The 72,089-nt window shown below is 38.4% G+C and overlaps 1 protein-coding gene across 1 annotated transcript; it reads left to right on the top strand.

Moving 5' to 3' along the window:
• Nucleotides 1-35,107: 35,107 nt before the first annotated feature.
• On the top strand, nt 35,108-55,440 carry LOC147578013 (uncharacterized). Its single transcript, XM_086715171.1, has 4 exons — nt 35,108-35,252; nt 53,471-53,614; nt 53,678-54,575; nt 54,828-55,440. The coding sequence occupies exons 1-3, from the start codon at nt 35,108-35,110 to the stop codon at nt 54,541-54,543; spliced, it is 1,155 nt and encodes a 384-aa protein (XP_086571297.1). The 3' UTR covers nt 54,544-54,575; nt 54,828-55,440.
• The last annotated feature ends 16,649 nt before the right edge of the window (nt 55,441-72,089 follow it).

Here is a 72,089-nt window from a genome sequence, read left to right as displayed (position 1 = left end):
TCGGTGAGACCGTGTCACAGAGAAGCAGACTGGGTCAAAGCCACAGTCCCTCATAAGTAAAGGGTCAGAAAAACAACCCATCTGAGATAAAACTCAGGAGGGAGATGCCACCTGGGGCTTGGTCACAGACAGTGTAAAAGCAGGGAGTGGATGGAAGCTGGAGACAAAGAATGGGTGCGCGATTGCAGATCGGGCAGAAGAGAGTTCCAATACTAAAGACTGCGTAGTTGGACACCATTTTCACCTTTCCCAACCATGTGTATACACACCTACAAGCGCCACAACAATCCACCCCAGTGAGCTAAGCAGCGCCATCCAGTGGAGAATGGAACTGTTAAATTAAGCCCCGCCAAAGTGGGCCAAACTCGCTCTTCAGGAACACCACAAGTTTCCCTGCCTAGTTTATGGACTATAAAGTGCTTCATACTTTCACTTCTAGGGAAAACAATATAACTTCCATCGTATTTCAGTCTGTTCACTGGTCCATCTATCCAATTTTTTTTCATTTCTTGTCTTTTTCTTGAATACAGAAAGAGAAGAGTTTATACTTTCAATTTTTATTGAAAATATTTTTAATTTTTTCCTACTATATTTTTATTTTTTTGTAAATTTTTCAAATTCTATTTTAGTTCAATCATTTCATTTTATTCTATTTCACTGTATTCATTTTTTCAAATATTCAAACATTTTCCTTTTTTTCTTCCCCCATTTTTCTGTAATCTATCAAGCCCCTTTCAACACCCACACCAAAACACACCTAGGATCTAACATCATTTATTTGATTTGTGTTTGTGTGTGTTGTTTTCAATTTTTTTAATTTTTATTTTTTGTTTAATTTTAATTTATTATTTACCTCATTAATTCCTTTTTTTCCTTCAAAATGGCAAAACAAACAAATTCACCCCAAAAGAAAGAACAGGAAGAAACGACAGCCAGGGACTTTACCAACACAGATACAAGCAAGATGTCTGAACCAGAATTTTAGAATCACGATAATAAAAATATAACTGGGGTCGAAAATAGATTAGAATCCCTTTTTGCAGACATAAAAGAAGTAAAAGCTAGTCAAGATGAAATAAAAATTGCTATAACTGAGCTGCAATCTCGAATAGATGCTATAGCAGCTAGAATGGATGAAGCAGAGCAGCGAATCAGCGATAAGGAGGACAAACAGAGAATAACGAAATAGACAAAAAGAGGAAGACTCAGACAAAAGAGCATGATTTAAGAATTAAAGAAATCAGTGACTCATTAAAAAGGAACAACATCAGAATCATAGGGGTCCCAGAGAGGAAGAGAGAGAAAAAGGGGTAGAAGGTTTATGTGAGCAAATCATAGCAGAACACTTTCCTAACCTGGGGAAAGACACCAACATCAAAATTCAAGAAGCACAAAGGACTCCCATTAGATTCATCAAACACCAACCATCAACAAGGCATATCAAGTCAAATTCACAAAATACTCTGGCAAGGAAAGAATCATGAAAGCAGCAAGGGAACAAAAATCCTTAACCTACAAGGGAAGACAGATCATGTTTGCAGCAGACCTATCCACAGAAACTTGGCAGGCCAGAAAAGAGTGCCAGGATATATTCAATGTGCTGAACTGGAAAAATATGCAGCCAAGAATTCCTTATCCAGCAAGGCTGACATTAAATATAGAAGGAGAGATTAAAAGTTTCCCAGACAAAAATTAAACGAGTTTGTGACCACTAAACCAGCCCTGCAAGACATTTTAATGGGGACTCTCTGAGGGGAGAAAAGACAAAAAAAAGAAAAGAGAAAAAGAAAAGAAAAGAAGAGAAGAGAAAAAAGAAAAACAAAAACAAAAAGAAAAAGACAAGAAAAGAAAAGAAAAAGGAAAAAAAATACCAAAAGCAACAAAGACTAGAAAGGACCAGAGAACACCACCAGACACTCCAACTCTCCAAGAAACATGATGGCAATAAATTCATATATTTCAGTATTCACTCTAAATGTCAATGGACTAAATGCTCCAATCAAAAGACACAGGGTAAAAGAATGGATAAGAAAACAAGATCCATCTATATGCTGTTTACAAGAGACCCACTTTAGACCTAAAGACACCTTCAGATTCAAAGTAAGGGGATGGAGAACCATCTATCATGCTAATGGCCGACAAAAAAAAAGCCAGAGTAGCCATACTTATATCAGACAATCTAGACTTTAAAATAAAGACTGTAACAAGAGATGAAGAAGGGCATGATATCATAATTAAGGGGTCTACCCACCAAGAAGACCTAACAATTGCAAACATTTATGTGCCAAATGTGTGAGCACCCAAATCCAAAGTATATAAATCAATTAACCGCAAACATAAAGAAACTCATTGATAATAATACCGTAACAATAAGGGACTTCAACACCCCACTTACAACAATGGACATATCATCTAAACAGAAAATCAACAAGGAAACAATGGCTTTGAATAACACATTGGAACAGATGGACTTAACAGATATATTCAGAACATTTCAGCCTAAAGCAGCAGAATATACATTCTTCTCCAGTGCACATGGAACGTTCTCTAGAATACATCACATACTGGCACACAAATCAGCCCTCAAGAAGTACAAAAAAATCAAGATCATACCATGCGAATTTTCAGACCACAACACTATGAAACTTGAAATCAACCACAAGAAAAAATTTGGAAAGATAGCAAATACTTAGAGACTAAAGAACATCCTACTAAAGAATGAATGGACTAACCAAGAAGTTAAAGAGGAAATTAAAAAGTACACAGAAGCCAATGAAAATGATAACACCACAGCCAAAATCTCTGGGACACAGCAAAGGCGGTCCTAAGAAGAAAGTATACAGCAACTCAGGCCTTCCTAAAGAAGGAAGAAAGGTCTCAGATATACAACCTAACCTTACACCTTAAAGATCTGGAAAAAGAACAGCAAATAAAACCCAAAACCAGCAGAAGACAGGAAATAATAAAGATTAGAGCAAAAATCAATGTTATCAAAACCAAAAAAGCAACAGAACAAAGCAATGAAACTAGAAGCTGGATCGTTGAAAGAATTAACAAAATTGATAAACCCCTAGCCAGTTTGATCAAAAAAAAAGGGAAAGAACCCAAATAAATAAAACAAGAATGAAAGAAGAGAGATCACAACAGACACAGCAGAAATACAAACAATAAGAGAATATTATGAGCAATTATACGCCAATAAAATGGGCAATCTGGGAGAAATGGACAAATTCCTAGAAACATATAAACTACGAAAACTGAAACAGGGAGAAACAAAACTTGAACAGACCAATAACCAGTAAAGAAATCGAATTAGTAATCAAAAATCTCCCAAAAAACAAGAGTCCAGGGCCAGATGGCTTTCCAGGGAAATACTGCCAAACATTTAAGGAAAAGTAAACACCTATTCTCTTGAAGCTCTTCCAAAAAACAGAAAAGGAAGGAAAACTTTCCCAAACTCTTTCTCCAAAGCCAGAATTACCTTGATTCCAAAACCAGACAAAAACCCCACTAAAAAGGAAAACTATAGACCAATTTCCCTGATGAACATGGATGTGAAAATCTTCAACAAGATATTAGCCAACTGGATCCAACAATACATTAAAAAATTATTCACCACAACCAAGTGGGATTTGTACCTGGGATGCAGGGCTGGTTCAGTATCTGCAAAACAATCAATGTGATTCTTCACATCAATAAAAGAAAGGACAAGAACCATATGATCCTCACAATAGATGCAGAGAAAGTGTTTCACAAAATACAACATCATTTCTTCATAAAAACTCTTTAAAAAGTAGGGATAGAAGGATCGTACCTCGAGATCCGAAAAGCCATGTATGAAAGACCCAACGCTAATATCATCCTCGATGGGGAAAAACTGAGAGCTTTCCCCCCAAGGTCAGGGACAAGACAGGGATGTCCACTCTCACCACTGTTATTCAATAGTATTGGAAGTCTTAGCCTCAACAATCAGACAACACAAAGAAATAAAAGGCATCCAAATCGGCCAGGAGGAGGTCAAACTTTCACTCTTCACAGATGACATGATATTCCACATGGAAAACCCAAAAGGCTCCACCAAAAAACTGCTAGAACTCATCCATGAAATCAGCAAAGCTGCAGGAAATAAAATCAATGCACAGAAATCAATTGCATTCCTATACACAAATAATGAAGCAACAGAAAGAGAAATCAAGGAATCAATCCCATTTACAATTGTACCAAAAACCATAAAATACCTAGGAATAAATCTAACCAAAGAGGTGACAAATCTATACACTGAAAACTACAGAAAGCTTAGGAAAGAAATTGAAGAAGACAAAAAAAATGGAAAAATATTCCATGCTCCTGGATAGGAAGAACAAATATTGTTAAAATGTCAATACTACCCTATGCAATCTATATTCAATGCAATCCCTATCAAAATTACACCAGCATTCTTCACAGAGCTACAACAAACAATCCTAAAATTCGTATGGAACCAGAAAAGACCCTGAGCAGCCAAAGCAGTCTTGAAAAAGAAAACCAAAGCTGGAGGCATCACAATGCCACACTTCAACCTGTACTACAAAGCTATAATCATCAAAACAGTATCGTACTGGCACAAGAACAGACACTTAGATCAATAGAACAGAGAAACCAGAAATAGACCCACAAACATATGGCCAACTAATCTTTGACAAAGCAGGAAAGAATATCCAATGGAATAAAGGCAATCTCTTCAGCGAGTGGTGCTAGGAAAACTGGACAGCGACATGCAGAAGAATGAACCTGGACCACTTTCTTACACCATACACAAAAATAAACTCAAAATGGATCAAAGTCCTAAATGTAAGACAGGAAGCCATCAAAATCCTCCAGAAGAAAGCAGGCAAAAACCTCTTTGATCTTGGCTGCAGCAACTTCTTACTCAACATGTCTCCAGAGGCAAGGGAAACAAAAGCAAAAATGAACTATTGGGACCTCATCAAAATAAAACGCTTCTGCACAGTGAAGGAAACAATCAGCAAAACTAAAAGGCAACTGACAGGATGGGAGAAGATATTTGCAAACGACATCTCAAATAAAGGGTTAGTATCCAAAACCTATAAAGAACTTATCAAACACAACACTCAAAAAACAAATAACCTAGTGAAGAAATGGGCAAAAGACATGAACAGACACTTCTCCAAAGAAGACATCCAGATGGCCAATTAACACATGAAAAAATACTCAACATCACTCATCATCAGGAAAATACAAACCAAAACCACAATGAGGTACTACCTCCAACCTCTCAGAATGGCTAACATTAACAACTCAGGCAACAACCGATGTTGGTGAGGATGTGGAGAGAGAGGATCTCTTTTGCATTGCTGGTGGGAATGCAAACTGGTACAGCCACTGGAAAACAGTACGGAGGTTCCATAAAAATTAAAAATAGAACTACCCTACGACCCAGCAATTGGACTACTAGGTATTTATCCAAAGGGTACAGGTATACTGTTTCAAAGGGGCACATCCACCCCAATGTTTATAGCAGCACTATCAACAATAGCCAATGTATGGAAAGAGCCCAGATGTCCATTGATGGATGAAGATGAATGGATAAGAAGATGTGGTATATATACACAATGGAGTATTACTCAGCAATCAAAAAGAATGAGATCTTGCCATTTGCAACGACATGGATGGAACTTGAGGGTATTATGCTAAGCGAAATTAGTCAGAGAAAGACAAATATCAGATGACTTCACTCATATGAGGACTTTAAGACACAGAACAGATGAACACAAGGGAAGGGAAGCAAAAATAATATAAAAACAAGGAGTGTAACAAAACAGAAGAGATTCTTAAATACTGAGAACAAACAGAGGGTTACTGGAGGGGTTGTGGGAGGGGGGATGGGTAAAGGGCATTAAGGAATCTACTCCTGAAATCATTGTTGCACTATATGCTAACTGACTTGGATGTAAATTAAAAATAATAATGAAATGAAATGAACTGAATTGAAATAAAATTAAAACAAAACAAAATAAAATAAAATAAAATAAAATAAAAAGGAGAGACTATGAACAATTATACACCAACAAATTGGACAACCTAGAAAAACAAGATAAATTTCCAGAAACATACAACCTTCTAAGACTGTCATGAAAAATAGAGCAGACTGGGGTACTTGGGTGGCTCAGTTGGTTAAGCATCTGACGCCTGGTTTAGGTCAGGTCATGATCTTGTGGTTTCATGAGTTTGAGTCCCACATAGGACTTTAGGCTGGTAGCATGAAGCCTGCTAGGGATTCTCTCTCTCTCCCTCTCCCTCTCTCTCTCTGCCCCTCCCCCACTCCCAATCCCACTATCTCTATCTCTCAAAATAAATATGTAAACTTTTTAATGAATTTAAAAAAAAAAAAACAGAGTAGACAAATCACTAGTAAGGAGACTGAATCATCAATCACAAACCTCCCAACAAACTTACAACCAAGAATATTCTACCCAGCAAGATTATCATTCAGAATTGAAAGAGGGATAAAGAGTTTCCCAGACAAGCAAACACTGATGGAGATCATCACCACTAAATCAGTGTACAAAAAATGTGAAATTAACTTCTTTAAGCAAAAAGAAAAAGCCATAACTAGAAATAAGAAAACTTATGAAAGAAATCTCACTGGTGAAAGCAAATAAAAAGTAAAGGAACTTGAGCAGCCACTTAAAAAGCTAGTATGGGAGTGCCTACCTGGCTCAATTGGTAAAGCATGCAACTCTTGATCTTGAGGTGTTGAGTTCAAACTACAAGTGGGGCATAGATCTTACTTTAAAAAATTTTTTTAAATAAAAATCCAGTATGAAGATTAAAAGATAAAAATAGTAAAATCAACTATAACTATAATAAGTAGTTAAGGGATATGCAAAATAAAAAGATGCAAAATATGATACCAAAAACTCAAAATGAGAGAGGAGTAAAACTGTAGTACTTTTAGAATGCATTCAAACTTTAGTGACTATCAGCTTAAAATAGACTGCTGTATATTTATGTAGATATATATGAATCTTATATATCTATATATAGATAACAAAACCCAGCAAGAGATACAAAAAAAAAAAAAAAAAAAACCAGGAAAGAAAAAAACAAAGGAATACCAACATAACACTAAAGAAAACCATCAAATCAACAAGGGAGAAGACCTAGAGAATAAGAAAGGAACGAAGAAAAACTACAAAAACAACCAGAAAACAATGAACAAAATGGCAATAAATACATACCTACCAATAATTACTCTAAATGTGAATCGACTAAATGCCCCAATCAAAAGACATAGGGTGGATTAAAAAAGAAGACCCATCTATACATTGCCTACAAGAGACTCACTTCAGATGTAAAGACACACACAGTAAAAGTAAAGGGATGGAAAAAGATATACCAGGCAAATGAAAACCAAAAGAAACTGGAGTAACAATTACTTATATTAGGCAAAATATGTGATACACATTTATGACAAAAACTCATTTATGACAAAAACTCAACACAGTGGGTATAGAAGGAACATACCTCCACATAACAAAAGCCATATATGACAAACCCACAGCTGACATCATGCTTATCTTGATCTTAGAGGAAAAGCTAAAAGCTTTTAGATCAAGAACAAGACAAGGATGCTCACTTTCTTTTTTTTTTTTTTTTTAATTTTTTTTTTCAACGTTTATTTTTATTTTTGGGACAGAGAGAGACAGAGCATGAACGGGGGAGGGGCAGAGAGAGAGGGAGACACAGAATCGGAAACAGGCTCCAGGCTCTGAGCCATCAGCCCAGAGCCTGACGCGGGGCTCGAACCCACGGACCGCGAGATCGTGACCTGGCTGAAGTCGGACGCTTAACCGACTGCGCCACCCAGGCGCCCCAAGGATGCTCACTTTCAATGCTTTATTCAACAGTGTTTATTGGTAGTCCTAGCTACAGAAATTAATCAAGAAATGAAAGGTATCAAATTGGAAAAGAAGTAAAACTGTCACTATTTGCAAATGACATTACACTACATATAGAAAACCATAAAGACTCCACCAAAAAACTGTTAGAATAACTGAACTCAGTAAATAATTGAATTCTGTATCACAGGATACAAAATAAACATACAGAAATCAGTTTCCATTTCTATATACTAATAACAATCCTGGGGCACCTGGATGGTTCAGTTGGTTGTCCTACTCTTGGTTTCAGCTCAGGTCATGATCTCATGGTTTATGGGCTCGAGCCCTGCATCAGACTCTGCACTATTAGTTCAGAGCCTGCTTGGGATTCTCTCTCTCTCTGCCCCTCCCCCACTGGTGCGCGCGCGCACGCGCTCTCTCTCTCTCTCTCTCCAAATAAACTTAAAAAAAAATCTATCAGAAAGAGAAATTAAACAATCCCATTTATAACTGCATCAAAAAGAATAAAATACCTAAGAACAGGGGCACCTGGGTGGCTCAGTCAGTTGAGAATCTGACTTCAGCTTAGGTCATGATCTCATAGTTCATGAGTTCGAGCCCCACATCAGGCTCTGTGCAGTCAGCTTGGAGCCTGGAGCCTACTTCAGATTCTGTCTCTGTCTGTCTGTCTGTCTCTCTCTCTCTCTCTCAAAAATAAACAAACTTAAAAAAAAATACCCAAGAATAAACTTAACCAAGGAGGCAAAAGATCTGTACTCTGAAAACTGTAAGACACAAATGAAAGAAACTGAAGACAACACAAATAAATGGAAAGATATATGGTGTTCAAGAGTTGGAAGAATTAATATTGCTAAAATGTCCATACTCCCCAAAGCAATCTACAGATTCAATGCAATCTCCATCAAAATTCCAATGACATTTTTCACAGACCTAGAACAAAGAATTTATTTGTATGGAACCACAAAAGACCGCAAACAGCCAAAGCACTCTTGAGAAAGAAGAACAAAGCTGGAGGCACCACACTCCCAGATTTCAAACTGTATTACAGACCTATAGTCATCAAAACAGTATGGCACTTGCATGAAAACAGACGCAATGATCAATGAAATAGAGAATATTTGGTCAATTAAATTATAACAAAGGGGGGCGCCTGGGTGGCGCAGTCGGTTGAGCGTCCGACTTCAGCCAGGTCACGATCTCGCGGTCCGTGAGTTCGAGCCCCGCGTCGGGCTCTGGGCTGATGGCTCAGAGCCTGGAGCCTGTTTCCGATTCTGTGTCTCTCTCTCTCTCTCTGCCCCTCCCCCGTTCATGCTCTGTCTCTCTCTGTCCCAAAAATAAATAAACGTTGAAAAAAAAAATTAAAAAAAAAAAAAAATTATAACAAAGGAACCATGAATATACAGTGGAGAAAAGGCAGTCTCTTCAGTAACAGGTGCTAGGAAAGCTGGACAGTCACACGCAAAAGAATGAAACCGGACACCAGATAAACTCACCATGGATTAAAGACTTGAACATAACACCTGAAACCATAAAACTCCTACAAGAAAACAGAGGCAGTAACCTCCAAGACACTGGTCTTGGAGGTGATTTGTTGAATTTAACTCCAAAAGCAAAAACAAACAAGTGGGACTAGATTAAATTTAAAAACTTCCACACAGCAAAGAAAACCATCCATGAAATGAAAAGCAACCTATTGAATGGGAGAAAATATTTGAAAATCATATATCCAGTAAGGGATTAATATCCAAAACATATAAAGAATTCATACAACTCAATGGCAAAAAACCAAACAATCCAATTATAAATGGGCAAAAGATCTGAACAGTCATTTTTCCAAAGACAACAGATGGCCAACAGGTACATGAAAAGGTGCTCAACATCACCAATCATCAGGGAAACGCAAATCAAAACCACACTGATATATCATCTCACACCTGTTAGAATGGCTATTACAAAAAAAGGAATAATAAGTGCCGGCAAGAATGTGGAGGAAAAGGGTTCCTTGTGCACTGTTGGTGGGAACGTTAATTGGTGCAGCCACTATGGAAAACAGTATGGAGGTTCTTCAAAAAATTAAAAGCACCAGGAGGGGCACCTGGATTGCTCAAATAGTTAAACGTCCAACTCCTGGTTTCGGCTCATGTCATGATCTTGCAGTTCATGGGATAGAGCCCCCCATCAGGCTCTGTGCTGACAATGCAGAGCCTGCTTGGGATTCTCTCTCTCAACCTCTTTCTTTGCCCCCTCCCCCACCCACCTAACTCACTCTCTCTCTTTCTCTCTCTCTCTCTCAAAAATTAAACATTAAAAAAAGTTTTTTTTTTTTAAGTTAAATAATACCGGGAACAACCTAAGTAACCATCAATGGATGAATAAAGAAAATTGGTGTGTGTGTGTGTCAGAGTATTATTCAGCCATAAAAAAAAATGGAATCTTGTCATTTGTAACAACATGAATGGAACTTAAGGACATTATGCAAAGTTAAGTAAACCAAACAATAACAAATACTGTAAGATTTTCTTCATATGTAGAATCTGAAGCAAACAAAGCTCACACTCAGACTGGTGGTTGCCATAGGCAGGGGTATAGGAGGTGTGCACATGGGTGAAGACAATCAAAAGATACAAACTTCCTGTTATAAAATAAACAAACAAACATTATGATGACTATAGTTAGTAACACTGTAATTGCAAAGGCACTTGTGTGGCTCAGTCAGTTAAGCATCCGACTGGATTTCAGCTCAGGTCTTGATCTCAGGGTTGTGAGTTCAAGTCCTGTGTTGGGCTCTTGCACTGTGTGTGGAGCCTATTAAAAAAATAATAATAATATTGTAACTGCATATTTTTTAAGTTGCTAAAAGAGTCAATCTCATAAGAAAAAAGTTATGATCACAAGAAAAAAAATTCTGTAACTAAATAGGGTGACAGATGTTACCTAGATTGATTGTAGTGATCCTTTTCCAGAATAACAAATACTGAATCATGTTGTATACCTAAAACTGATACAGTGTATGTCAATTATACTTCAATAAAAAAAATAGAATTGTAGGGGCACCTGGGTGGCTCAGTCAGTTAGATATCCGACTCTTGGTTTTGGCTCAGGTCAAGATCTCATGATTTACGAGACTGAGACCCACAATGGTCTCTGGGCTGATGGCACATAGACTGCTTGGGATTCTCTCTCTCTCTGTCCCTCACTCTCAAAATAAATAAATAAGCATTTAAAAAAATGGGAATTACTATATGACCCAGCAATTCCACTTCTGGGTATTTATCTGAAGAAAATGAAAAATCCAATTTAAAAAGATATCTGCACCCATGTTCATCAGAGCATGAAAACCACCAAAGTGTCCATCAATAGCTGAATAAAGAAGATATGGTACGTATTTACAATGGAATACTATTCAGCAATAAAAAAAATGAAATCTTGCCATTTGTGACAACATGGATGGACCCTGAGGACGTTACAATAAGTGAATTAAGACAGAGAAAGACAAATACCACATGATCTCACTTAGATGTGGAATTTAAAAACAAAAGAAAAATCCAAGCTGGTAGATACCGAGAACAGACTGGCAGCTGCCAGTGGAAGGGGTGGGGGATGATATGGGTGAAATGGGTGAAGGGCGGCAAATGGTACAATTCTGGTTATAAAATAAGTAAGTCAAGGGGATGTAATGTATGTACAGCATGGTGATTAGTGTTAATAATACTGTATGGTACATTTGAAAGTTGTTAAGAAAGTAGATCTTAAAAGTTCTCATCACAAAAACACATTTTAGTATCTATATATGGCAATAGATGTTAACTAATTGTGATCATTTCACAATATGTACAAATACCAAATTATCATGTTGTATATCTGAAACTAATTTGTTATGTATCAATTACACTTCCATCTAAAAAAGATTTAATCAAATGATTTTTTTAAAGGTATTAGTATCAGATAATCATTTATTTATCTATTTTGAGAGAAAGAGAGCATGAGCAGGGAAGGTGCAGAGAGAGAGAGAGAGAGAGAGAGAGAGAGAATCCCAAGCATGCTCCATACCATCAGCATGAAGCCCAACATGGGGCTTGAATCCATGAATCATGAGATCCACAACCCAAGCTGAAACGAAGAGTCAAGCGTTTAACCAACTGAGCCACCAAGGCACCCCTCAGATGATTCTTCATCTTGAAACTCTTCCATTGTTTTCCATTGCACTTAAAATAATACCGAAACTCCTTACTATGACTTTACAAGGTCCTGAATAATTTAATCCCTGCCTAACTCCTCAGCTCGTTCTTTGGCCATTTTCCCTCCTATTTACTTCTCTACATCCACACCTACTGTTCCTCATGAGTATCATATCGTTTCCCACCAGTGGTCCTTTATGCATGCTGTTTCCGTACCTTGGTTTGTTGTTTCCCACTCATTTCTTATGCCTCTCTCCTTCTGGCTAATACAAACTCACCAACTTTCAGGTCTGATTAAAGTTCATTCCTCAAGGAAGAGCTCCTTTGACCCCTCAGCATATGTTTTATGCATAGCTCTCCTATAACTCTATAATTATTTTTGTAACATTGTAACCATCAGCTGATATGAGGACAGATTACATGACAATCTTCTTCACCAAACAACACTTAGCAAGTATTAAATATTCTTCTATATACATGTTGAAATTTTATAAATTCACTAATAAATACAACTACAACATGTAATTTCTCCTACTAAATGCTATGTACTCACTGGTCAATCCTCCCAGGCTTCACTGATATTTATGATGACCTTCAATTTACCAATCTTAATGATCTGTTATTATCTCTACCCTCTTGATTTCTCTACCACTTCAACCAAGATTCCTTAAAGGAACCCCTATAAACTTTGCACTTTCAACATCTAGCACACTCAAAATAAGGTGGAAGAACACTCATTAGATAAGAGCTTTTGCAACATGGTATGGTAAGGTTCATCAGCCAATAGTGTATAATACAATCTGCCAAGTTAGAGCTCAGTGACTGAGAGTGTAGGAGGTGTTCACTCAGAATGTGAACAAAGGTAAGAATATAGTGAAACAGATTGTTATATACATCCTTTAATGTTGTTGAATTTAATACAAAACTTCCATAAAACAGTTAATAATCAACACCCTGTGTGTCCATTTTTTAGAGAGGGGGAAAATAATAATATTATCTATTGTCCACTTACTATGTACCAGACACTGCTGCCAAGTGTTTTATAGGTATTAAACCCTTAATCCCCTTAAAAACCTAAATAGTAGGTATGGAATTAAACCCTCCACAATGTACATATACTACAAGAGGCCACAGATTTTGTCTTAATCCTCCCTGTTATGTCACTGGAATTCAAATAGTGTCTGGCATATGGTAAGCACTCAAATATTTACTGAATGAATAATGAGGAAATGGAGGCAAAAAGAAGTTTAGTAACTTGCACAAAGTCACAGAGTGGCAGAGCCAGGATTAGAACTCAGGCAATCCGGTTTCATATCCCAGACTCTTAATTACTGAGTATGTACATATTTGGAAACTACATTACTCCTTCACTTCTCTTTACCATTCAGGAGTAAAGGCAATGTAGAAATGCTTCCATGAGCCAAAAGTTGTTCTCACTGTTTTGCTAGAAAAAGAAACTCTGGTTTAATAATATATAAATACTAGATTACAGTATGTCTTAATTTATGAATGCTCCCACTGCAGATAATAGTACTCAGAGCAGAAGAAACACAGATCAACAGGTTACTATAACAGATTTTTTAAGTATATGTCGACTGTTATATTCATACACATTATTTAACACAGCATTATAATCAATTAACACTATAAAGAACAGTGTGAAATGAGGCATGCATGTACCTCTAGAATTGCCATAGTCTCTTTAAACAGCTAAAGAGTATTTCATTAGATGAATATATTAAAATTTAATTCTCAAAAGTATCAGGGGACATCTAGATTGTTTCCATATTTTTATATCTATACACAATATAATGATTATCTTTATACATGTATCTTTACACTTTAACATACAACAAATTCCTAAAAGTGGCCATGAGACAAAGGTACTATACATTTTAAATTTTAATAAAAACTGTCAAAACTTACACCAAACATGCTGTTTATATTTCCTCCAAGATTATGTAAAATTTTTTCTATATATTCTCATCAGTACTGAGTATTATCTTTGCCAATCCCACAAGTAGGAAATGGGATGTGATTTTCTAATTTCTATTTTTAATTATGAGTAAAAGCTGAACATCTATTTATATCTTTTATGTTTATCAGCCTTACTACAACTTGCCTATAAATGCTTTATATGTGTCATGTTTAGAATCTTAATGTTTGTTCTTTTTTTTCTATGTGGAAATCTTCCATTTTTGTGTAGTCAAATTCATCAATCTTCTTTATGGATTCTACACTCCATATCATGCTTAGAAAAGCCTCCCTCATTCCAATATAATAAAAATAGTCACCCATGTTTTCTCTATTTCTTATTTTTCTTTTTTCTTTTTGCTTGTTTTACTCTTCATCATCTAAAATCTATGTTGGTAAGAAAAGTTCTGTAACTTGCTTTTCTCATTCAATGATACATCCTAAATATCTTTCCAGATCAACTACTTTGTTTATTTTGACTGTGCACAATAGAATTCTAAAATATACTTATATCGTAATTTATTTATATTTATATTTCTAACTATATATAACTATTTATAGTAGTAACAGCACTTACACTTTCCCCTATTTTTCCATAATTACCAAGAATGCTGCCACAAATACCTGTGTACATGCCTCCTCATACACATGCTTTTTTTTTTTTTTAAGATACACATTAACAGGGTGCCTGCATGGCTCAGTCAGTTGGGCGTCCAACTCTTGATTTCAGCTCAGGTCATGATCTCACAACTGTGAGATCAAGCCCCATGGCGGGCTCCTCACTGGGCGTGGAGCCTGCTTGGGATTCTCTCTCTCTTCCTCTGCCCCTCTCCCCCACTCACTCACACGCAATCTCTCTAAATTTAAAAACAAAAAAAAAAAAGAGTGAAGGCCCTAGAAACAAATTGCCCAATTTCAAATTTTGGCTCAACAAGTACCAGATGTCTGATCTTGGGCAAGTTACTCTATCCTTATGCCTCAAGTTCGTTATCAGTAAAGCAGTAATAATAGGGGTGCCTAGATGGCTCCATCAGTTAAGCATCAGACCCTGATTTTGGCTCAGGTCATGACCTTGCAGTTGATAAGATCAAGCCCCACACTATCAGTGCAGAGCCTGCTTGGGATTCTGTTTCTCCCTCTCTCTCTGCCCCTCCTCTATGCGCTCTCTCTCTCTCTCTAAATAAATAAATAAACATTTTTTTTAAACAACAATAATAGTACCTACCTCACAGGATTGTTGTGAAGACTGCTGTGTGTGCCATAGAAAAAGTACTCAATAAAGTTTTCCTATTGTGACTACTTAAATTTGTTATTATCAACTTTTATTTTTGCCAATGAGAGGTAAAAACAGTATTTTATTATTTAATGATCATTTCTCTGATAACTAGTAAGACTGACATATATTTTTCCTTTTTTATTTCCTACTCTGTTATCTCTTGTTGATATCCTTTGTCCATTTCTGTTGGGATGTTTGTCCTTTTCTGAATGATTTGACCGGTAAATATGATGCAAATATTTTTTAGTATGACACCTAACCTCTGACAAATAGGTTACTGGGTTTTATTTGTGGCCAAATCATAAGAATAACAGTACTGACTACTGTTTTGGTAAGAGAATTTCAGATCCTATTCTCCACTTTCAAAGGTTTCTAATTGCTTACACTTAGGGGAAGGAAGTAAAGAAATACAAGCAATGAGAAGTGTATGCTAAAGGCTAAGGGGCAATTTCTATCTTACCACTTTTGTCTCCTAAGCACCTGATACAGGGTCTGGCACATAACAGACTCTAGATGAACAAGTATTGTTTGAATGAATGCAAAATCTCCTTACTAGGTTACAAGCACCTTCTGGGCAAGGATGGTGTCATATTTGACACTGGTATCACTCCCACAATGCCTAACAGTACTCTTACACAGAGGCATTCAAATGGTTTTACTGACTAGATCACTATCTCTGTACCTGTATGAAAGTAACTGAGGTAATCCATGTAAAAGAAGCAATCCCTTCCTTATATAAAGATTACACTCTGATTTGTAGCTGTGGGTAGCTCTGTACACAGTCCAGTGTTGTTTGAGTCTCTTCGTACTAAATTCGCTGTTTCAAGTCTTTGTTTTAGGGGAAAAAAATGCGCCAGGCAAGTTATTGTGTCCTGAGCCCATTTAGGTGTTGCTTGACCACATCTGTGCAATATTTCTCTTGTTTTAGTTATCTCTCCGAAGCATTTTTTCTCCCTGCATTATTTAAGAATCAGTCCACTTCAGCACTCTAGACAACAGCTGTTTGGGTCTCCTGATTTCTCTTCCCACACACTCTGTCCAATAGAGCTCTGTTTTGCAAAGTGTTACTAGACTGGTTACTTTCTAGAATATCACTCTTGGTGATCTAGGCTTGTAGTTTCGTGTGAAACAATGAGACAGTGTGGTATAATGGAAGAACTGCAGGATCCTTAGAGTCAGATGACCTGGGTTTGAGTACTAGCCCAGCCATTTACTAACTGTAGGACCTTAATATCCCTAAGTCTCAAGTTTCCTCAGTTTTCAAATGAAGATATCTTCGATAATATCTAATGCATCTGCATTACAAGACTGCAAAATAAAAATTATAAAATTAGATAACGCAGAAATATTTTATAAATATATGTCACTACCATATGAAATATGGCTCAAAACCTCAGTAAACGGATTCCACCAGACAATTCACTTCCTGAAAGCAAAGATCACATCTGTCTGGGTCATGACTACATCTCCAGAGTTTTGTGTTATTTGTCGAAAGACTAGAAAAATGATAGAAAATGAAAAAAAAGAAAAAAAACCAGTGACTTTAGTCAAAGTAATAAATCTCTGAGTTTCAATCTGCTCATCTGTAAAGTGAGAGCACCACTGTCGACGGCAAAAGATTGCTAGGAGGATTAAAAAGAAATCATATCAGGGCACCTGGCTGGCTCAGTCTATGGAACACGCAACTCTTGATCTCAGGGTTGTGAGTTCAAGACCCATGTTAGGTGTAGAGATTACTTAAAAATAAAATCTTTAAGGGCACCTGAATGGCTCAGTCAGTTAAGCATCCAACTTCAGCTCAGGTCATGATTTCACAGTTTGTGAGTTTGAGCCCCGAAACAGGGTCTCTGCTGTCACTGCAGAGCCCACTTCAGATCTTCTGTCCCCCTCTTTCTGTCCCTCCCTCACTCTCTCTCAAAAACAAACAAATGTTAAAAAAGTAAATAAATAAGAATAAAATAAAATCTTAAAAAAAGAAATAATAGGGACGCCTGCGTGGTTCAGTTGGTTGAGTGTCTGACTTAGGCTCAGGACATTACCTCACAGTTCAAGAGTTCAAGCCCACATCGGGCTCTGTGCTGACAGCTTGGAGCCTGGAGCCTGCTTCAGATTCTCTCTCCCTCCCTCCCTCCTTCTCTCTCTCTCTGTCTCTCTGCCCCTCCCCCTCTTGCACGCTCTCTTTCTCTCAAAAAAAAAATAAAAATTAAGAAAAATGTAAAAAATAGGGGTGCCTAGGTAGCTCAGCCGGTTAAGTGTCTGACTTTGGCTCAGGTCATGATCTCATGGTTCATGGGTTCAAGCCCCGTGTCTGGCTCTGTGCTGACAACTCAGAACCTGGAGCCTGGAGCCTGGAGCCTGGAGCCTGCTTCGAATTTTGGGTCTCCCTCTCTCTGTGTCCCTTCCCCGCTTGTGCTCTCTCTCTCACTCTCTTTCTCTCTCTCTCAAAAATAAACATTAAAAAAAATTAGAAAAATGTAAATAAATAAAAATAAAATAAATAAAATAAATAATATCCATAGATGGGGAGCCTGGGTGGCTCGGTTAAGCATTGACTTCAGGTCAGGTCATGATCTCACAGCTTGTGAGTTTGAGCCCCACAGAGCCTGGAGCTTGTTTCAGATTCTGTGTCTCCCTCTCTCTCTGCCCTTCCCCCGTTCATGCTCTGTCTCTCTCTGTCCCCAAAAAAATAAATAAACGTTGAAAAAAAAAATTAAAAAAAAAAAAAACAAACATTAAAAAACCATTTTAAAAAATCCATAGAATGTAACATAATGGATACTTTTCTATTTGTTTCTTTCTAAGTCAGATATGATTTAGAGGTTGGCTGTATAAAAGGTAGACACTGTCAATAGTTTAATAATAATGGGTACTAACCCAAATCATTCTATGTCAAGGAACATTATAATATCACTGCCCTTTAATCTCAATAAAAATTAATATATTGGCAAAGCCATTATTTAAATACTTTCTCTCAGCCATCTTGAAACAGCTATAGTTCACTTGACTCACATGCACATAAACCTTTATAATGAACCACTGCCCCAGTGAAAAAAGTCTTCTCAGAGACAAGTGCTTCTTTATATTATCTAGACATAATAATTTATTATTAGTCAAAATCACTTAAGCATCAAAACTGTATCAAACAAATTCCATATATTGGCCATAGAATATAAGATAAGGATAATGTTTTATTTAGTTATCAATAGTGTTCACATCCCTAGAATCCAATCCAGACTATGCCTCAGAATTAAAGCTAATGTATGTAGGGAGCATGCAACTCTTGATCTCAGGATTGTGAGTTCAAGCCCCATGTTGGATGGCTTTAGAGATTACTTAAAAAATAAAATTAAAAAATAAAATAAAATAAAATAAAAAGCTAAAGTATGTGACAACAGAGCCCCAAAATACATAAAGCATAAAATGACAGAAATGAACAAAAAGACAATTTAACAATAATATTTATAGGCTTCAATACTCCACTTTTTTTTTTAATGTTTATTTTTGAGAGAGAGAGAGACAGAGCACAAGCAGGGAAGGGGCAAAGAAAGAGAGGGAGACACAGAATCCGAAGCAGGCTCCAGGCTCTGAGCTGTCAGCACAGAGCCTGATGCAGCGTTCGAACGCATGAACTGTGAGATCATGACCTGAGCCAAAATCCGACACTTAACCAACTGAGCCACCCAGGCGCCCCAATATTCCAATTTCAATAATGGATAAAACAACTAAGGAGAAGATTAGCAAGAAAAAAACATGAACAACACTGTAAGTCATCTAGACCTAGCAGATATTTACAAAACATTCCATCCAACAGCAGCAGGATTCACATCCTTCTCAGGTTTTATGTTAAGCCATAAAACAACTCTCAATAAAATAATTTAAAAGGATTGAAATCTTACAGCGGAATGAAATTAGAAACCACTAACAGAAGGAAATTTGAGAAATTCAAAAATATGTACAAATTAAACAATACACTAAATAACCAAGTAATAAATCACAAGAAAAATTAGAAAATACTTTGAGACGATTAAGAATGTCAGCACCTGGCTGGCTCAGTTGGTAGAGGCATGTGAGTCTTCATCAGGGGTGTTAAACTTGAACCCCATGTTGGGTGTAGAGATTACTTAAAATATTTTTTAAAAAAGGAAGCAAACACAACGTATCAAAACTTTAAGGATATCGTAAAGACAATGCTTCAAAGGAAATTTATAGTTTTAAACACCTACACATTTTTTGAAAGCAAAATTTCAAATTATAATCTAACTTTCCACTATAATCTAACTTTTCTAGTAAGAAACTAGAAAAAAGGGGCCCCTGGGTGCCTCGGTTAGTTAAGTGCCTGATTCCTGATCTCAGCCCATGTCATGATTTCATGATTCCAGAGTTCGAGCTCTGCACTGATAGCTTGGAGCCTGCTTGGGATTCTCTCTCCCTCTCTCCACCCCTCCCCCACTTGTGTTTTTCCTCTCAAAATAAACTTAAAGAAAAAAAAAAAAAACTAGGAAAAAAAAAAGGAGCAAGCTAAGCCCAAAGTAAGGAGAAAGAAAGAATGAAGATTAGAATGAAAACAAATTAGAGAAAAAAACAAAACCAAAAGGCAGTTCTTTGAAAAGATTATAAAAATTGACAAACTGTTATTTAGCTAGACTGACCAAGAAAAGAGAGAAGATTCAAATTACTAAAATCAGAAATGTAAGTGGGAACATTATTAATGGAAACAAAAAATGACAATACTATGAATAACTGCACACCAACAAATTAGACAAGCTAGATGAATGGACAAATTCTTAGAAATAAACTACCAAAACTGACTCAAAAAGAAACAGCAACTATGAACAGACCTATAAATAAGAGATAGAATCATTAATTTTTAAACATCCTATCCAAACCTAGGTCACCAGTAGCTTCTACCAAATATGCAAAGAGGAAATTAATGCCAATCTTTCACAAAAATTAAAAAAAAAAAAAGAACACTTCCCCATTCATTCTATGAGGCCAATATTACCCGGATACAAAATCAAAGACATCCTAAGAAAACTACAGACCAATATCCTTTATGAACATACATGAAAACTCTTCAACAAAATACTAGCAAACCAAATCCAGCAACATATAAAAAGAATTACATAGTATGAATAAGTGAGATTTATTCCATACCTGCAAGGTGGGTTCAACACATGAAAATCAATGTAATATATTAGTGAAAGGAAAAAAACTACATAATCTCAATAGACACATCTGACAAATACAGCATCTGACAAAATCCAACACCCTTTTACAAAAACAAAAAAAACAAAAAAAAAAAACACCCAACAAACTAGGGATATAAGAGAACTTCCACAACCTGATAAATGCCACCTATAACAAACCCTAAACCTAAATGTAAGAGCTAAAGGTTTTAAAAGAAAACACAAGAGCAAATCTTCTTGACTTTAGATTAAGCAGTAATTTCTTAAGTAAGACATCAAAACAACAAGGGATGAAAAAAACCTAGATTAATCTTCATCAAAATTTCAAACTTTTAGTGGCGCCTGGCTGGCTCAGTCAGTGAAGCATGTGACTCTTGATCTCTGGGTTTTAAGTTCAAGCCCCACACTGGGTGTAGAGATTACTTAAAAACAAAATCTTTAAAAAATTAAAAATTTTTGTGTTTCAAAGGATACCTTCATGAAAGTGAAAAGACAACCTACAGAATGGGAGAAAATATTTGCAAACCGTAGCTGATAAGAGACTTATAAAATCATATAGGATATATTCAAAAACTCCCGCAACTATGGGGCATCTGGGTGGCTTAGTCGGTTGAGCGTCCAACTTCGGCTCAGGTCATGATCTCATGGTTGGTGGGTTCGAGCCCCACATCAGGCTCCATGATGACAGCTCGGAGCCTGGAGCCTGCTTCAGATTCTGTGTCTCCCTCTCTCTCTGCCCCTCCCCTGCTCACTCTTGTCTCTCTCAAAAATAAACAAACATTAAAAATTAAAAAAAAAAACAACTCACAAACAAAAAAAAAAAAACACCCAAAACCAAAAACTCCTGCAACTCAAATAAAAAGGCAAATAATAATTTTAAAAATGTTAACTATACTGGAATTAAAATAAAATAATAAAAAGAGACAAATAACCTAATTTAAAAATGGACAAAGAATTTGAAAGGCATTTCACCAAAGTAAATATGCAAAAAGTCAATAAGCACCTGAAAAAATGCTCATTAGCATCAGTGAAATGCAAATCAACACCCGGATAAGATATCACTTCACAACCACTATGATGGCTAGAATCAGAAAGACAAACAATATCAAGTGATGGATAGGATGTGAAAAAATTGGAATCCTCACACATTCCTGATGGGAAAGTAAAATAGTGCACCCTTTTGCAAAAACAGGTTGGCAGTTCCTCAAAAAAAGGTGAATATAGAGATATCATATGACCCAGCACTTTCATTCCTAGGTAAATACCCAAGAGATTATGTCTATACAAAAATGTGTACACATATGTTCAAAGCAGCATTATTTACAGTGACCAAAAAGCGGAAACAACCCAAATGTCCACTAACGAAAGAATGGATAAATAAAATATGGTATATCATTTAGTAATAAAAAGAAATGAAGTACTAATATATATTACAATATGGATGAACCTTGAAAATATTTTGCTAAGTGAAAGAAGCCAGATGTCATTTATATGAAATGTCCAGAATAAACAATTCCATACAGACAGAAGATAGATTAATGGTTGCCAGGGGCTGAGGAAAGATGATGAAAGGAAGCAGGAAGTGGCTAGTAATGAGAATGGGTGTTTTTTAGGGGGGTGATGAAAATGTTTTAAAATTAGATAGTGGTAGGGGTGCCTGGGTGGCTCAGTCGCTAAAGGGTCCAACTCTTGGTTTCAACTTAGGTCATGATCTCACAGTTCCTGAGTTCAAGCCCACATCGGGCTCTGCACTGACAGCACAGAGCCTGCTTGGGATTTCTCTCTCCCTCTCTCTGCCCCTCCCTGGTTTGCCCTCTCTCTCACACAAAAAAATAAATAAACATTTAAAATAATAATAATACAATTAGATAGTGGTGATACTGTATTGAATATACTAAAAATCACAATACATTTTAAGCAGGTGAATTTTATAAAATGCGCATTATATCTCAATAAAGCTATTTTTTAATGAATTAAAACTAGAAAAAACTATTATTTCTAATCTGCCTGAACTTAATATGCATGCTTGGCCATGTCTGTCAATCTGCCTTATAAAAACCATTGTCATGAATCTTCAACTTTTAAATATTTCCTTTTTTTTTTTTAATGTTTATTTATTTTTGAGAGAGAGAGAGGACAAAGCATGAGCAGGGGAGGAACAGAGAGAGGGAGACACAGAATCTGAAGCAGGCTCCAGGCTCTAAGCTGTCAGCACAGAGCCTGACGCAGGGCCTGAACTCAAGAACTATGAGATAATAACCTGAGCCGAAGTCAGCAGCTTAACCAACTGAGCCACCCAGATGCCCCCATGAATCTTCAACTTTATTATAAAATAGAAAAATTAGCAACCAGACTTCTGGAAACAAATTCATTTTAAGGGCGATAAAACTATTATTTTTCAATGATATATTTTTCAAAATATTTGTCAAACGCCAACTATAATAAAATTGCTTAGTTTCTTCAGTTTTTTTTTCTAAGTTTATTTATTTTCAGAGAGAGAGAGAGAGGGAGAGAGAGAGAGAGAGAGAGAGAGAGAGAGAGAATCCCAAGCAGGCGTCACACTGTCAGCACAGAGCCCAACATAGGGCTCAATCCCATGAGCCACAAGATCATGACCAGAGCCAAAATCAAGGGGCAGAGGCTTAACCTGCTAAACCACCCAGGCGCTCCAGGAGTTTTCAACAAAGGAGTTTATAGTGTTTAGCAAAACTCTGTATTAGGACTTCCAGCTCAATAAATGGCATATTTTACTTGTTTGGTTTGTTAATCAGGGACTAATACTCTATAATTGCCCAATAGAGCTAAGCAACAGAATTTTAAACATTCCTGAACATTTCCCAAGCTTGCAGTTTCATAAGAAGAACCTACATTAAGCATTGACATTTTTGTCAAAATTAGGCTTTCCACAGGAATTTACCGTCTTTTAGCATGGTGTGACTATACAAAAGTTGCTAACTTCTTTTTACCTATTTTTTCCTCCTCCAAACTGGGGATAAGAAAAATATCTGCCCTAACCCTGATTTGATCGCTATGAAAATCAAAAGAAAAAGCACTCTGTAGGATATAATTATTACCTCCCCAAATGAAAACCTGGTCAAGGAGACGATTAAAATATCAAACAGTCTAGGGGCGCCTGGGTGGCGCAGTCGGTTAAGCATCCGACTTCAGCCAGGTCACGATCTCGCGGTCCGTGAGTTCGAGCCCCGCGTCAGGCTCTGGGCTGATGGCTCGGAGCCTGGAGCCTGTTTCCGATTCTGTGTCTCCCTCTCTCTCTGCCCCTCCCCCGTTCATGCTCTGTCTCTGTCTGTCCCATAAATAAATAAAAAAACGTTGAAAAAAAATAAAAAAAAAATAAAATAAAATATCAAACAGTCTGAAAAAAAACATAAACCTGGGATGGGTGTGGCGTGAGGTGCTACACTGGGGAAACAGATATGAAGGTTTGTTTCCTTCAACAACAAAAAGTAGTATGTCATTGGATTTGTAAAGCTTTTTATCAATTATTTTATAGCAAACATTAATAGCTCTTTAAATCTAAAGGATCATTAACAGTGATAATCTTCCTGGGCAGTTAAGAATTTGTTTTTGTGCAAGACAAAAAAATTGAAAAGGCTGACTTCAAAATTATTTTCCTTAAAGCTTTCTAAGTAGTAAGTCACAAAAATGTCATGCTGACCTGCTTAATGTTATTTTTGAAATACTACTAATAATATTTAGGCAAAGTAATGCCTTCTCTAACATACCCTAAGCAAACTATACTAAGAATACCATGCTAGGAAGACATCCACACTTGTCATTAAAGAAACACCAAAAAGACAAATAGAACCATGAAGTAACCTGAAGTTGCCAGCTAAAAAGGTACATTCCAGGGGTAAAGATACATTCCATACATCAGATTACCTGACAGTTACATGAATTTATAAAACATCATGATGTCCTGTCTGCATCCCCACTCCACCCCTATTTTAAATATCTTATAAAAATTATTTTTGTAAAAGGAAAAGCTCTGACAAGCTTGTATTGAATACAAAATTGAAAGAATAACAACAGAAAAGGGAACACACCTAACAATAAGGGAATTCTGGAAGTATGTTCACAATTCAAAAACTCAAACATATTTTCTGGTCAATCTTCACAATCAAAGACAACCCATAAATGGTAAGGAAGACACTGGTTTACATCAATTGTATCTTCAAAACATCCAATGAAATAAAGTCAGGGGCTAAAGGTAAACAACTCAAAAAATGCACAATTGTGATACTTCAAAGTAACAGAAGGGAAATAACACCTAAATACCGAAAATAAAGCTCATAAATTCAAAGACTGTTGAAACTCATCCAGGGCAAGAATGTTACACTTGTAGATATAGGAAATTCCTTCCCTTGGGCACTTGTAAATTTGTGCATGAACAGAAGGAAAGTCTATCTTTTTGACCAGTCTATGAATTCATTCAAGCATGTATCTATTCAAACATATATTTAGTAATCACCTATTATATATGCTCAAGAGCTGTGCTAAGAGCTCTGAAAATAAGAAACTTCCAGCCCAATGCAGGGAGGGACAAACAATACAATATAATGCATGACAGGTGGGTGCTAAGAGATACAGCATTTAATTTTTTTTAAGTTAGTTTTTTTAAGTTAGTGTGTGTGTGTGTGTGTGTGTGTGTGTGTGTGTGTATGTATGTCATCTCCATACCCAACATGGGGCTCAAACTCAAGACCCCAAGATCAAGAACTGCATGCTCTCCCAACTGAGCCAGCCAGGCACCCCTGACACACACCATTTAACTGAGAGGAAATAAGAAAAATCAAGACAGTACCTGAGGTGAATGTGGAATCTAAGAAATGAGTTTGCTGCCTAACCCATTACATTTAAGCTTCTCATGTTGACTGATACAGACTAGTCTTTTATTGATGCTATTTTTAAAAATTACATAAGTAAGTAAAATGTCTTAAGGGGTGTCTGGGTGGCTCAGTCAGTTAAGCGTCTAACTCTTGGTTTCGGTTCAGGTCATGATCTCACAGTTTGTGGGCGCAAGCCCCACGTCAGGCTCCGTGCTAAATTTGGAGCCTGCTTGAGATTCTCTCTCTCTTTCTCTGCCCTTCCTCCACTCTCACATACAGTCTCTCTCTCAAAATAAATAAACTTTAAAAAATAAGCAAATAAAATGTCTTAAAAATTGAATGTATTTTACCTAAACAAGCATATGTGTAACAAAGATTGGTCTTGAAAAAGGAAATTCAAGTATATAACCTTGTTTGTTTTTAAAAAAAATTTTTAATGTTTGTTTATTTGAGAGAGAGAGAGACAGAGCACAAGCAGGGGAGGGGCAGAGAGCGAGGGAGACACAGAATCCAAAGCAGGCTCCAGGCTCTGAGCTGTCAGCACAGAGCCTGATGCGGGGCTCAACCCCACAAACCGTGAGGTCATGACCTGAGCCGGAGTTGAATGCTCAACCGACTGAGCCACCCAGGCACCCGTTTGTTTGTTTTTTTAATATTTTTATTTTATTTTTGAGAGAGGGAGAGAGACAGAGTGTGAGCAGGGGAGGAGCAGAGAAAGAGGGAGACACAGAATCCAAAGCACATTCCAGGCTCCAAGCTGTCACCAAAGGGCCCCATGCAGGGCTCAAACCCACAAACTGTGGTATCATGACCTAAGCCAAAGTCAGACACCCAACGAACTGAGCCACCCAGGACCCCTAACCTTCTTGATTTAAATAATTTTAGATATGGGGCACCTGGGTGGCTCAGTTCATGGAGTCTCTGACTTTGGCTCAGGTCATGATCTCACACCTCTGGGTTCAAGTCCCGTGTTGGGCCCTGTGCTGACAGCTTGGAGCCTAGAGCCTGCTTGAGATTCTGTGTCTCCCGCTCTCTCTCCACCTCTCCTGCTCACACTCTGTCTCTCCTCACTCAAAAATAAATAAACATTAAAAAAATAATAATTTTAGATAAATAAAATTAATAACTTAAATGACCAAAGTACCAAAATATGTCTCAATACACTAATCTATCCAATGAAAGGACTAGTTTATAAGATCTCTAAGTACTCTATGGCTTCTAAAATTGACTTTGAAGGGCATCTGGGGACTCAGTCAGTTGAATCCAACTTCGGCTTGGGTCATGATCTCACGGCTCATGGGTTCCAGCCCTGCATCAGGCTCTGTACTGACAGCATGGAGCCTAGAGCCCGGAGCCTGCTTTGGATTCTGTGTCTTCCTCTCTCTCTGCCCCTCCCCCACTCGCGCCCTGTCTCTCAAAAATAAACATTAAATTTTTTTTTTCTTAATAAATAAATAAATAAATAAGTAAATAAAATTGACTTTGAATGTTCTATCTGTTGGTTGGTCGTTATTGGTTTTTGTTTGTTGTTTGCTTGTTTTTTAGAGAAGTCTGTGCCTTTATTGGCTGAACAGACTACTTCAGAGGGATAAAGCAGGAGGAGTGAGTGGTGAGTGGCCCCAATGCCAGGCCTGCTGTGCTTCACAGGCTTGTAGGTGATGGAGAACTTGCCCAGGTAGTGGGCAATCATCTCAGACTTAATTTCCACCTGGCTGAAGATCTTGCCATTTCAGGTACGGTTGCTGTTCTAACAAATTACAAGAATATATCCCAAACATTTATAATTAGTATCCTCAACTGGAGATTAATTTATTTCCCAACACACACATTAAATTAATTTTGAAATCGGTCTATATTCCAATATACACTGAGTGCTTATATCCTGTCTTTACAACTTCTCCCTCTCATAGCCTGTAAATACCTTCAGGTATCTTTTAGTATGAGCTATCTTTTAATCTTTTAATATTAACCCTTCTCCTTCAACTCTACATTCTCTTTAAGTTATTACCTTTTGCCTTCCCTTCACAGCCGAGTTCTTAAAAATAAAAAATAAAAAATCTACGATCTATACTCACATTTTCAATCCACTGAAACTCATCAAGTTCATCAGACTCTAACTGCCAAGCCCAATAGATCTTTAAATCCTCACGGGAACCAACACAGCTGATCACTCCTTTTTAAAACTCTCCTCCCTCTCTTCTTTAAAACTTGATACTTTCTACTGATTTTCCTCCTCTGCCTTTGCCTTCTCTGTCTTCTTTTGTGGGCTTTCCCCCTGTGTGTCTCTTAAATATGATTTTTATCCATACATGTTCTCAGACCTCTTCTCTCTTCACTCATTTTCACTGGATGGTCTCATCCACTCTCATGACTTTAACTATTTCTTCTTAAAACCTATTGGGGCGCCTGGGTGGCGCAGTCGGTTGAGCGTCCGACTTCAGCCAGGTCACGATCTTGCGGTCCGTGAGTTCGAGCCCCACGTCAGGCTCTGGGCTGATGGCTCAGAGCCTGGAGCCTGTTTCCGATTCTGTGTCTCCCTCTCTCTCTGCCCCTCCCCCGTTCATGCTCTGTCTCTCTCTGTCCCAAAAATAAATAAATGTTGAAAAAAAAAATTAAAAAAAAAAAAAACCTATTATCTTTTCTGTATTCCCTCTCTAAATAAAGCTTTCACCATACATTCAATAATCCATGGCCAGACACCTAGGAACCATTCTCTTCATAAAGTATGTCCAATCAATGTCAACAATTCTATTACTTCTCACATCCATTCTTTCTTCTTTACTCCAGATATTATAACCCTAATTCATACTGTGATCTCTGGCTTAGATTTATTCAATGGTTTCCCAAATGGTATACCTGTCTACATTCTGGCCCACCTCCAATCCATCTGTTACACTGACACTGAGCTTATTCTAAAAGCTCAAATATGGACCAATTGGTCTACTATTTTAAACTCTTCACTGGTTCCTCAGGCCCCACTTAAAAAATGTAGCTCCTTTAAATAGTATATTGGGGCGCCTGGGTGGCGCAGTCGGTTAAGCCTCCGACTTCAGCCAGGTCACGATCTCGCGGTCCGTGAGTTCAAGCCCCGCGTCGGGCTCTGGGCTGATGGCTCAGAGCCTGGAGCCTGTTTCCGATTCTGTGTCTCCCTCTCTCTCTGCCCCTCCCCCGTTCATGCTCTGTCTCTCTCTGTCCCAAAAATAAATAAACGTTGAAAAAAAAATTTTAAAAATAAATAAATAAATAAATAAATAAATAAATAAATAAATAGTATATGAAGCTTTTCTTCATCTGGCCTCATACCTAGGTTTCTACCTCAACTGCTGGCCTCATCCTTTTCAACCTACAAAACTACCATGCCACACTATTTGCAGTTCCCCAAATATGACATGTTGCTCCACATACTTCCACATATTTTTGCCCAGACTTTCCTTTAAGATATCCCTCTCTTTATTATCTTCATGGAAAACTCCTGCTAATTATCAATCTCTTCAGTAAGTTCTTCAGTAAACAAGCATCATCTCTTCAGTAAACTCTTGGTAGAACTGATAATCCTCACTAAATCTGGTGCATTTACTTATTCACATGATCCCCTTTCCCAAAAGTCCTTTAATTTCCTGATGGCAAGAATGTCTTATTCCTTTTTCTATCACCAGCACTTAGGCACAGTCTTGCCAGAGTGAAATGTCAATAATTGTTGCTAAATGAATAAATGAATGAATTAAATACTTCACAGGGCCCTACTAAGAAAGATAACTATTCCTTCTTAAAAACTTATTGATTAGGGGGCACCTGGGTGCCTCAGTCAGTTAAGCATCCAACTCTTGGTTTCTGCTGGGGTCATGATCTTGCAGTTCATGGGTTTAAGCCCCAAGTCGGGCTCTGCACTGACAGTGTGAAGCCTGCTTGCGATTCTTTCTCTCTCCCTCTCTCTCTGCCTCTCCCCTGATCTCTGTCTCTCAAAATAAATAAACAAACTTTAAAAGGTTGGAGGGGGGGCAGGCTATGTGGTTCAGTCGGTTGAGCGTCTAACTGATGCCCACTCAGGTCATGATCTCACAGTTCCATGAGTTCGAGCCCCACTTGAACTGACACTCTGCACTGACAGCACGGAGCCTGATTGGGATTCTCTCTCTCCCTCTCTCTCTGCCCCAACCCTGCTTGTGATTGCTCTCACTCACTCTCCAAAAAAAAAGCTTACTGATATGTAGTAAAGGATGAGAAAGACATATACTCTTGAAAAGTTAAATAACAATATAAAGTACAAGTCAGAATTTTAAAAAAATTACAGAATATTAAAATGGAACAGATGTACAAATATAACTGTTATAAAAACTCAGAGGAAACAAAAATCATTGCAGCTTAAAATAATCTGAGAAGGCACCATGGAAAAGAGTATTTTGAATACTTTGAGTATTAAGAGAGAGGTAGGGGCGCCTGGGTGGCTCAGTCCATTTAGTGTCTGACTTTGCTCAGGTCATGATCTCAGCTCCTGAGTTCAAGCCTCCCTGTAGGCTCTGTGCTGACAGTTCAGAGCCTGAAGCCTGCCTCAGATCCTGTGTCTCCCTCTCTGTCTGCCGCTACCCTGCCCATGCTCTATCTCAAAAATAAACATTTTGAAAAAATTAAAAAAAAACTTAAAAAGGAGAGAGGTAGGAGTTGGGGAAAAAAGAAGGGGAAATGAATCTTTTTTAATCTATAAAAATCGAAACTAATCCTAGGCTGTTTCAATGTATACAATTGTTATATCATAAAACAAAAGTATGTTTCTGCAGGAAAAAAAACTGAGCTTTCCTGATTGACAAATCCATTCAATGAAAATATATTTGAGCTTACTATAAGGCCAAGAACAAATTGAGAAGAAGACAGGGAGCTAGAATGAAAGACTTCATAAGAGCAAGATTTGGGGTAAAATCTCATAACAAACATAATAATAATAAAAAAACCTCGGGGCGCCTGGGTGGCTCAGTTGGTTAAGTGTCTGACTTCAGCTCAGGTCATGATCTCATGGTTCGTGAGTTCGAGCCCAGCATCAGGCTCTGTGCTGACAGTTCAGAGCCTGAAGCCTGCCTCAGATCCTGTGTCTCCCTCTCTGTCTGCCGCTACCCTGCCCATGCTCTATCTCAAAAATAAACATTTTGAAAAAATTAAAAAAAAACTTAAAAAGGAGAGAGGTAGGAGTTGGGGAAAAAAGAAGGGGAAATGAATCTTTTTTAATCTATAAAAATCGAAACTAATCCTAGGCTGTTTCAATGTATACAATTGTTATATCATAAAACAAAAGTATGTTTCTGCAGGAAAAAAAACTGAGCTTTCCTGATTGACAAATCCATTCAATGAAAATATATTTGAGCTTACTATAAGGCCAAGAACAAATTGAGAAGAAGACAGGGAGCTAGAATGAAAGACTTCATAAGAGCAAGATTTGGGGTAAAATCTCATAACAAACATAATAATAATAAAAAAACCTCGGGGCGCCTGGGTGGCTCAGTTGGTTAAGTGTCTGACTTCAGCTCAGGTCATTATCTCATGGTTCGTGAGTTCGAGCCCAGCATCAGGCTCTGTGCTGACAGCTCGAAGCCCGGAGCCTGCTTCTGATTCTGTGTCTCTCTCTCTCTGCCCCTTGCCTGCTCACACTCTGTCTCTGTCTCTCAAAAATAAATAAACATTATAAAAATTTTTTAAAAATAAATAAATAGCCTCTACATAATTCATACTTATAATAGGATATAAATATTTATCTCACCAATATCTAAGCACCTGTTTTGTTCTCAGCACAAGTCTAAGTCTTGGCAAGCACACAGGCACAATCCTGGCCTTCTTGGAGCTTACATTCTAATGGATAGAAATGGATAATAAACAACAAAAGCATGTAAAATATGTGACATACAAGATGATAAATGCCAAGGAGAAAAATTTTTAAAGAAAAGGAAGAGAAAGGTTATAATTTTATTTTTTTAAATTTTTATTCATTTTTGAGAGAGAGAGAGAGAAAGAGAGCTAGACAGAGTGTGAGCAGGAGAGGGGCAGAGAAAGAGGAAGACACAGAATCCGAAGCAGGCTCCAGGCTCTCAACTGTCAGCACAGAGCCCTACGCGGGGCTCAAACTCAGAAACCATGAGATAACGACCTGAGCCAAGGTTGGACGCCCAACAGACTGAGCCACCCAGGAACCCCAAGAAAGGTTATAATTTTAGACAGGGCAGTCAGAGAAAGTCCCACTGAGAAGGTGACATTCATGTCAAAACCTAAATGTCAGGAAACAACTCTAATAATATCTAGGGGAAGACAGTTCCAAGCAGAGGGAATACCAAGGACAAAGCAAATTAAGGGAGAACACTAGATAAGCAGGAGGGGTTTATGAAAGGGATCAGATTAAGGTTGGCCAATGCCAATTATTTCAGCAAAAATCAATACAATAAAATTTTAATATACTAAAAGAATCTTGATTATCCATCTAGAATTTGCTATTAAGGAATTTAATCTGTAACACAAACTTATTTCTATTTTCAAATTTCACTTATAAGGGATTTTAATAATGGACTACACTAAATGAAATCAGTCCCACCTCACTCCAAAGGCAGCCCCAAATTTCACACAGAAACTACTGGATGATAAGACAAATGTACATAATACTACAATGCTATTAAACTTCTAATTGCTTTCAAGAGTCTGCTGAAAATATTCCACCAATCCTAAATTTATTTACTGTTTCCCAAAGGAGCTAGTCAAAACAAAGATTTTTGTTGCAAGAATCTCACAGAATTTAAATGTCAAAGATCAACTGCTATGCTTTTTTAATTTAAAGAGATTTGTTCAAAGTAAAAAAGTATGGAATGTTAACCTTAAAACTATTTTTTTAAGTCACCAGGGTATGAGTAAGCAGTAAAATATTCAAACTAAAAATAAGAACAGGTGCACTATACTATTAAAACATTTTTTTAACGATTAAGTCAGTTAAACATTCAGTGGAGTTTACCTAACCAGGTTGTTGAATTTATGGAAGTTTAAAAACCAGGTAGGTAATTTTATAAGGTTAAAAGTTCAGGCTGCTTGAAAGCATCCAAGCACAAAATGGATGAGTTCTCAAAGTGTGGTCCCCGGACTCCTAGGGATCCTCAAAACTCTTCTAGGAAGTATGAGGTCAGAATTATTTTTATACATATATTGAAATCATTATGTTGTACATATGAAATTAATATAGTATAATGTATTAATTATATCTCAATTTTTTAAACTATTTTCATAACACTAAAACATAACTTCTTAGTATGTTTTTTTCATTGTGTTGACATCTGCATGATATACATATTTGCACACTGCAAAAGCAAAGGAATGTAAAAACGCTTGCACCTTTGCACGAATCAAGGCAACAACACCAAACTGTACTAGTAGTCATATTCTTCACAGCCACACACTCTTCAGTTTTAAAAAATGCCAGTTTCAATTGGTCAACAAAGCAATAAAAATTAATTTTGTCAAATTTTAATTCCTGAGTAAATGTCTTTTTAATATTCTGCATGACAAAATGAGAAGTACCAATAAGCCATGTCTGCAGCATACTAAAGTGTGATGCCTGTCTCAAGAAAGCACCTGCACAGTCACTTAATATTTGAACTCAGCTAGCCAATTTTTCTGTGGATATTATCTTGACTTCAAAAAAAAAAAAAAGAGGGAGTAAGAAAGAAAACTAAAGTAACAGAAGGAGGTTCAAAGAAGATAAATGAAATATAAAATATGCTTCTAACCCTTCAATAATTGATCGCACATCCTAGAAGACATTTAAACTTAATCTTATTTAGGGGTGCCTGAGTGGCTCAGTCAGTTGAGTGTCCAGACTTCGGCTCAGGTCATGATCTCACAGTTGGTGGGTTCGAGCCCCGCATGGGGCTTTGTGCTGACAGCTCAGAGCCTGGAGCCTGCTTTGGATTCAGTGTCTCCCTCTCTGCCCCTCCCCTGCTCACACACTCTCTCTCTCTCACTCTCACTCTCAAAAAATAAACATTAAAAAAACATTTTTTAACTTAATCTTATTTATATGTCTGTCCCTTCAGTGACTCATAATCTCAATCATCCTGCTGTGTTCTAGAACATGCTGACTACTAACTCCTGAACCGAACCTGAACTGTTAAACTTTTCTGTTGGAAGTATCCATAGGGTTCTAGACCAATGTGGTAGTATTAGCAGCAGAGCCTCAACAGCATCATATGGAAGAGTAAGTCCTCAGATTGAAGTGAGTGGCCAGAAGATCACTATGGATATACAACCCCATGAACTCACCTTGCATCTCTCCTTTACTTACTCTCAATAGCGATTCCTGTGGACCTCATTGACCTAACTCTATCAAAAATTTTCCAGGTTTCAACTGATTCGTTTCCTTTTATGCATGCACATGTATGTAAACACATAGGCACACACACAACACCCACCTGAGCAGACTGTTCAGGGCTCCCACAATCTTTCCAGTGAGACTTTTATTTCTCTAATGCTGAGTCAAAGGAGATCAATGGGGCTCCTTCATCAAATTGCTTGTCTTTTCTTTTTCCCCCAGTGAGGTCTTTTATTCTTCTCTTGTCTAATCATATCATTAATTCTTCCATAAGTGGTGATAATGAACAATTTATTTCTGACCTTAATGGGAACTGTTTAGTGTTTCACCATTAAGCTTGATATGTTTTTTAATTATATGCATATAACTAAAAACAAGAGGCCCATAGCTCTAATGAAAAATAAGAAGAGTCCAGTACTACTTAATATTGTTATTACTGTCCAACACTGGCTTATTCTTAATTTATTTTTTGGATTCCTTTTTTTTTTATTATGGAAATATGGACAGTCCCTGGCACAAGCTGGTAGCCCCAGTGCTAAAATTTTCTTAGGAAAAATGCTAAAACTTTCTTAGGAGACTATTCCCAAAGAAGAACACTCCGATATAAAGATTCTGATTTTTGAAATGTGTGAGAACAATGCATGTAAGCACAAATGGAAGTGGCTAGCTGTTATACTGCACTTACTCCCTACAGAGAGAAACTAATAAACAATTAGAAACTAAGTGTCAAGGGGCGCCTGGGTGGCGCAGTCGGTTAAGCGTCCGACTTCAGCCGGGTCACGATCTCGCGGTCTGTGAGTTCGAGCCCCGCGTCAGGCTCTGGGCTGATGGCTCGGAGCCTGGAGCCTGTTTCGGATTCTGTGTCTCCCTCTCTCTCTGCCCCTCCCCCGTTCATGCTCTGTCTCTCTCTGTCCCAAAAATAAAATAAACGTTAAAAAAAAAAAAAAAAAAAAAAAAGAAACTAAGTGTCAAAGCCAGAGGGTTCCCTGGTAGCTGAAAAGAGGTCCTTATCATCTACAGCAAGAGAGTTCCAAAAGATAAAGACAAATTCAGGATAGCTAATGCAATGCTTCAAAGATGACTAAACTTAGCCGGGGGCAGGTTTGTTATGCGAAGGTCTGGGTCCTGGTTTGGAAAACATGGAAGCATGATAGATGGGAGAGGGACATCTAAAATGGTTGCCCCAGGGGTACCTGGGTGGCTCAGTCAGTTAAGCGGCTGACTCTTGATTTCAGGTCAGGTTTCTCATGATTCATGGGTTCAAGCCTCACGTGCACTGTCAATGCAAAGCCTGCTTGGATTTTCTCTCTCCTTCTCTCTCTACCCCTCCCCTGCTGGTGTGCTCTGTTTCTCTCTCTCTCAAAACAAATAAATAAACTTTAAAAAGTAAAAATTAATTAATTAATTTAAAAAATGGTTGCCCCCAGAGATTTTGATTCTCCAGACTCCTCTGAACTCTCAGAATCTGTAAAGATGACATTAGTACTTTCCACTCCACAGGAGGAACACACTTCTGAGGCCTCCCACCTGCAAGGCAACAAAGGTTCCCTCTCAGGAGGTACCCCCCACCTCCACTCCTGGTTTCCATGATAATAACTAATGTTAACCCTGCCAATGATATCTTGAGCCTGATAAGGGAGAAAAGAGACAACAGCCCAAAGTTACTGAAAGAATTAGCCAACATATGCCAGCAGGATCAAGGAGAACACAGTGCTGGATTTTAAGGGTACTTAATCAAGGAGACCAGAATATTAGACTTATAAGGTAAAGTTTGGAGGTGGGGACACCATCTCGGGATATGGGAAGAATCTAGGGTTTGGCATAAATTCACTGCTACAGTGACTCCTAAAAGCCTGGAAAAAATGGTCCACATTGAGTGAAACTGAAATGCCTGAATTAACACAGCAGAGGGTGGAGCACAGGAGTAAAAGGCTCAGGAAAGTGGGTATGCTAGACTGAATATATTATGTGAGGCCAGAAGACCTACCAGAAGATTACATTCCGTAAGAGGGTGCATGAGACACTCTATTCACCAAGACTATCAGGAATACACTGGTGAGAGAGACACAAGCATCACAAAGAAGTAGTGGCTCTCCTCTAAAGTATACACCGTCACAGTTTTGCTCATTGATGGCAATTGGGAAAATGAGGCTCCAAAGCAACAGCAACCTGGTGATGGCACTTAAAACCAGAAGCTAGTGAGGGCGCCTGGGTGGCTCAGTAGGTTGAGCATCCAACTCTTGATTTTAGTTCAGGTCATGATCTCAAGGGCATGGGATCAAGCCCCCACATCAGGTTCTGTGCTGAGCATGGAACCTACTTAAGATTCTCTCTCTCTACCCCTACGTCCCTCTCTCTTGGAGAGAGTGTGTGCGTACTCTCTCTAAAACAAACAAACAAAAACAGAAGGCAGTGGACCACAGTTATCATCATAACTGGCAAGATGGAAAACAGCCAATAAACCTTGACCCACAGGGAGCTGTGAAGATAGTTAACAGAACACAGTGTCATTAAAGCAAAATAGGCAGTCAACAGTGCTGCTTAATATACAACAAAATAAAGCAAGATCATATAAACACAAGGCTGAGAGTGGTTGCCTCATTAAAATACTACTATCCCTTGCCTAATTCCTGTACTTGATCCAGTTTTCAGATCCAGACCGACCAGCTTAAAGAGATGGCTGGTTCCCTAGGAGTAAGGACCCCGCAACATATGTATTATATAGGTATAATACACAGGAACATTATATATATATATAGATAGATAGATAATCTATATTATATAGATATACTACATTATATACATATCTAATATTATATAGATATAATACACAGGAACATTATATATATTTATCACTTATCATTTATATATGTCATTATCCTATATAATCATTTATATCTATATATAGATATAATTTATAAATATATAATTTATAAATATAGATATATAGATATATCTATATAAATATAGGTTATATATAAATATATATAATTGATTATCTAGATATATATTATCTATATTATATACATAAAGATGATAATATAGATAGATTATATTATATAGATAGATATACTATATTATATAGATATCTAATATTATATAGATATAATACAGAGGAACATTATATATATATATATATATATATACATATATGTGTATATGTGTGTGTGTGTGTGTGTGTGTATATATATATGATAATAAATGATTCCCCCCAAGTCCTTCTCCAATGAGACCTATGCCTATGTATTCAAGTGACTATATAGTGGGGAAATGAAAAAATCCAGACATTTAAAAAACTACTGGTCACAGAGTCTGAGTTGATGTTGATATCTAGACACCTAGAACATCATTATTGCTCTGTTACAGGAAAAATATAGGAACTAGCAAAAAATGGAGTTCTGGCCAAAGTCCACTTTGGTCCATAGGTCATTTTCCCAGGTCCTGAATATAACAATGAGACTGGCATCCTTGGAAGGTGGGGTAATGTCCACCCTGGGTCCTTGACCTCTGAAATAAGAACTACCATTGAGGAAAAGGCCAAACGAAACCTGAAAATATCTAAATGTCTCCCCACCCCTTGGCCAAAATAGTAAATCAAAAACAGTATTGTATAGCGGATGGCAGAGACTAGTGCCACCCTTAGGATCTCAAAGATGCAAGATTCATGGTCCCTTTCATATGTTGTTCATATGTTTGTTCAGTGCCTCTGCAGGAACCAGATGGATCCTAGAAAGTGATTAGACACTACCACAAGCTCAACCAAGTAGTAGCCATGACCACAGCCGCCCATACTGGATATAGTATGTTTGCTCTAACAGATAAATATAGCCTCAGGTATATGGCATACAGCTACTGATTTGGCAAATGAGTTCTTTTCTATCCCAATCAGAAACAGTCCCATTCACATGGAATAAACAACAGTATAAGTTCAGTTTTATCTCAGGGCTATATTAATTCTCTTACTCTATCATAATAAACTCTGAAGAGAACTGGCCTCAGAATGGCACATTGATCCATTTAATCATGCTGATCACGCAAGATGAACAAGAGATGACTAGCAAGCTGAAATACATGGTAAGATACATGTGCTCCAAAGGGCAGGAAAAAAACTACAAATATCTGAGGTTCTACCACTTCAGTGAAGTTTTAGGAGTTCAGCAGTCAGGGTCATGCCATCCCATCCCCTCCAAAGCAAGAAACAAATTACTGCATCTTGCATCTCCCACTACAAAAAAAGGAACCATAACTTTTAATAGGCTTCTTCAGATTCTAGAGGCAACACATTCTATACGTAGGAATATTATGGTAATCCACATACTGAATGATATGAAAAGCTCACTGCCAGCTTTGAGTGGGGAAAACAACTCTGCATCAGGTTGAGGTTGTAGTACAAGCAGTCCCCATCCTGTTGGAGGTATAAATGTTGGGAAAAGTTGCAGCAGAGTTTATAGCAAGCCTTAGTGGGAAAATCACAATGCAGGAACCTAGAGGTCTGCAAGAGAGTCATGCTATTACAAAAACAGCTCCTGGTGTGCTACTGGGCTCTGGAAAGAGATCACTTGACCACTGGACACTATACATCCAGAACTGCCCATAAGGAGCTGCATTCAACAGACTCTCCAAGTTATAAAGTCAAGTGAGCTCAGAAACAATCCATTATGAGATGGAAATGGTACATCAAAAATCAAACCCGGGGCACCTGAGTGGCTCAGTTTGTTGAACACCTGATTCTTGATTTAAGCTCAGGTCATGATCCCAGGATTGTGGGACTGAGTCCCATGTCAGGCTCTGCACTGAGCATGGAAACTGCTTACGATTCTCTCTCTCTCTCTCTCTCTCTCTCTCTCTCTCTCTCTCTCTCTCTCTCTCTCTCTCCCTCTGCTCCTCTCCCCTACTCACACTCTCAATATCCCTAAAAAAAAAAAAAAAAAAATTCAAACCCCATAGAACCAAAGGGCACAAAACTTCCCTGACACCTACCAAAATTGTACTAGCATCCTTTCCTCAGTTCACATCTATAGCTGTTTGGGTGATCCTATATGACCAACTTAAGGAAGAGATAAAAGCCAAAGTTTGGCTTATAAATAGCTTATAAATGACTCAGTATGTGAATGCAAGCTGGAAAAAAAAACAAACAAAACAGCTTCATTACAGCCATACTTAGGGCTGACCTTGAGAGTGGAAAGGGAAAATCTTCCTAAAGATAGAGCTTTAAGTGATGTACTTAGTCATGAACTTTGTGTATGAAAAAAAAAGTAGCCAGAGTTGAGAATATATACAGACTCATAGGCAATTGCAAATGGGTTGGCTAACTGGTCAGAGCCCTTCAAGGAAAAAGTCTATACAATTATTACAAGAAGTTATGGGTGGAGGCAAATGAATGCACATATGGGAGTGTGAAAATTCTTTTCACGTGTTAATGTCCCCCAGAAAGCATCCAATATAGAAGAGACACTGAATAACCAAATAAACAAAATGACTCAGAGAGTTGACATTAGCCACCCAGAAAAGGCATGATGTGGAAATGAATAAAGGAACCAGTGTGGCACAAAGAAGCACAGGAAGGCTGAACTCCCATTTACCAAGGCCCAATCAGTCTACCAGCCCCTCTGAACATGCAACCTATGAGTAACAGAGACAAACACTGAGCCCCCAATATAGCACTGTGCCTCAAGCTGATCAACCACACACCACATCGTATTCCTTCCATCTTGGAAAGGCCAGCAGTTGATCCCCACAGGCATTCAATAGATACTTATTCCAGGTATGGGTTCTTCTTTCCTGTCCACAGACCCCCAGCCACACCACTAGAGAAGGGCTTACAGAGTACCTGATCCACAGACATGGAGTCCCATATAACATAGCATCCAACCAAGGGAATGAATTCACAGTGAAGGAATTGTGGCAATGGGCCCATAACCAGGGGCTCTAGTGGTCTTATCACATAACAGCACCATACAAAATCATCCAGCCTTATAGAGTACTAAAATGGCCTACTGAAGACACAGATGATATACCAGCTCAGAGACAAGGATGCAGTATATGCACTGATTCGGAGCTACGCTCCTAGTAGAAAGAACACATGGGTCTGAGAACCAAAAGGTAGAAGGAGAAATGGCCTCCACTTAGCAAAATTTCTAGTGATCTACTAGAGGACTTTGTGCTTTCCATCTTGTTAGAGATCCTGGGCATACTTTTGCCAGGAGACATGTCAAGGATCATACTGAGCTATAAATTATAGCTGGAGCCAGTGCATTTGCGACTCTTTGTGCCCCTGGACCAAGAGGCAAGAAAAGGAATCACTATCATGGCAGGATACATTAACCTTCATCCTCAGAAGGAAGCAGGTATGCTGTTACATAATGGGAACAACAAGGAGTATGTGTGGAACTCAGATGACCCACATGGGTACCACTTGATACTCCCCTGCCCAATTGTGACTGTGATCCCTCAAAAATGACAGGTGGGTCTAGGTAAACCACCAAGACCAACAAAAATTATAGCTAATGTCAAGGGGAATTTAGACTGAGTAGTGGAAGAGACCATGAGAATCACTGTGGCCCTGAGACCAGGTACACAGATGGGGACTGAAACCTGTCTCACAAACCTACTTTTTGAACTTCCCCATCAAGAAGAGAAGTTCAGGGTGCCTGGCTGGCTCCAGTTGGTGGAACATGCAACTCCTGACCTCAGAGTTGTGAGCTTGAGTCCCACATTGGGTACAGAGATTATTTAAAAATAAAATCCTTAAAAAAAGGAGAAGTCCATGGACCCCTGAAAGAACTGCTCTCAGAAAATGTTTGGAGACCTAGATCCTGCAGCACAAGAAATGGACTTGTGGCAATCACTTGGATCTCCCTTGAAGAAAGAACTTGCATGTAAGGGAGGAGGGGAACAGAGGAAGGAATGAAGGAAGGGAGGAAGGGAAGGAGGAAGGGAGGAAGGGAGGAAAGAAGGACTTGCAATCAGATGCAAGGAGTACTGTTAGTTAACAGCCTCCAGGTGCAGCATGTTCAGAATTCATCTCAGCTTTCCAGTTGAGGCCATACTCCTCCTGGGCAGCTCCTAGCCAGTAACAACATGGTAGGTGTACTAGAACCTGGCCATTTCTTCCCAATGCAGGACTCCTCTAACAGGTGATTTTTGCTCTGGAGCTCCCCGTTGGATTGGCTGAGTTTTTTGTGTTGGTTTTTTTTTTGTTGGTGGTGTGTTTTTGTTTGTTTGTTTTTTAGTTCTGCATCAAAGACTAAGACTCTTGTAGGTCAATTCAGCTTGCGCTCCCTTTCCTTTCACAGGCATTCTATTATCTACTCCCCATAAAATCTCTTGCACTAACTCCATCTCAATATCTACTTTCCAAGGAAACAAACCAACACACTACATAATCAGCTCTTTTATGAATCATGTCATTTAACCCATTAAAGTATTATGGCTATTCCCATTTTACAGACAAGAAAAGATCACACAGTAAAAGCAGTAGAACTAAAATTTGTACTCAGGCAATCTGACTCCAAAGCCTGGGCTTTTAATCTCTATGCTAGCCAAGGCATCTTCAGATATTAAGATGAGAGTAATTATTTATTTTGTACAATTTTAGGAAGCAAAACAATGAAACGATAGATATTAAAGAAAAACAACATTTGGCCAAATACAAAAGATTTTTTTGTAATAATTATCAGTAATGAACAATAGAATGAGGTCCTTCAGGAAGTAATCAGGGCCTATCACCTGAGGGTTGAAATAGTCATGGGTATTTTGAGAGTGAGGCTTTATAAAACAGATAAAAGTTAACCTAGATCAGTAAAAGATGTACTACTAAGTATTATGTGGAAAAAAAGGGTCCCCAGCCAATAAGTTGGGTAATATACTGCTGAAGAAAGTTAAACCAGTTTCTTTACTTTTATTTCTAAGTTTTTAAAAATACTAAAGTGTATTTATAAATCTCTATCTGAGGGCTATAGTATGCTGAAAAAAACAAACTTCTCTAACTAAAGGACATTTCCTTGCTCCTGGCCTAGGATGATTTAGTCCCAAACTCAAAATTCACTGATCTAAGTTCTCCAGAAGCTAACAAGGCAACGAATGACAATTTTCTATGCTGGTTAACAATTTTCCACCTAGTCAAACCATCACCCATCTATATGTCAATATAAGCATCTCTAATACCTTGAGGGTAGAAAGGCTATATAAAAGTTTTGTCACTAAGAGGTATTTCATCCTTTTTGAATGCAAAATATGCCCTCCTTTGCTTTATCAACAAACTCTGAAGATATACAATAATGGGTTCACATTTTAATTACTGAATTCTCACTTTATGAACAATATGAAAGCTATAATTATTTCAAATGTGCTACTGATGACCTGGTTATTTTCATATAACACAGCTCTAGGTGCATTTTTCTCAAACACATTATACACCATCACAAGAAAGGACAGAAGAATGGGGGTAACAGGTAGGGAGGAGGAGGCATCAGTTACAAACTATTCAGCCAGCTAATTTCCAGAGTTTCTATGTTTTCATTTTGAAATATATTCTCTTTACTTAGTACAGGGGAAACTTTTATGGAAATTACAATCCCTTAGTCTTAATTCTCCTGTTTTCCTTAGCCACCACCCATACCTCATTGTCCCCTATTCTGGTTCTTCATTACTGATACTGTCATCATTGCCTGGAGCTGTCCGTATGCCATCTTTTCATTCAGTTCTTTAGAAACTTGAATAGAATATTAAATGTGGAAGGGGCATTAACATCTAGCCCACCACTCATTTTCAGATCAGAGAAATGAGGCCCAGAGATCAGTTATTATATTTTTCTAACAGCAAAGCAGGCATTTAACTACTTCAAAAATACATATATGAAAGCTGGAATTCCTAAAATATATGCACATACACATCTTTTTCTTACACAAAATGCTACATGCCAATAGTGTACTTCAAAGGCAAATACCACCAAAGTCCATCAACTAGAGTTGAGCTCTGCTAATAATAAATACTTCCTAAAGCACTATGAAAAATCTTAAGATAAACAAATACAGAATACATGGAGAGGTTCACATGATGAAAAAGAGTGGACTCTGTAGTTAGAGATATATGGTTTGAATCATGGATGTGGGCTTAGGAAAGTCGATAAAAATCCCCATGCCACAGTTCCCTCAGCTATAAAACATGCATGACACTATGAATATTATAGGGTCATTTTAAGAATTAGAAATGACATACATGAAACACCTAGCAGAAAGATGGCACACAGTGGTCTATAAAGTTTTTATATTATACAAGTAATATAAGGTAAAAGAAATTAAAAACTCCATAAACCTGGAATCTTTAAAGGACTGGATAGTGGGGCATGCAGAAAAAAGTGAGGAACAACGATGTTGGAACCAAATCATGAAGGGCTGTGCCACGTTAAAGAATCAAAAAAAAAAAAAAATCACAACCTTTATTTCTAACAACTGGTAATCAATTTATTAAAAAGGCTGATTTAAGCATCTGTAATAGTGACTTCGACATTGACTCCTGGCTCAATACTGATGAAAGTAATTTGTTTAACGATCTCAGAACTGGGCACCTGGGTGGCTCAGTCAGTTGAGCTCCTACTTTTGATTTTGGCGCTTGGTTTGGCTCAACCTATCTCATGGTTGGTGAGAACAAACCCCACCTGAGGCTCTGTGCTGACAGCACAGAACCTGGGAATTTCTCTCTCTCTCTCTCTCTCTCTCTCTCTCTCTCTCTCTCTCTCTCTCTCAGGTCCTCCCTTGCTCTCTCTCAAACTAAATACATAAACTTGGTGGGGGGGGGGGTAAAAAAAATCTCAGAAGGACTGAGCAAACCAATGAGTCACCTGTGGATCCTCATCTTCAAACGATCTTCACCACAAGGAAGTATTTCTTATAGTGATTCTCAGAGTCTTAGTGGGCATCTGAACCGGTCCTTTCACGATTCTTTTCCTTTGTGCCTCTCTGATCAAGTCAGCACATACCTTCTCCAAAGACTTTTCATATTGTGGCTGGTTAGAGTAATTCTAATTCATTGAATCACCACCTCCAATTCTACAGGTATCTTCTCAGTGTTTTTAAAAGACATGGTTGCAGTGTGGCTTCCTGACAGACTTGTTCTTCGGCAAGAGCAAACAGTGGTGAGTCAGGAGCAGGAGCCCAGAGCTCCACTGTAGCTGCGATCGCATCTTCCTCCCAGAGCTCAACCTTGTTGTTTAGACGTTGAGCAAAAACTTCCAAGAGTTGATCTCATAATTTCAAAAACAGTTTACTTCAGCTACTAATTAAAAACAAAAACAAAAAACCTATGGGCAGTTATTACATCACCAGAATCACTAAAAGATTTAGATGATGTATTCTGAAATTGTAAGGTTTTTCTCAAACCGGCAGTGTTTGGCTTCAATTGCTTTTTAGGAGTTATTTCTCTGGATCAACTGAAAATGAAAAATGGAGACTAAAATTTACATAAGCCCTGACAGAATGTTTTCACAAAATTTTGATACTGCTTGCTCTTTATTTTAGTAAGGAGAATTTTGAGATAGGCTGTGTTCTGCTTAGATATAATAACAAAAACATAAAAGTTTGGCAGATGAACTACCAAACTGTAACCATGAGAGGTTAGAAAAGAACCATCCTACAGGGGCACCTGGGCTGGCTCAATCAGTGGAGCATGCGACTCTTGATCTTAGGGTTGTGAGTTCAAGCCCCACAACGGGTGTAAAGATTAGAGGCTGCTTAATCTTTGTAGAGGCTGCTTAAAATCTTTAAAAAAAAAAGAAAAAGAAAAAGAAAAACACCTTTAAAAAAAAAGAACCATATTACAAACAGAAACGCATACCTCTTCATTAATCCTACCTAAAAGGCTCCAGATCTGTTGCTTTTTGTAGTTTTATATAGAAATTATGACATTCAAAAAAACTAAATGGGGCGCCTGGGAGGTTTAGTCGGTCTGTTAAGTGTCCAACCATGATCTCACGGTTCGTGGGTTGGAGCCCTGCATCAGGCTGACAGCTCAGAGCCTGCAGCCTACTTGGGATTGTGTCCCCCTCTCTGTCCCTCCTCCACTTGTGCTCTGTCTCTCTAAGATAAACATTACAAAACAAAAGACTGTAAAACAAACCAGTGGAGGCCTTTCAGCTCACTAACTTGAAAGTCAGCATTAAATTCTTTTAATGTTTATTTTATTTATCATTTATTTTTATTTTTTAATTTACATCCTGGTTAGTTAGCATACAGTGCAATAATGATTTCAGGAGTAGAATCCAGTGATTCATCCCCTACATATAATACCCAGTGCTCATCCCAACAACTGTCTTCCTCAATGCCCCTTGCCCACTTAGCCAACCCTCCACCCACAACCCCTCCAGCAATCCTCAGTTTGTTCTCTGTATTTAAGAGTTCTTATGGTTTGTCCCCCTCCCTGTTTTTATATTACTTTTGCTTCCCTTCCCCTATATTCATCTTTTTTGTATCTTAAATTCCACATACAAGTAAAGTCATAAGACATCTGTCTTTCTCTAATTTCACTTAGCATAATACACTCTAGTTCCATCCATGTTGTTGCAAATGGCAAGATTTCACTCTTTTTGACTGCCAAGTAATACTGCATTGTGTGTGTGTGTGCGTGTGTGTGTGCATATATATATATATATATATACACGTGTGTGTGTGTGTATACACACACACACACACACACACACACACCCCACGTCTTCTTTATCCATTCATCTGTCAATGGACATTTGGGCTCTTTCCACACTTTGGCTATTGTTGACAGTGCTGCTATAAACATTGGGGTGCATGTGCCCCTTTGAAACAGCATACCTGTATCCTTTGTATAAATACCTAGTAGTGCAATTACTGGGCTATAGGGTAGTTCTATTTTTAATTTTTTGAGGAACCTCCATACCATTTTCCAGAGTGTCTGCACCAGTTTGCATTCCCACCAGCAGTGCAAGAGTTCCCTTTTCTCCACATCCTTGCCAACATCTGTTGTTGCCTGAGTTGTTAATTTTAGCCATTCTGACAGGTGTGAGGTGGTATCTCATTGTGGTTTTGATTTGTATTTCCCCAATGATGAGTAATATTGAGCATTTTTTCATGTGTCTCTTAGCCATCTGGACGTCATCTTTGGAACAGTGTCTATTCATGTCTTCTGCCCATTTCTTCACTGGATTATTTGTTTTTTGGATGTTGAGTTTGATAAATTCTTTATACATTTTGGATATTAACCCTTTATCTGATATGTCATTTTCAAATATCTTCTCCCATTCCGTTGGTTGCCTTTTAGTTTTGCTGATTGCTTCGTTTGCTGTGCAGAAGCTTTTTTTCTTGATGCAGTTCATTTTTGCCTATGAGCAAAATGTCTCTGGAGATGTGTTGAGTAAGAAGTTGCTGCGGCTGAGGTCAAAGAGGTTGTTGCCTGCTTTCTCCTCTAAGATTTTGATGGCTTCCTGTTTTACATTTAGGTCTTTTATCCATTTTGAGTGTATTTTTGTGTACAGTGTAAGAAGCAGCCCAAGTTCATTCTTCTGTATGTCGCTGTCCAGTTTTCCCAACACCATTTGCTGAAGAGACTGTCTTTATTTCATTGGATATTCTTTCCTGTTTTGTCAAAGATTAGTTGGCCATATGTTTATGGGTCCACTTCTGAGTTCTCTATTCTGTTCCATTGATCTAAGTGTCTATTTTTGTGCCAGTACCATATTGTCTTGATGGTGACAGCTTTGTAATACATCTTGAAGTCCAGGATTGTGATACCTTCACCTTTGGTTTTCTTTTTCAAGATTGCTTTGGCTATTCGGGGTCTTTTCTGGTTCCATACAAATTTTAGGACTATTTGTTCTAGCACTGTGAAGAATGCTGGTGTTATTTTAATGTTTATTTTTATACTTAATATTTGATTTTTAAAATAACATATTATATGTTAATTAATTATATTATAATATGTAATCTTTTTATGTTAATATTTATTTTTGAGAGAGAGAAAGAGCACAAGAGGGGGAGGGGCAGAGAGAGAGGGAGACAGAATCCAAAGCAGGCTCCAAGTTCTGAGCTGTCAGCCCAGAGCCTGATGTGGGGCTCAAACCCATGAACCATGAGATCATGACCTGAGCTGAAGTCAGATGCTTAACCATAAAAGTCAGCATTAAAGGACCTAAAAGTGATCCTAATCAAGTGGGAAAATACTGTGGGAAATCCACTGTATGTAGAATGAAGGTCCAAAACTTGCACTTTGTTTGCTCAAACAATAGCTCCCTGCAGTATTTCCTAACTAGTTTGAAAAAAATTTTTTTAAATGTTAGCAAGTCATTATTGCTGACTTTGAACTATGTCCTACAAAATCTCATAGAAAAGCTTTAATATCTTTCATGTAACAAACAATAGAGAACCATACTATGTACAAGAATAAAGAACAGGGGTGCCTGGCTGGCTCTGCCCATGGAGCATGCAACTCTTGAACTTGGGGTTGTAAGTTCGAGCCCCACGTTGGATGTGGAGATTACTTAAAAATAAAATCTCAGAGGTAGGGGGACAATAACTAAACTGTATTTATATAGAATTATACATCATGGGGAGGTAATGGCAATCCTAAAAATCAGACCGGAGTGCTTAGAAATGTTAATGGGTAAATATGCTATTGGACTCTATCTTTTTAGAAACATTTTAGCAGTGAAAGGAAAGCTAAACATAAGATTTACAACTGCCTTTTGTTAAGAAATATTCTTAGAAGACAACCTTTCAGTTGGAAGTCCCCATACCACTGTCCCCACTACCACCCAAAGTGGTTAACCAGTTCCATCAAGTTCAGTATTTACTAAACAGAAAACTAGAAAGTTCACAGCTTTTATCCTCAAGCCAAAAAGACTCCTTATCCTCAAAGAATCTGGCAATGTATCTGCAAGTAAAAACTTGAACAATTTACCTAATGACTGTAAATGAAAGTTACAATCCTCAAATAGAGACTTAACTTACCACTTCACACCCACTAGGATGGCTCTAATCAAAGAGACAGATAATAACAAGGGTTGGTGAGGATGTGCAGAAACTGGAACCCTCCTACACTTCTGGTGGGAATGTAAATTGGTGGGGTTCCTCAAAAAGGTTTGAACAAAGAGTTATCTTTTGACTCTGGCAATACAACCCTAGGTATATACCCAAGAGAAAGACAAACATTTGTACATGAAATGTTCATAGCAATATTATTCATAACAGCCAAAAGAAAAAAATAACCCAAACTGATGAAGTTGGATAAATAAAATGTGGTATATCCATATAATGGAATACTATTCAGTAGCATAAAGAAATGAAGTACTGATACACGCTACATGGACAAACCCTAAAAACATTATGCTAAAGGAAAGAAACCAGTCACATATCCTATGATTCCATTTATATGAAATATAAATCCATATGGGCAGAAAGTACATTAGTGGTTGCCAAGGGCTGGGTAGACTGGGAGGAAATGGGGAGTGATTTCTTTCTGAGGTGATAAAAACGTCTAAAATTACATAATGGTGATATCTGCATAATGCCAAATATACTAACAGCATTGAACTGTACACTTTAAATGGGTTAATTGTATAGTATTTCAATTATATCTCAATAAGGCTGCTATTAAAAAAAAGGGTCTTGCCTAATATTTTAAATTTAATTGAAATATATAGATTCTTCACTTCGTATCTTAAACTTAGTATTATTTCTCTAAAGTCAAAATTATTTCAAAGAGCCAGAAGAACCCAGGACTGAATATACCCAAACTTTTCCTAATTGGTGAAAAATTCTAGACTAATTTTACCATTTCCTTAGGTCTTACTTCTTAAGACTCCTTCCCTCAAAAGGCACTACATTTTCATTTAAATTTAATTAATCCTTAAAACCTAGGGCATGAATTTACTACTTCTGTATTTAAAAAAAATGCAACATAACTACCATTATAAATATTAAGTCACATATCCTCAAGCATATATTACGATAAATAATCAGAAAAAAGGTAAGTCACTACAGAATTATCAATTAAAGAAACTATTATAGTCCAAAGCCTTGGGCCACAAAAGCATTTTTTAAGCTTAAAAAACGAGTGTAAGAATTTTCAACTAAAAGATAATTTACAGAAAAAAATTTAAGATTTTTACAAATAGTTCTATAATATAAAATCCAAATGCCTCAAGATACTCATCAACATGAATTAAGTTCTCCTTCTCCCTTGCCCAATATGAATTCAACAACTTTTTCTTGATATCAACATGTCCAGAATTTCCTCATCTTTACCTTATTTTATTAAAGGCTATCAAGAAAATATTTCACAAGTACAAAACATTATATACTGTCCTCATTTTTCCAATAGTTCAGCTCTGGAAATGAGCTATTTATAATAATTCAAAAGAAAAAAAATTAGGTACCACTTAATATGTAAAATAGGAAATACTTTTATAAACAGTATTTTCAAATTGTTTTATTAAATAACATTTATTGGGGCGCCTGGGTGGCGCAGTCGGTTAAGCGTCCGACTTCAGCCAGGTCACGATCTCGCGGTCCGTGGGTTCGAGCCCCGCGTCGGGCTCTGGGCTGATGGCTCAGAGCCTGGAGCCTGTTTCCGATTCTGTGTCTCCCTCTCTCTCTGCCCTTCCCCCGTTCATGCTCTGTCTCTCTCTGTCCCAAAAATAAATAAACGTTGAAAAAAAAAATTTAAATAACATTTATTTATAAAGCATAAAGCATTCCACTAACTATGCCATTAAAATACTAACTCTAGGGGCATCTGGGTGGCTCAGTGGTGAAGCGTCTGACTCTTGATCTCTGCTCAGGTGGTGATCTTATGATACGTGAGTTCGAGTCCCACACTGGGCTCTGCACTGCAGAGCCTGCTTGGAAGTCTCTCTCCTCTCTCTCTCTACCCCTACCCATGTGCTCTCTCAGAATAAATAAATAAATTTAAAAAATAAAATAAAATACTAACTCTACTGACACCCTGGTTTCTCCTTAATTTAGCAGTCTTATTCATAATTCAAATTGATCATACTGACTTTATTTCCTGGTTGTAAACTATATAAATAGTGATCTTTCAAGTTCTTTCAAACAGAAATAAACAAGAAGTATATTTTCCACTTTCAGGGTAACAATGATTTGCCAAGATTCATAGAACTAAATTACAGTTCTGATTTATACATTAATTCCGTAATATGGGTATTACGGAATAAGAAATGTGTCCAGGGTCCTGCAGGTTATTAGAAAAGACGAGATCCCATATCTGACATATCTATAAAAATCTAGATCTAATCTACTACAGTTTATAAGGAAAAGCCTATGTTTTGAAGATTCTTCAGTTTTTAAATAATGTAAGTTTAATAAATTGATATCATTTGTTGAAAACGAAGTATATGAACTATTTCTATTCAATAACTGTCACCATTTATCTTTCGTTGATTATTATATACTAAGAATGTTGCTCTATATAGTGCAATGCAGCTAAACACACAAGTACAATAAAGAATCATGTAAAACTCTGAAAATAATGGAAAATGAATAAAACTCAGATAATGTAACAAGCGTACTCTATACAAAGAGAATAGCTCATTAATTCAGTAAAAATGAATGGAGAAATATGTATAATTAAGATCAAAATTGTTTTCTATCAAAAAATTTTTTTAATTTTTTTTTTAACATTTATTTATTTTTGAGACAGAGAGAGCATGAACAGGGGACGGTCAGAGACAGAGGGAGACACAGAATCTGAAACAGGCTCCAGGCTCTGAGCTGTCAGCACAGAGCCCGACACGGGGCTCGAACTCACGGACCGCGAGATCATGACCTGAGCCGAAGTTGGACGCTTAACCGACTGAGCCACCCAGGCGCCCCTCTATCAAAAATGTTTTAGAATTCCAAAAGAAGACTCATTCTTTAAAAAAATTAAAGCTACCATGTTTTAACTCACATAGAAATTCCAAAGCCTAATTTTTGTTTTTGTTTTTCCCAAAAAGAGGAATGGATGTGAACATTTATTGGGTACCTTCTATGAGACAGACCCTGAGCTAATTGCTTTTTATTATTTTTATCTCATGGAACCAGTTCTACCTCCCTGTGATGGGTACTATTACTCCAATTATTACCACACAAGAAGAAACTCAGAATCTGGGGCGCCTGGGTGGCGCAGTCGGTTAAGCGTCCGACTTCAGCCAGGTCACGATCTCGCGGTCCGTGAGTTCGAGCCCCGCGTCGGGCTCTGGGCTGATGGCTCAGAGCCTGGAGCCTGTTTCCGATTCTGTGTCTCCCTCTCTCTCTGCCCCTCCCCCGTTCATGCTCTGTCTCTCTCTGTCCCAAAAATAAATAAACGTTGAAAAAAAAAATTTAAAAAAGAAACTCAGGATCTAAATGTCACACCACTCAAGAGTTGCAGTAAGGATTCCTGCCCACATCTGACTCCATACTCTGCACCACATCATGCAATTGACAAGCATAATACACCCCTCTCCCCGCGGGCCCCACACACCATCCCTTTAGGAACATAAGATTTTAAGTTAAAATCCAGGCAATTAGCTCTTAAACAAGCTTTGTGCCTTGCAACTCTTCTGTGGCCAGCACATAACAGGTGCCAAATAAAAGTTTACTGAATGGGATGAACACCAGTAGCTTAGTAACAGAAGAAAAAAATAGGATCATCTTCATTCATTCTTTCTAAGGGAGTTAATCTACAACTACTGGTTACCAGGCAAAATATACAATTTTCTCCTTACAGAATAAAACACTGAATCAGGAATTAGAAGAAAAGGCAATCACCATATATAAAAATTATTAAAGTTCTTAATATTATATTCTTATATATTAATATAAGAATAAGAATATATTAAGAATATTAATATTCTTAAAGGACAAGCTATTGGATTAAACATTAGAAGCCTTAAAGAGAGAGCTAGCATGTTATACTCAATTGCAACTCCTGTTTGATCCTGCCTTGTAACAGTTAAACATGTTCTGCTTCCAAAGTTGGCTAGTTGCTAGCAGTGACCATGGTCATTTTTGTGTTTCTTAGAACATCAAAGATAGGACCTGGCACTTAATATTAATAGCTAAAATTTTATAAAGATATTCTACAAATTACAAAACTTTGTCAGATGAATTTACTCTAAAAGCCTTGCAAGGTAAGTATAATAACTATCTGCATCTTAGAGACAATGTCTTCAAAGTCCAAGGAGAGATTAAATGCCAACGTAAGTTGCTAGGTATCCTTCTATAACACCACATCTACCAGAAAAAGCTCTCAATATATGTTAATTGAATCACTATCTCTTGAAATATCATTTTTCTTTCTAATATTGTAACACCATCATCTGTTGCTATGAGGAATGATTGTAATGCTGCTTAACACTGATAGCTTTGCTAGAAAACAGATACTGTCATTAGCCTTGGCAAGGTTAGTTAAGCTTTAACTTATTATATCAGTGATTCTCAAACTTTAGTAGGACTAAGAATTGGGGAGCTTGATAAAAATAAAATATCCCTGAACTACCATCATCCCTAGAAATTGTGATTCAAGGGACCAGGAATCTGCATACTTTAATAAGCACTCTCAGCTGATTGTAATGTTGGTAATCTTTAGAAACACATTGAGAACACAACTAGACTTTTTGAAACTTAAACTACACCCCCCCCCCGGCAATTTTTTTTTAATCAGGCCAAGTTTTTACAGTTATAAACATTTAAGCAAAACCTTAACAGAAACAATCCAAGGCCAGCGCATCTAACTAACAGAACAGGTCCTCAAAAATGTTTACTACACCAAACCTCCCTAGACTTCAGGAGCTTCCCATGCTGCACAGGCGGTAAATCAGGGGTCTTTTAGACAGTTACCCATGTTATTCTGTTTAAATTGATGAATTCAACTATGACTGCAATGTAATTTAGTAAAACATTTTTATAGGTCTTAAACAAATGACTGGATGTTAAACAGTAAAATCGAACAGTTAACTCAACCTGGTAGACAGAAATAATAATAATAATTAAATAGTAATAACTTGTATAATTAATAATTAAATTAATCATAAATCGATCATTTTAAAGTCGCCAACAATACAAGCCCATTTAAAACTTTAAATGACCATCAAAATGTACTAACTGTAAGATAATGGGTGACTTTTCCCTCACTATTAAATATTTATTGAGAGTTGACACGGTACGATCCTGTACTTTCCGAATTTCCTACAATAAGCATATTTATTTTATTCATGATTATGAAAGTTTCAGAAATACTTATTAATCCTACAACCTTCATATACATAATAGGAAAACAAGAAAAACCTGTAATCATATTGATCGATCATAAACCATAAACACCCCAAACACCTGACTTAAGTTATCAAACTGTAATCATCACTTCCTTTTTTTCACATTAATACCGAGCAAATTACTTTAACTTCTAAAATTTAGAATATGTTCCATTTCCATCAGTATCTGTTACTAAGATAGTTAGCACGACTTTTTAAAATTCTCTTGTCATCCAGTCTATGGATCTATTTAGGTGTAACATTTTTATACCTAGAACTGAGGTATTAAGATATTTACACTCTTTTATTGGGGAGAAGGGGAACAGATCCTTGTTTAAAAACCAAAAAGATATTTTTGTAATTGTATTTATGTAGGAAACTTAGCGCAAAGCTAGGAGAGGGCTTTCTCTAAGGCAGACCACTCTCAGGGGCAAAATGTAATAGAAGGCGGCAGGGATGAGCTACCTGCAGGTGATGAAATTTCAGCTCAAATAAAACGCAAACGGTTGTTTTCAACCCAGTCAGATCCGTGAATGACACTCGGGAGTACCAAGGGCTCTCAGGGCCCCGCACTTTCCGCACTCCAATTCTCACCAGCCCTCCCACCCCTCCCCCCGGGAGTCTGCGGGACTCGCTACCCGGGCGCGGAAAAGCCGAGGCTGTTTGCAAACAGGCGTCCTCTGCCTCCCTCCTGGATGTACGTGCCGGGCCCGGGGTAAGAGGCTGAGCTCGGCCCGGGTCCGGGGCCAACCCGAAAGGTGCCAGTGCCCCCGCCAGCAGTGCCGCTCCACACACACCGGGCCGCGCAGGAACCGAGGCCAGGCGAGAGCTTCCCGGCGGCGCGGGGCCTACTCACCCCCACGCGCCTCCCGGGGGACGCGGAGAAGGGTTGAGGGCCCAGAGCCGCGGGGTGGGGGAGGGGGCCGCAGCGGCAGGACGCCCCGTCCGCCCGGCCCGAAGGCTGCTGCCAGGGCCCTTCCCCGTGGCGGAAGGCCAGCGAGCCAGGGAACGCGCCGCGCCACACTCACCTCGAGCAGTGGCCGCCGCCGCCTCAGCATGGCCGAGGGGGTCGTCCCTAAGCCGACAGCCTCCTCCGGAGGGCACCGGCGCGGCCCCAGGCGCCGCTGCGAAGCCTCCCGGTCCTGAAAGGGCTGTGGTCACCGCTGCTGCTAAGGCCCAGCGCCCGCCGAGCCGCATCGGGCTCCGGGACCGCCGCAGCCACGCGGATCCCGGGGGAGCGCCGCTGAGCCGGGCCGGGGGCTCAAGGCTGCGGCGGGACGACCGAGGTGCTGCAGGCGGGGATCCTCGGCGAAGCCTCCAGCGTCGCCGTGGCCGCTCCTGCCGCCGGCGCCGCTGGGCCACAGCGCCCCCTGGACCCCACGCCCGGCTACGGCGCCGGGACTGCGGCGGCCGCCCGGGCACGAGCCGCAGGGAACGCGGGGGAGCGCGGCCTGGGGATGGCGGGGGCCTAGCGCTCGCTGCGCTGCCCTCGGCCCCCGGCCCGCCCCCGACGATTCCTCCTTGGAGGCAGAAGCCCCTCGATCCCCACCGACCGTGGCGAGCCCCCGCCCCACTCCCAGCCCTCAGGCCCTGAGCGCCTTTGCACCTTTTCCTTCTCTCCAGAAGGTACGTGAACGTTTCTGTCGCTCGGACGTTCACCTGAGAGCAGGAGGTGAGGGAATATGCTCGTTTTCATCTCTCATGATTCAAGAGGGATCCCTTATAATCCCTTCAGTGTGTCTGGGTGTAACAAGAGCGACCCAGAACCAACCTTTTACACACACACACACACACACACACACACTCCTTTCCCAAAACAGATGAAGGAATTGTCTTTGACCTTAACTTTTTTTGGATTTACTGGGCTGATCGTTACAGAAATGTCCTACAGATACTAAATCCTTAATCCCAAACCGCCCCCAAAATTAGAAAAAAATAATATGCCGAGCAAGAGAATAGCCAACGGGTTGTCCTGAAATTCATAAACAACTTAAAGGTAAGAAAAAACCATCCATCTTTTCTAACGAACCCCCTCCCCCACCTCTACCTCTACTCTTTCATCCCAACCCCTGCCAAATCCCAGGTAAGGCTCTGAAGGAAGGAAATTGTTACTGAGCGGGGACTGTGGAATCATTCTGTTTACATATACCCCATATTCGATCCCATTCAAGCTCTAGAATGCAAGCATCAGAACCAAAAACAATAGAAACAAAAAGACCAGTTAGAGGGGAAATAAGTAGGGAAAGAAATCCTTCAAATCCTCTGGTCCCAAATTTCCCAAATAACAGTACATTATTTTATCATAGAGTGCTATAGTAGAATGAACAGGGACTTTGGTGGTGGACTGTTCCTGATCCTACCAATTCCAGCTCTGTCATGGTTAGCTTTATGACCCTGGGCAAGTTACATAATATTTCGGAACCTGGGTTTTCTAATGCCTGCCTTGCTGCTTGTTGTGAAAACTGGAGATAATTTATGTGAAAGAACTGGCCTAGAGAAGATACTCAATAAATGTTAGTTCCAATTATTGTTGGTTCCAAAACACCCTTTCAGTCTTTCTTAGATTCAAGATTGTTCTCCTCTGTGTTCTTTCTCTCTTAATCTCTGTATGTAAATATATTCCTATCAAAAGATGAGTGCATCAGAAAAGAAAAAAAATGGATGCATTGTTCTTTATCATCCCTAGTCTGGGTAAAATTTCCCTAATGGATTTATATAACATAACTCTACTGTGGAAAAATAGAGTTTAATACGCCGGATGCTATAACATTCTATTGCATAGCAGATGTTAGCATAAAACTAGTATATTTTCTGTATGTAAAAATTATAAGGCAATCTCACCTTACCTTAGGTTATGTCCTAATAATAATAAATCTTAATGAGAACATTATATAAGGTCTCTGGGAACTTTCAAATAATAATTGAGCAGCCACCTTAGAGAAAATATGACCTTACCGCTCTCTTCCAATCAATGAAAGCTGTTCCTGTTATTGTACAATCCTGAGCGTGCCTTCACCACCTACTTCTGAGTCACATTACAAAAAAAAAAAAAAAATCACTATCCCCTTTTTATAAAAAGAGAAACTGGGGCTCCGAGGGAAACTATGATTCATCCTCATAACAACTCTGAAATAAGTACTATACTACCACCATTTTACATGTGAAATACATCTACCTAAGGGAAAGCTGGAAGTATACCCTGAAATTCCTTCATTCTCCCTTCTGATGCCCCTAATAATCCTTTCTACAATATTCAGAAAATGCTGTTAAGAGTAAGTTACTGTTGCTAAAAATTTTCAATCTAGAGAAATGGGCCCTTTCATTTAGATTAGTTTGGCAACCCAACATTAGTACTGCTTTCCAAGCTTGGTTCACTACCACCACAGGAAATCTGCATTTGTTTATGAATAATCATGCTACCCAGGGTGTAGCTACTGCTTGAAGATGATTCATTTGTTCCCAGGACCAGTTTCCTCTTGCTTCACACTTTCTCCCCTTCTATGTTGCTGAAAGAGACTGTCTTTATCATCACTACCACCTCCCAGATCATAGTAATCTACTATAAATCCTTTCATCTATAATTTCATTCTGTCATTCAACTCTTCCTACCCAGTGTGCTCTCTGCTCCTGAAATATCTCTCATCTGTTTTCCCCTCTTCTGTTAATTTTAATCTTTTACCTGCCAACAATTGCTTTAGTTACCCCACTTTCAATTTTGTTTTGAGTTCCACAACTATACAGTGACTCTAAAATACCTCTTTATTTGTAACCTGGTAGACCTTCCCGCTTTCATTTTTGTGCCATATCCTATAGAAAGCCAGTATTCTAAAAATAGTTTCTCCACATGAGTTAAAGCTGTAGCACCCCAATCAAAATTTTCTTTGCCCTTTAAAATTTGTTCTTAAAAATTAAGGCCTTGGGGCACCTGGCCAGCTCAGTTAGAAGAGCATGCAACTCTTGAGCACAGTATCCTGAGTTCAAGCCCCATGGTTGGTGTAGAGATTACTAAAAAAATAATAATAAACTTAAAAAAAATTCAGTTCTTTTACTTGTCAATTATACCTCAATAAAACTGGGGAGAAATCAGGCCAAAAAAATACCCATTTCCTGGCTTTGTCAATGGCAAAGGAGTGATCCTTAACTCTTGTTTCTGTCCTGGACAATTGGTTGTTGAGCCTGATAAATTCTACTTCTTGCTTTTATTGAATTTTTCTCTTCTCCAACTCCACTGCCACCCACTATGGTCTAAGGTATATGCTCAACAAATTATATGTGCAGGGGTGCCTTGGTGGCTCAGTTGGTTAAGCATCTGACTCTTGATTTGGGCTCAGGTCATGATGTCAGGCTCTGTGCTGACAGTGCAGAGCCTGCTTGGGATTCCCTCTGTCTTCCTCTGTCTCTGCCCGTCCCCTGCTCACACTCTTTCTAAAAAATAGATATATAAACATTTAAAAAAATAAAATATATGTGCAATGAATGAAAAGAAGGAAAGGATGGAGGAAAGAGGAATGAATGAATATTGTATTTGTGTATGAGTAGATACTGTATAAAAGTTTGTTTAAAAGAAGGCACAAAACCTCTTTGATGCTCCCAATAATCTTTGTGCTTCTCAATTTGTAAGTCTTCATCACTACACTGTCAGTCTCTGTTTACCTGTATGTCTCTCCTATGAGATTTTGAGCCCTGTGAGCCAGGTTCAGTGTTTGATTCATCTCTGTGTCCCCACAACCAGTCTCTACACAGAATACAGCTCAGAGAATATTAAACTGGACTAAGCTGTCTTAGCCTGATGTGCATCAAGCTAGTGTATTCCACTCATTCAGTGAGTGACTTTTTTAGGCCTTTCCTTTTAACTTTCAGGGGCCACCAAAGAGTAAGACTCCCCTTCAACCAGTGATTGCCCTGCACCCCAGCCTGCTGCTGCCAGCTACAGCCCTCCACACCCATCTACAATCACCAACCACAGCCAGGAGTCAAACCCAGAATTCAGCCTGTTACCAAACGAGCAAGCTTTAGAGCAAGCCATAAGTCAGTAAAGCAGCACAAACTTAAAAAGGAAATCGGGGCATTTAGGAGTTTGTTAGGTCACTTGAGTCATTTAAAAAACAACAAGCCAATTCCCATTTTGGGAATCAAACATAAGTAAGTAATTAAATATGTGAACAAATATGTGCAAAAAAAAATTTATTATATATTTTACTGTAGGTTTATGACAAAAATATAAGGGAAACTAAATGTATTAAATGAATCACAGTATACACATTAAAATATTATTCATTAACAGTTGTGTTTTTAAAGAATTTCAAATGGCATTGAAAACTCATGATTCAATATCAAATTTAAAAAAAGTGTTAAGTAAAAAAGACTATTATATGATCCCAATTATGTTTTTATATATTTATTAAATATATAAATTAAACATTTAGAAGGAAATAGTGGAAAATATTTATGGGATATTTAAACTTTTTAAATAATTTCAGATTTAGGGGGCACCCAGATGGCTCAGTCGGTTAAGTATCTGATTCTTAATTTTGGCTCAGGTTATTATCCACAGGGTTGTGGGATTGAGCCCTGCTTAGCGTGGAGCCTGCTTAAAATCCTCTCACCCTCTGCCCCTTTCCCCCACTCATGCTTTCTCTCTAAAAAAAAGTAATAATAATAATAATAATTTCAGATTTAAAGAAAATTTGCAAAAATACTACAAAAAATTCCTGTATATCTCTCACCCACATCTAACCACATTGGCTTTATTATTCTTGCTCACTTTATGTGTGCACTTGCTGCCATTCTTGCTTTTTCTTCAGTCTCTATAAAGAGATATACATAGTTGTATAAACAAACTATTGTAATTATTTTCTGACCCATTTATTTTTTTAGTGCATTTCCTCAAAACAAAGTACAAATATCACAGTACAATTAGCAAAATCAGAAACTTATCATTGATACAATATTATGATCTAATCTATGACTTTATTCAGATTTTGCCACTTGTCTCACCAATATTCTTACACACAGACACACACACAAAATAATAATTGTTTTTTTCTGCTCTAAGATCCAGTGCAAGATCACACATTATAGTAGGTTGTTAAATCTCTTTCATTTTCTCTAATCTGTAAGTTTCTCAGTCTTTGTCTTTTATGACCTTGACGCTTTTAAAGAATACAGGCCATTTATTTTGTAAAGTATCCCTCAATTTGTGTTTGTCTGATTTTTTCTTCTTGATTAGATTCAAGTTATGCATTTTCGGCAGGAATACCACAGAATTGATGTTGTGTCTTTCTTAATGCATCATGAGGCATGTGATACCTGTATGTCCCATCACTGGTAATAACTTTGTTCACTTGGTTAATTAAGGTGGTATCTTCCAGGTTTATCCAGTGTAAAGTAACTAGTTTGCTTTTTGTAATTAATAAATATCTTGTGGGGGGATTTTTTGGGATAACACACAAGTTTTAACATTTACTGATAATTCTTGCTTGAATCAGTTATGACAACAGAGGTTGCCAAATGATAATTTTCTAATTCCATCATTATCGTTCCTTATACATTTTTATTTGTCTTCTTATTATATGGGAGAGCTCTTGCTTCTTCACCATTTATTCATTTATCAATGTATTGATTTATATCAGAATGAGCTCATCAATTTTTATTCTATGAATTATATAATCACTATAAAAATACTTTCAGGTTTGGCTGGGTTCTGTGTTCTCTTATCATCTCCTCATTATTTTTTAAGCATTTCCCTTAGTTTCTGGCACTACATCCCAGGATCACTTTGTGCTTTCCCAGTGACTAGAATCACCCATTTCCTCTCACAGCCCTAGTTCTATTTAGTGGAGGATGGTATTTAAAAATCAAGATCTAGGTAGTAGGTGTGCTCATTGCCACTACAGGGCCATCGCTTCTGAGCTCTCTCAGTGAGTAAAGCTAGGAAACACACACACATCCCTCACTTTTATTTGAACATCATTTTTACTTTAAAGAAAAATAGACTATGGTTATTCAGATGTGGGAATTTGGCAGACATTTTCTGGAAAGTAAAAATGAAGCATGTCACTTCAAGGAAAAGGAGTAATAGTATTTGTAGCCAGTAATAAAATGCAAGCTTTCAAGTAATAATTAGAATTTTGGAAAACTTATATTCACCACCATAAACTCAACATCTTCCAAACTTTTCTGAAGACATGGGTGGTGATACTAACAAATGTTGTGGAGTGTTGGTTTTTTTAAATTATATAGTGAAATGTGTCAACATTGGTAGGTCTACATAACTCAGCTGGTATTTTTTTCAAATGACCAATGCATGATGTTACAAAAACATATATGGATAAAATATCCCGTTAAAGTGTACTATAGAACAAAGGATCTTAATGGGACAGAGTACAAAAAAGTTCATTGATAATGGTTTCAGATTCCACATTGCAGCAACCTTTAAGGAATTACCACTTGTCAAGTTTTGATGTAGTATCAAAGAAAATATCCGCAAGTATCTGAAATGGCTATTAAAATACTCCTCACTTTTCTAACTACAGGACAGATTTTCTTCATATACATCAACTAAAACAACATATCCCAACAGATTGAATGCAGAAGCAGATTATGATAAGCCAGCTGTCTTCTAGTGAACTAACTTTAAAGAGATTTGCAAAAATGCAAATAATACCATTCTTCTTACTATATTTTTGTTTTGGAATATACAGTTACCTTTATTAAAGTGAGTTATTTATGTTAACACACAATGAGTTCACTATTGTTATTTTAAATGAATAATTGCCTTAAAATGTTTTTTTAGTTTTAATTTCAAAGATGATAAATATCAATAGATATAATCCATATAAACAAAGAACTCTGGGGTCCTTCATAATTTTTAAGAGAGTAAAGGGGGCCTGTGACCAAAATGTTTGAGAACCACTTCAAGTTTATTCAACCATTCTCCTATGTGAAGATATTTAGGCTGTTTCCAGTATTTTGCATTACAAACAATGTTGCAATGAATAATTTTGTACATGTGTGTTTTTCTAATGTTGAAGATGTATCTTTAGGGTAAATTCTTGGAAGTGAAATATCTCAGTCAAAAGATAAATGCTGAGGTGCTTGGGTGGCTCAGTCAGTTGAGTGTCTGACTCTTGATTTTGAGTCAGGTCATGATCTCACAGTTGTGAGATCCAGCTCTGCATTGGGCTCCAGATGGAGCCTGCTTAAGATTCTCTCTCTCTCCCTCTGCCCCACCCCCCCTGCTCATGCATGCTTTCTCTCCCTCTCAAAAAAACAAAAGCAAAAAAACAACCCAAAAGATAAATGCATATGTAGTTTTGTTAGCTCTCACCAAATTCCCCTTACCAAGGGTTGTGCCTCACTGCTATCATTGCCTCTATCCCCTACCAACACAAATCTTTTCTGTCAAACTTGATATAATAAGAGATCTAACACTTTCAAGACTATGTAGTGGACAAAGCTTTGGAACAAGACAGCCATGGATTCACATCCTGAGTAATTACTAGATATGAACAGAAGGACCTGTTTTCTCATCAAAAAAATGAAGCTAATGTGTGTTATATATACAAGGAATTGGCACATAGTAGGTGCTCATTAAATGGTAATGGTTGTTATTATCTGAATCTCTCTGGGCAAGTAAGTGCGGTGGTCAGGGTTGACCAGCACAGATATCCTATATTCCTTGAGGAATTGGAACTACAGAAGATGCTAACAATAAGAGAGAATATAGAGTTGCCTTGGGAGATACCTAGGGTGCAAGAAGAAAACAGGTCACCTAAACCAGAAAAGAGGCCACAAGTAGATGCTAAAACCTAGCGCACAAAGCCAAGAGTCTGGGCAATGAGAGCAAAGAACGGTTTGTTAATTCAATCAGTTGCTCAACTATTTACTGAACACTACTATTTACCAGGTACTATGTTCTATGGTAAGCAAGGTACTGCCTCTGCACTTAAGGAATTATCATCTGCCTGATAGAGGCAGATGAGAAAATAGTTATAATTTTAGAGGGTAAGCATAGTGTGCTATAGGAACACAAATCAGGGACATCTGACCCAAACGTAAGGGTTGGGCAAGACTTTTTAGAGGAAATGATACCTGAACAGAGATCTGAAGAGTGGCTAGGACTTAGGTAGGTAAAAATTGGGTGGAGGAGTAGGAGGGGAGTAGATAGGGAAAGAACACATTCCGGCAGCAGAAATAAAATGTGCAAAATTTAGAGGCAACTATATGGCTCAGTTGGTTGAGTGTCTGACTTTGGCTCAGGTCATGATCTCCCAGTCTGTGGGTTTGAGTCCTGCATCACTCTGAGCTGTTGGCACCGAGCCTGGAGCCTGCTTCGTATTTTGTGTCTCCCTCTGTCTCTGCCCCTCCCTCACTTGTGCTCTGTTGCTCTCTCTCTCTCAAAAATAAACATTAAAAAAAAAATAATGTGCAAAATCTAGAGGCAAGAGAAAGCATGATGTGTCTGGAGAACTGTGAGAGCTGTTTTGGCTGAGACAGTAAGGGCAAGATTGGGAGCAGTGACAGCTAAGGCAGGGACCAAATCAGGAAAGGCCTTATAATTCATATAAAGGACTTTATATTTTATCTTATGGGTGATGGGAAGCCATTAGAGCTTTAAGCTGGTCTAAAATGTTCGCTTTTAGAAAAGATCACTTTAACTGTTGTAGAAACTAGAAAATACACATTTGGAGACAAGGAAGCCATTTATAAGTGTCTCTTGCAGTGATCCAGGCAAACGTGATGGTGACCTGAGTTAGGGTAGTATAGGGAGAGTGGTGATCTCGGGAGGCAAAATCATCAAGCTGTGACTGGGTTGGCATGTGAAAAAGAGGGCGAAGTCAAAGGAGACACTTGGGTTTCCGGCTTGGGCAACTTGGTAGTCAGTGCTATCAGAGAGGGAGACAGTAGGGGAGGAGGAGGAGGCTTGGGGGAAAAAATGATAAGTGCTGCTTTAACATGTTGACAGATTAGGAAACTCAGGTTTGGAGAAGTGAAGTTATTTGTCTAAGGTGATTGTAAGTGGCAGAGCTAAGATTCCAGCTCAGGTCCATCTGACTACACATTTCCTTGTTGCTTCAGCACAGCCACACCTCCTCCCACACTTAGAATGGGAATGTGCACCAACCACCAGGGAGGGGAAAACCACTGCAAGCATTTATAATATGAGTGCAATGCTTTCATATACATCAAATTTGACTGAATAATAACACAAGAGTGTGTTTGCATAAGCATAAACATTATTATTAACACTGTTCAGGGTGACTCACACTGCCATCCTCTGGTCCCAGAAGGGAAGTATTAGGATACACTTGACATTGGGGAATATTTATGATGTATTTTTCATAAGAATTACATATGAGGCAGCATGGCATTTATGGTACAGTAGAAAGACCCTGGGTTAGAGACTAGACACCTGGGTTCTAATGATATAGATAATCTACTGGACCGAGGAGGAAAGTTGTTATTTAGGCGTTTGAATCTCTGGACATTTCCTTAGGGTGTCCAGTTCAGTCAGGGCTCCTTTAGCCCACCAGCCTATACCACACTACAGAGATGGTGCAGTATAATGGAAAGAGCTTGCACTTTGAAATTAAGCGATATGAGTTCAATTCATAGCGCTACCAAATTCAGGCTGTTTGACTGAAAGAAGTCACTTATTCTTTCTAAGTCTTATTTTTCTCATTTGTATGGTACATGATTACATGTGTTATCAAGAAAGTGCCAGGTACATGGTAGGCACTCAAAGTTAATTATCTTCCCTTGCCCTTTCTCATCTTTTCCACCTTAAACACTATCTCTGAAGCTCTAGAAAAGAATTAACAGCTTCTTTATACCCTTCCCTATTCTTTCCAATGTACACATATTCTCTCATAATCAAAAAACCAAGTAAACAATATTTGGGGGCACAGAGTAGATCAGCCCATGTAGTCAGCATTTATTACAACCGGATGATTCATAGGTATTTTATTTGGACATGCTGTACCCAAAATGTGTATATGAGGAAATAGCTGATTATGTGTGTACATTCTTGTATGAATATGAATTCACCTGAATTCTACAAACACTGAGCTCCAACTATGATCCAGACACTATAAGAATACACAGTTGAAACAAAAATGTTTTTCCTCATTTTTAAAGTATGTATATGTATGTGTGTCTGTGTTTGGGCTGTAAATGGAAGAATTGGATTCATAAAATTGAAGACTCAGTGATGGGCTGGGGCCAGCTTGTATTGGGCCATGAGAGCCAGTTATTAAATTTTAAGAAACTTTGTGAGCCAATTGATAAACACAGCAATTTTTAAAAAGCTAAATTATATAAAAGTATAATTAAATATATTAAAAACAGTTAAATACAAGCAGCCCTTGCTTTGCGCAGTTCTGAAACATGCAAATTTAGTTACCACAGATTAGTGTAATAACAGCCCCCAACAACACAATTCAAGTTTCATTTTTTTAAGATTTTATTTTTAAGTAATCTCTACCCCCAACCTGGGGCTCAAATTCACACCTGCAAGATCAAGAGTTGCATGCCGACTCTTCATGTATCATATTAACTGTAAGTAATGGCATAAAGTACAAATTTTGCTGCCGTCTCTTCAATCCATGAATGTCACGTTCAGTGACCAGTCACATCACTGCTTGCTTCTTTCTTTCTTTCTTTCTTTCTTTCTTTCTTTCTTTCTTTCTTTCTCTCTTTCATTCTTTTTCTTTCTTTTTTTTTTTTTTTGTAACCTCTGCACCCAACATGGGTGTTCTCTCTTCTCTTAAAGGTATGCTTTTGGGAAAGCATCTTCTATCAGTTACTTTCATTTTGGCATGAATTAAAAAGAAGTAAATCCTAATAAGGCAAGGGTGCTAAATTCTTTTTTTTTTTAATTTTTTTATGTTTATTTTTGAGAGGGAGAGACAGAATGCGAGCAGGGGAGGGGCAGAGAGAGAGGGAGACAGAATCTGAAGCAAGCTCCAGGCTCTGAGCTATCAGCATAGAGCCTGATGTGGGGCTTGAACTCCCAAACGGTGAGATCATGACCTGAGCCAAAGTTGGACGTCTAACTGACTGAGCTGCCCAGGTGCTCCAATTCTTTTTTTTTTTTTAATGTTTATTTATTTATTATTTTTGAGAGAGACTGAGAGAGCGGGGAGGGGCAGAGAGAGAGGGAAACAGATAATCTCAAGCAGGCTCTGCAATGTCAGCACAGAGCCAGAGTCGTGGCTGGAACCCAGGAACCGAGAGGTCATGACCTGAGCCAAAAACCAGAGTTGGATGCTTAACTGACTGAGCCAGGTGCCCCAAGGGTGCTAAATTTTGCCTCTCACTGCTGTGTGACCCTTGGGCAAATCACTGCTCCTCTCTAAGCCTGTTTCCTTATCTGTACAATGAGAATACTGGACTTCATTTCTGGTCCTGCTGGTTCTGGTCTTGTTAGTTCTTATAACTCTAGGTCCCTGGGACAGCGTAAGTTCCCCAGAGCTCTTGGCTACCTGGTGAGGTGAGACTTATCAGGTAGAATGCCATCCACTGCTGCCCTTATTGCTTCCCATCCCTGTCATTGCTCCCCTAGAGTCTCAGCTGATGACTGGAAGCTCCCAGGATTCAAATTTATTTTCTTCTCTGCATTCAAGGAAGGAGCCCCAACCCCCCACCCTTGGTCCTCACACTCATACTCTTTGAGTATAATTCCAGGGAGGCATCTTCCCGCCTTAAAATATCTCCTCTACCCACTGGGAGGAAATGAGTTGTGGATGAAAGAGGAAGGGCATTGGAGTGAATAAACTTGGGTTTGAATCTTGGCCCTGCCATTTTACTAGCTCTGTGACCTTAGGCAGTTTATTCCTCTGTCCTCAGATCTCCATACCCTGCATGCTGTGAAGATAAGAGATAACATCTGTAAAATTCCTGTAGAAGAAAAGCATATAACTTCCTTTTCGCTTAAGGGGGAAAAAATCACATTAAAAATAGCATATTAAGCCTGGGTGACTCAGTCGGTTGAACATCAACTCTTGATTTCAGCTCAGGTCATGATCCCAGGGTTGTAAAATAGAGCCCTGCATCAGGTTCCACCCTGAGCATGGAACTTGCTTAGGGTTCTCTCTCCTCTCTCTCTCTCTCCTCTCTCTCTCTCTCTCTCTCTCTCTCTCTCTCTCTCTCTCCCCCCAACCCTCTCTCTCTGCCCCTCTCCCCTGCTTCCATGCTCTCTCTCTCTCTTAAAATTAAAAATATGTATATTAATATAACTGTCCTTCTGTTTTCTTCCTATGAGTTTTTATTTTAAATTTTTTTTTTCAACGTTTATTTATTTTTGGGACAGAGACAGAGCATGAACGGGGGAGGGGCAGAGAGAGAGAGGGAGACACAGAATCAGAAACAGGCTCCAGGCTCTGAGCCATCAGCTATCAGCCCAGAGCCTGACGCGGGGCTCGAACTCCCGGACCGCGAGATCGTGACCTGGTTGAAGTCGGATGCTTAACCGACTGTGCCACCCAGGCGCCCCGAGTTTTTATTTTAATTAGGTAATGCCATCTAACAATTTATTTTCTTTTTTTTTTTTTTTTTAATTTTTTTTTTTTCAACGTTTATTTATTTTTGGGACAGAGAGAGACAGAGCATGAACGGGCGAGGGGCAGAGAGAGAGGGAGACACAGAATCGGAAACAGGCTCCAGGCTCTGAGCCATCAGCCCAGAGCCCGACGCGGGGCTCGAACTCACGGACCGTGAGATCGTGACCTGGTTGAAGTCGGACGCTTAACCGACTGCGCCAACCAGGCGCCCCTAACAATTTATTTTCTAAAAACAAAATGCAGTGCAGTTTTTCCTCCTTCCACATGCCTAATACATAATTAGTGCTCAATACCTTTTTATTATCATGAGAAATCCAACTGTTGATTGTAAGTCTAGTGAATCTACTCAGAAGGTTCTGAATTCTGTCTAAAATAGAAATCTGATTTGGGGTGCTCAGTTGGCTCAGTTGGTTAAGCATCTAACTCTTGGTTTTGGCTCAGGTCATGATCTCATAGTTCATGGGATTGAGCCCTGCCTCAGGCTCCACACTGACCATGCAGAGCTTGCTTGACTTTCTCTCTCCCTCTCTCTACCTCTTCCCTGCTCACACTCTCTGTCTCTCAAAATAAATAAATAAACATTAAAAAATAAAATAAAATTAGGGGAGCCTGGGTGGCTCAGTCAGTTGAGTGTCTGACTTCAGCTCTGGTCATGATCTCATAATTCATGGGATTGAGCCCTGCCTCAGGCTCCACGCTGACCATGCAGAGCTTGCTTGACTTTCTCTCTCCCTCTCTCTACCTCTTCCCTGCTCACACACTCTGTCTCTCAAAATAAATAAATAAACATTAAAAAAATAAATAAAATTAGGGGAGCCTGGGTGGCTCAGTCAGTTGAGTGTCTGACTTCAGCTCTGGTCATGATCTCATGGTTTGTGAGTTCAAGCCCTGCATCAGGCTCTGCACTCTCAGCACAGAGCCTACTTTGGATCCTCTGTCTCCCTCTCTCCCTGCCCTTCCCTCACAGTCTCTCTCTCTCTCTCTCTCTCTCTCTCTCAAAAATGGATAAATATTTTTTAAATAAAATAAATTGGGGCACCTGGGTGGCACAGTCGGTTGAGCGTCCGACTTTAGCCAGGTCACGATCTCGCGGTCCGTGAGTTCGAGCCCCGCATCGGGCTCTGGGCTGATGGCTCAGAGCCTGGAGCCTGCTTCCGATTCTGTGTCTCCCTCTCTCTCTGCCCCTCCCCCGTTCATGCTCTGTCTCTCTCTGTCCCAAAAATAAATAAAAAACGTTGAAAAAAATTTTAAAAAAAATAAATAAAATAAATTAAAATAACATAAAATAGAAATCTGATTCAAAACTCTCTCCTGCTGAAAAATCTTCTGTGGCTCCCCATAAACCTATATGGTATAAAGCCCAAACTCTATACTGTCGTTTAGAGCTCTTAACACTCTGGTCCCAACCTGCTTTCCTACTTTTGCAATCTGGAGTCTCTGATATAGGTTTAAAAAAAAAAAAGCATAATATTTGGCATCTTATGTTAGCCACTTAACCTTTTTCCTCCTCTGTAGTACTAGGATAGTATGTTCTACCTATTAGATTAAATAATAGGGGGTGCCTGGGTGGCTCAGTCAGTTAAGCGTCTGACTCATGGCTCAGGTCATGATCTCATGGTTTGTGGGTTCAAGGCCCATGTCAAGCTCTGTGCTGGCAGCTCAGAGCCTGGAGCCTGCCTTGGATTCTGTGTGTCCCTCTCTCTCTCTGCCCCTTCCCTGCTTGTGCTCTCCCTCTCTCTCAAAAGATAAATAAGCATTAAAAAAAATAATAGTAGCTTATGTTAGCTACTAATTATTGCAGTTTTTAAGTGCTGGCTAGTGTATAAGAATTTGACCAATGTATTTAATCTTGACAAGAATCCAATGAAGTGGGCATTTTTATTTTCAGAAGAAAAAACTGAAACTTAGGTTAAATAATTACTAAATGGCTCAGTTATCAAATATAACACAGCCTTAAACCGGGATCTAGCTGGTATCACAGTCCATGGTGTCAACCATTGTACTATAAAGCATGCGTTGAGGGAATACGTTTAAAAGGACTTTGTACACAAGGAGGCTGTGAATATTGACTATTAATCATTGTTATCACTTCCTTCTTCCTTGGACCTAATGCTCTAATTATACAGAGAAATTTACCATTCTCAAAGACATTTTAAATATTTATTTATTAAAGTTTATTTACTTAGGTAATCTCTACACCCAAGGTGGAGCTTGAACCCATGACCCTGAGATCAACAGTCACATGCTATTCTGACTGAGCCAGCCAGGGGCCCCTCCCAAAGCACATTTACAGTTCTGTGCCTTCGTTCATATTGTTTTCTTTGCGTGGAGTGCTCTTATTCCCCTCTCAAAATTCTACTGCTTTCACGAGACCCAGGTAGGAAATCACCTGGGTCTCGTGAAAAATCACCATTTTAAAATTAAAAAAAAATTTTTTTTTTAATGTTATGTTTTTGAGAGAAGAGCCCAAGTTGGGGAGGGGCAAATAGAGAGGAGATAAAGAATCTGAAGCAAGCTTCAGGCTCTGAGCTGTCAGCACAGACCCCAATGCAGGGCTCCAACTCACAGACTGTGAGATCATGACCTGAGCCGAAGTCAGACACTAAACCAACTGAGCCACCCAGGTGCCCCAGATCACCTACTCTGTGAAGTCTTCCCTAACATATTGGCATATCCCTCATTCCCTCAACTCTGGTCATTAAGACTTCTCCATCTTTGTCTCCTTGGTCCTTTCCACTTGGTAAATGTTCAATAGGTAATTGTTGAACCCATTAATCTCAAATAATTTATTATAAATTCAGTGAAACCAATCAAGGGAGTTTTCTTGTTTTTTGTGGCTGTGTTTTAATTTTATTTTTTTAATTTACATCCAAATTAGTTAGCATATAGTAAAACAAAGATTTCAGGAGTAGATTCCTTAATGCCCCTCACCCATTTAGCCCATCCCCCCTCCCACAACCCCTCCAGTAACCCTCTGTTCTCCATATTTAAGAGTCTCTAATGTTTTGTCCCCCTCCCTATTTTTATATTATTTTTGCTTCCCTTCCCTTATGTTCATCTGTTCTGTGTCTTAATGTCCTCATATGAGTGAGGTCATATGATATTTGTCTTTCTCTGACTGATTGATTTTTCCTAGCATAATACCCTCTAGTTCCATCCACGTAGTTGCAAATGGCAAGATTTCGTTCTTTTTGATTGCCGAGTAATACTCCATTGTATATATATACCACATCTTCTTATCCATTCATCCATTGATGGACATCTGGGCTCTTTCCATACTTTGGCTATTGTTGATAGTGCTGCTGTAAACATTGGGGTGCATGTGCCCCTTTGAAACAGCATACCTGTATCCCTTGGATAAATACCTAGTAGTGCAATTGCTGGGTCGTAGGGTAGTTCTATTTTTAATTTTTTGAGGAACCTCCATACTGTTTTCCAGAGTGGCTGCACCAGCCTGCATTCCCACCAGCAATGCAAAAGAGATCCTCTTTCTCCGCATCCTCACCAACATCTGTTATTGCCTGAGTTGTTAATGTTAGCCATTCTGACAGGTGTGAGGTGGTATCTCATTGTGGTTTTGATTTGTATTTCCCTGATGATGAATGATGTTGAGCATTTTTTCATGTGTCAGTTGGCCATCTGGATATTTTCTTTGGAGAAGTGTCTGTTCATGTCTTTTGCCCATTTCTTCACTAGATTATTTGTTTTTTGGGTGTTGAGTTTGATAAGTTCTTTATAGGTTTTGGATACTAACCTTTTCTGATATGTCATTTGCAAATATCTTCTCCCATTCTGTCAGTTGCCTTTTAGTTTTGCTGATTGTTTCCTTTGCTGTGCAGAAGCTTTTTATCTTGATGAGGTCCCAATAGTTCATTTTTGCTTTTGTTTCCCTTGCCTCTGGAGACATGTTGAGTAAGAAGTTGCTGCAGCCAAGATCAAAGAGGTTTTTGCCTGCTTTCTCCTCGAGGATTTTGATGGCTTCCTTACATTTAGTTCTTTCATCCACTTTGAGTTTATTTTTGTGTATGGTGTAAGAAAGTGGTCCAGGTTCATTCCTCTGCATGTCGCTGTCCAGTTTCCCAGCACCACTTGCTGAAGAGACTGCCTTTATTCCATTGGATATTCTTTCCTGCTTTGTCAAAGATTAGTTGGCCATATGTTTGTGGGTCCATATTCTGGGTTCTCTATTCTGTTCCATTGATCTGAGTGTCTGTTTTTATGCCAAGGGGAGTTTTCTTTCTAATGGATCTTCAAGTGTGTCAGAGAAAGTCTAACGTGATTGTTGGACATTGCTTAGGAGAAAAATAGCAATGTAATTCAAGCCATGTCCAACATGTGGCACAGCAGTCTTGGTCAAAGCAGCTAGGGAGTGCTCTGTAGAAAAGAGTGAGGGAGAGAGGCAATAACAATAACCAACACTGCATAATTGCATAATGTTCACAAAGCTCTTTTATATAAATTATCTACATAAATATTTATCCCCATTTAACAAATGGTAATGGAAACGAGACAACTTTTCCAAACCCCAGAATCTTTTTGGATCGTAATATAGATTCTCCAGGTAAGGTGATTGATTACAAGGGTCCTCCAGAGGCCCTGTGATTTTCTTTCCAAATTACTGCTCTCATTTCTTGAAAATATAGGAAATGTCACTTTAGGAGCTTCAACTCTCTGGCTGAGGCTTTAAATTGTAAATATTTAAATGGAGGAGAAGGGAGAATGTATGAAATACTTTAATTCATTTTTACTTTAGTGTAAAAAGTTTCAAATATATTCTTGAGAGCCATTTACTTGACTGAAGTGGATTGGATGGATGCATTGGGAGTGCATAAGGGAACTGGATACCTGAGGAAGAGCCTCAAACATGAGACAGTAGGTGGGGGAAAGGAAGGAAAACTATGGGAAGTTTCATTAACTTAATTTTGTCATGGGCTAACTTTGTTCCCTATTACTGTAGCCATTGTTAGAGGACTCCATTCATCAAGGAGTTTGTTATCTCAGGAATATGAGAGCATGATTCAGACAGTGTATAATCAAGTAGTAATGCCTAGGAAATTCTCAAGAAACCTTTCTCAGCATCCACTAGATAGAAGCTAGAAAATGGAGACTCAAATCTAAGGTTAAAAGAATGAAATCTGGAATAAAATAGTAAAGTCTGCCATTCCAAGTTTGGCACCTGTAATTTAATGTTAGAATATCAGACTTTGATAGAAGTTGGAGGTCAAAAATAAAATGTAAAAGTAACAGATTAGAACTTGGTATTCTAAATATAGATCTTGGGTTGCCATTATTGAAATTCCTAAAGTAGAATTTCTGGTTGGGGTTTAGGAATCTAATTATAGGATTCTAGTTCAAAGAGTAGATCCTATACTTTCAGTAGTAGAATTTTGAATTCCAAGGAGCAGCTGAGTTCTAGTGGTAGAATGCTCAGGTTCACAAAATAGAATGTGAAGTTTTTGTAGTAGATTTTATAATTTAGTTCCAAATCTCAGGCTCTGAATTTTGAGCCTGAAGTTCTAATAGTAGAATGTCAGGTTATGAGAGTAAAATCTAGAGGTTCAACAACAGAATTTCAGTT

Source organism: Puma concolor, chromosome C1, assembly GCF_028749965.1.
Source record: "Puma concolor isolate L17-30 chromosome C1, mPumCon1.1.hap2, whole genome shotgun sequence".
NCBI lineage: Eukaryota > Metazoa > Chordata > Mammalia > Carnivora > Felidae > Puma > Puma concolor.
This window is presented reverse-complemented; position numbering and strand designations above follow the sequence as displayed.

Excerpts from the sequence above, each read along its gene's own strand:
- LOC147578013 (XM_086715171.1), top strand. The coding sequence starts at position 35,108 with ATGGTTGCCCCCAGAGATTTTGATTCTCCAGACTCCTCTGAACTCTCA. Across the intron at positions 35,253-53,470 it reads CAAAGGTTCCCTCTCAGGAG|TCAGATCCGTGAATGACACT; the intron begins GTACCCCCCACC and ends TTTTCAACCCAG. Across the intron at positions 53,615-53,677 it reads CGGAAAAGCCGAGGCTGTTT|CTCGGCCCGGGTCCGGGGCC; the intron begins GCAAACAGGCGT and ends TAAGAGGCTGAG.